Source organism: Chiloscyllium punctatum, chromosome 47 (assembly GCF_047496795.1).
Source record: "Chiloscyllium punctatum isolate Juve2018m chromosome 47, sChiPun1.3, whole genome shotgun sequence".
Classification (NCBI taxonomy): domain Eukaryota; kingdom Metazoa; phylum Chordata; class Chondrichthyes; order Orectolobiformes; family Hemiscylliidae; genus Chiloscyllium; species Chiloscyllium punctatum.
In genome coordinates, this window is record NC_092785.1 from 57747114 (window position 1) to 57819202 (window position 72089).

Genomic DNA, 72089 nt, shown 5'->3' on the forward strand with positions numbered 1-72089 from the left:
CCTCCTCCTTGACCTATCACCTTCATCTCCTCTCCCACTCACCCATTGTACTCTGTGCTACTCTCTCCCCACCCCCACCCTCCTCTAGTTTATCTCTCCACGCTTCAGGTTCACTGCCTTTATTCCCGATGAAGAGCATTTGTCCGAAATGTCGATTTCGCTGCTCGTTGGATGCTGCCTGAACTGCTGTGCTCTTCCAGCACCACTAATCTAGTATTTGGTTTTCAGCATCTGCAGTCAATGTTTTTACCTCGCAGTAATACCACTCGGCCATCAGCTCCCTCCTGTGATATTCATTATTTGTTGTTTTCAGTTCTCAAGAAATATGTTCTGCATTAATTTTGAACTCTGTAAAAGCATCCACAGTGAACACAAAAAGCCCACCTCCAGTCATGATGTTTGAGTCTGTATGACTCAGTCAGACTGGCTAATGAGGTGGAGTTACGCATTTTAATATCTGGCAGTTTCGGCTGGCGTTGGGCTGCTCTCATTCCTTCTGCGATGAAATGAAGAAATGACAGTCGATACTCCCCACTAAATCTCTAAATTCAATTGCACCGCAACCAAAGTAATTTATTTTAATTCAAAAATGTTTCAGTGAAAGACATTCCAGGAAGCTCACCACCACCTGTCTCAGTTTAATGGGAAATGGGATCAATTTTGTAGCACCTACTGTCCCAGTGGAAAAGGCCACTGGTTTAAGCCCTTGAACAGGTTATCAGCTGATCTGAGTTTTCAATCTTATTCTTTGACAGATTGCAACATGTTTTGCACAAGGGGGCATGCAGACAGGGCAAACTTCAATTATATTCAACACAAGAAAAGGCAATTCCATTTAAATGAGGCAGATTAATTGAGATCAGGCCTCAGGTGAGGATACAAATCAGTCAAGTTTGGATTTTTCAGAGACCATCAAGATTGTCCATTCAATTACTGAAGTTTGTCTCAGTATTGCTTTCCCAATCAAACTATTTCAATGCATTATGACACCTCTGGAGGTAGGACAGTTCCAGGCCTTCTGGCTCAAAGTTGGAGACACTACCACAGAATCACAAGAGCACTGTGTTTTAGGCTGAGTGACTGGTGGGTTAATTTGCCCAATTATTTTACTAATCCGGAAGATGCTGTTACCATCCTAATGCTGGGAAATAAGCAAGGTATTAAGGGGAGCAAAGATGTTACAACAGTCTCTCTGACAAGGGACAAAATATCTTCCATCTGTTGTTTTGTTCATCCTTCGATAGTTTGAAATTTTTAAACTTTCTTGTCTACCATCATCTTTGCAGTTTTGTACATCTTTTCTTTCAATTTGATGTCACTCATAATTCCCTCAGCTATGCACCGCTGTTCATCGTGCATTTCTTTTACAAGTTAATATATATTGTTGAGAATAATAAAATAACTGAATATATTCTTCTGCTTTGACATTCTAACTAGAGTCCCATTCCAGTTTAGCGAACTACTACCTTATCCCCTTGTCACTGCCTTTAAGTTTAGATACTAGTTGAAGAGTCAAATTCCTCACCCTAAAGCTAGATTCTATTATGCTGCATTGCATCTTAACAAAAGGGTCTTTTACTTTGAGCTCATTAATCAATCATATTATCAGGTCTAAAATAGCTGTTCCATGATTGGTTCCAGAGCATCTGTTCTGTAAAATTGCACAGAGCAGTCTATCTCAAACTGCTTCAGAAGGTAACATAAGCTGAGTGCACAATACTATTTTAACTAACAGTGAACCCTCTGAATTCCAGGATTCTGTTAGATCCCCAAAATTACTCATAGCAAGGAATCCCTACGTTGTGGAAACACGCCCTTCAGCCCAACAAATCCACACCAACCCTGCAAAGAGTATCCCAACCAAACCTATTCCTCAATGTTTACCCCTGATTAATGCGCTGAAACTGTGCATCGCTGGACACTATGGCAATTTAGCATAACCAATTCACCTAACCTGCAGTTCTTTGAATTGTGGGTTTGCAGCCCTGGTTCGCAGTTGCTTCGTGAAGTCTGAATGTTGTTGCCTCTATTAGTCCAACAGCACTGTCACTGACACAGGAGCTGTTCCCCCAGATCGGTTTGTGGCAGTCAGAGATCCTGCTACAACCTGCGCACATGCCAACCCAGTCATCTCAATCAGAAAGAATTAGTACAGCACAGATTAGAAGACAACTTGGATCACATTGTGCTTTTGAAATCGGAGGCCCCTCTTCAAACCATCACAACTGTGCTACCTTTTTAAAATAGGTATTTGGCTAGATCCCTGCTCTCACAGTAATACAAACAATTTCTTTTTGCAAGTATTCAAATTAATTTTGGAAATTAACAGTGAATCAGCTGTCACTTCCTTTGCAGCTGATCTCAGATCTTCTTTGAAACAGCAAAACCCAATGAGAACATTAAGGCATCCAATGTTTTAAAAAAATCACATGCTCAGTCACTGTAATATGATGAGTTTTGTTTTACATAATTCTTAGCAAAAGTTAATTTGAAGCAAAAAGGAGAACGCGAAGAGAAAGGTGAACCGCCCGTGGGTAACAAAGGCAGTCAAGAGCAGTACCCACAAGGAAAAGAATGACATAGCCGCGGATGACTAAAAAGGGAGAAAACTGATCATGTAATTAAATTGACAAGAAACAAAAATGAATGACAAGAGTTGTACAGGTATATAAAAATTGAGTATCTAACGTCAGCATCGAACCCTTGGAGGTTCTGACTGTGGAATTGATCATGGGTACAAGGAAACAGCAGATAATATAAACCGATATTTTACATTGATCTTCATGAAGGAGGATACCGTTATCATCCTAAAGGGAGCAAATAAGCAAGTTAATCATGAGTAGAAAAATGTTATAACAGTCTTTGTCACAAGGGACAAAGTATTGACCAACTAATAGGACTAATGGCAGACAGGACCTAATGGGCTGGATCAAACACTTTTAGGGCAACTGACTGCAGAGATATTCAAGGCATCAATTGGAATATTCCAGAATCAGGGGATACAGGAAACATCCAGTGGATTGATGCACCTGTTCAAGAAGGGAAGGGAGACAGAAATCAGGAAACTATAGTTAGTTTAATGTCTGTGTTTGTAATATGGCAGAGTCGAATATTAAAGTAATAAATAGCAGGACATTTAGAAAAGCTTATCATTTAACATTGTAGACTGGGTTTTGTGAAAGAGACACTATGACAAATTTGCAACAGTTCATTTAGGAGATAACAAGCAGGGCTGATAAAGGGCAATCCAATGATGTTCTGTATTTGGGTTTTAAAAAATGCATATGATAAGGTGCTATAGAAAAGTTAATTGCATAATACAGGAGCTCACTGTGTCAGGGGTAACCTATTTGCATGGAGTGAGGATTGGTTAACCACACTGGCTGTTGCTGAGACCTCACTTGGAGTACTGTACACAATGTTAGTTCCCATATTTAATAAGGGATAAACCAGTATTGGAGACAATTCAAAAAAAATTCAGCTAGCCGCTTCAAGGATGAAAAGGTTGACCTATCAAGAATAGCTAAACAGGTTAGGTCATTATTCAATAGAATCTCGACAAACAGATTACATACAGTGTGGAAACAGGCACTTTGGCCCAACAAGTCCACACCGATCTGACGAAGCACAACCCACCCAGATCCATTCCCCAACATTCACCCCTTCACCTAACACTACAGGCAATTTAGCATTGCCAATTCACCTAACCTGCACTTTTTTTGGATTGTGGGAGGATACCGGAGCACCCGGAGGAAACCCACGCAGACAACGTGCAAACTCCACACAGAGAGTCACCTGAGGCAGGAATTAAACCCAGGTCTTTGGCACTGTGAGATATCAGTGCTAACCACTGTGCCACCCACATAATATAAGGGGTGATCTTATGGAAACAAGGTTCTGAGGAGCTTGACAGGGTAGATGTTGACTCGATCTTCTAGCACCAATGAAGTCTCAAACTAAACATTACATAAGGGAACATTCATTTTGTAAAAAATGTAAAGAATTTTTTTCTCTCAGTGAATGGCTAGAATTTTCTAGCCCAAAAAATTGTGAAAGTTAAATGTGGAAGGGGAATGGATCTGGTTGGGTTAGTCATCAGAGGGTCAGTGTGACTTGTTGGGCTGAAGGGCCTGTTTCCACACAGTAGGGAATTTATGATTCTGTCTCAAATTATTCTAAAAGAGGCCAGATAGATTTTTGAAATATTGAGCAGTTGAGGGATATGCGGATCAAGCATAAAAGAGGTGTTGAGGTCTGGGTTGGCCCAGCCATGATCTGATAGAATGGGGGAACAAGCCGAAGGGAATGAATGCCCTATTCCTGTTCTGATTCCTTGAGGCTCCATTTCATGCTTTTTTTATCTCCAAAGAAGAGTGTGATACAATGTGCTGAAGATCTCAGATGTTGTGAAAATGGGGTGTTTATGTACTGGTTCAGATGGCATTGGTTCATCAATCACAGCTATGCAGTCATGAGTAGGAAGGCAATTCCCTCCATGAATCAAGGAAATCTACTGCAGAGCTCACACAAAGGGATCCTTCCCCTCAGTGAACTCTCCCATCACATTACCCAACATATCAGCGAAAGCAGGACGCAGAGTGCATCCTCGAGCCAACAAAGGGACCAGGGGTGATTGATGTCACCACCGGACCAATGAAAGGACGGTGGGCGGAACTGGAGGACCAGGGGAGGTTGGTCCTCCAACCAATCAAAGTGAACTAGGGGCAGAACTAGACTAAACCACGTGATCACCCTCGCGCGCAGCGGAGAGTCGCTGTAATGAATTTTCCGGAAGTTATGGAGCGAAAAGATACGGTAAGAAAAGAAACAAAACAAATAAACAGAGGGAAACGGGAGAAAAACTGTATTGCTATGAGGGGAGAGGTTTTACAAGCATGTTGTGCACGTCGGAAAACACAAATTTGAACTTCCCAGTCCCGTGTTTGTAGTAAAAGGGAAATTGCCTCAGCGCGGCTGCAGGCCTGAGTGAGCACCGCCATCTTTATTCGGGGCAACGATTCACTGGACACGTGCGCAGCAGCCATCTTTGTAGGGGGCAAGGTGCAGCCAGGTGCTTGTGCAGCCTTTCTCTGGTACAGAGTCATTGGGCAGGATTTACACAGAGTACATTCAAACTCAGAGTAATGAATGTTTATTTCTGGATTTGTTTCGTCATTCATTTAAAGGACTTGCTATCGTAACTGAGTTTGCAGGTCAATCAAAATTGGAGGTATTGTGCATAGTGAAGAAGGTTACCTCAGGTTACAGTGAGATATTGATCAGATACGGATTAATTTAGATAAATATGAGGTGTTGCATTTTGGAAAAGCAAGTCAGGGCAGGACTTATACACTAGGGGAAAGTGAAGACTGCAGATGCTGGAGATCAGAGCTCAAAAATGTGTTGCTGGAAAATCATAGCAGGTCAAGCAGCATCTAAAGATCAGGAGAATCGACATTGCGGGCATGAGCCCTTCTTCAGGATTCCTGAAGAAGGGCTCATGCCCGAAATGTCGATTATCCCGATCTTTGGATGCTACCTGACCTGCTGTGCTTTTCCAGCAATACGTTTTTCAGCCCAGGACTTATGCACTGAATGGAAAGGCCCTGGAGACGTTTGCAGAACAAAGAGACCTTGGACTGCAGGTTCACAGTACTTCCAAGTCAAGTTGCAGGTAGATAGGATGATGAAGAAGGTGTTCAGTGTATTTTCCTTTATTGGCTAGAGCATTGAATATAGGATGTGGGAGGTCATGTTGCTGTACAGGACATTCATTTGGCCACTTTTGGAATATTGTGTGCAATTCTGGCCTGCCTCCTATCAGAAGGGTGCTGTGAAACTTGAAAGGTTTCAAAAAAGACTTACAAGGATGTTGTTAGGGTTGGAGGATTTGAGCTACAGGATGAGGCATAAAAGGCTGGGGCTGTTTTCCCTGGAGTGCCATAGGCTGAGCGGTGATGTTATGGAGATTTATACAATCATGAGGAGCATGAACAGGGTAAATGAACAAGGTGTTTTCCTGGAGTAGTGGTGTCCAAAAGTAGAGGACATTGCTTTAGGGTTAACGGGGCAAAAATTCAAAGGGGGCTAAAGAACAACTCTTTCATGCAGTGGGTGGAATGAGCTGCCAGAGGAAGTGGTGGAGGCTAGTACAATTAAAACTTGTTGAAGGCATCTAAATAGACACATGATATGATTAGGAAGCGTTTACAGGGATATGGGCCAAGTGCTGGCAAATGGGAATAGACTAGGTTCGGATACCGGGTTGGCATGGATGAGTTAAACCGAAGGGTCTGTGTCGGTGCAATACGTCTCTATGACTGTGGGATCATAACAGCTTCTACAGCTCTACTTCATCTCTGGGCTCCCTTATGAGCACTTTGTCAATATCTAGCTTGCTCAGTATCAAACAATGGGTGTATTTTTGGTCTGTTTCGTATTTTACGATTACTTTTACAGACATTTTTGTAAGTTAATTTTTCTCTGCCGCCCAGCCCCTGACCATGTGCTGCTTATTAATTTTCTTTCTGGAAAATCTTTGACACTCAAGAATTCTTTTTTCCAATAAGCAAGTGTATTTTCCTTCCATTTCGGACTATCAAATTCTGCACCATTTTCATTCCCTGTAATCTGTTTTGCACTCCCTGAAACATCAACTGTGTTTCTCCTTCCACAGATACCAGTGATTAATGCCAAAGTCCTGTTGCTTGTGGAGAGGGTGATGTTTGACTTTCTTGTACAGCTGCAGTTTGTGTGGTGAAGGTACTCCCACAATGTGGTTAGGTAAGAGATATTACAGAGTATTCATTACAGCAACAGTGATGATTTGAAGGTAATGTCCAAATCAAGAACAGTTTGTAGTTTTATCATCATGCTTATAATTTCACAAAAATATTATTGGGAACTTTAGACATAAGGTCAGAGACTGATGGTATTAGGTCAGGTGACCAAAAGCATTGCCAAATAAGCAGGCTTTGAGGAATGTCTTAAAGGAGGAAAGCAGACCTGTGAGGTTTTGGCTGCGAATTTCAGAAAATGATGCTTTGGCAACTGTAAAAGCAGCCACACAGGTGAAGTAATGAATTAATAGATCATTGGGAGTCTCGAACAGAATGGGTTGTCGAGGTCTTCACGGAGGTCTGATGCGACAAGCTAGGGATGATCACAATCAGGAATTAAATCAAGGGTCAGAATTTTAAATTGAGGGATGTGGGCCAGATGCTGGCAGGTGGGACGGAATTGGGTTGGAATATCTGGTTGGCATGGACGGGTTGGATTGAAGGGTCTGATTCCATTCTGTACATCTCTGTGGCTCTATGTTGTTGATTATGAATAGGAGCCTTGTGATGGATCAACAAGTTCTGGTACGAGGGAGTACTTGGGCAGCAGAGATTTAGTTTTTCTTGAGATTACAGGGAGATTGAATGTGGGAAGCTGGCCAGGAGTGTGTTTGGATACTGACGTCTGGAGATAACACAAGGTGGATGACAGTATATGAGCTGAGACAAGGGTAGAATCAGCTAGAAATAGTGATCTTGGAGTGGGACTGGGCTGTCACCCTCACCTCACCTCTGGGATTCAGCTGGTTGTCAGGTTGTGAATCAGGGCCGTAACACAATCGGGAGCTGAGTGACCCTGGTGGAGCCTAAAATGAGTGTCACTCAGCTGGCTATTGCTGTGCAGATGCTGCTTGATACCCCTGTTGATGACATCTTCCATCACTTTACTGCTGATCGAGTGTGGACTGATAGATGGAAATTGCTTGGGTTGCATTGCCCTGTGTTTTTGTGCTGAACATCCCTGGGCAAGGTTCCACATTGTCGCTAGATGCCAGGGCTGGAGCGGTCCTTAGCTTGGTGGGTGGCAAGTTCTGGAGCTCAAACCATCAGTATTATTGCCAGAATATTGGTAGGGCCCGTAGCCTTTGCACTACTTAACCATTTCTTGATGTTATTCACACTGAATCAAACTGGCTTAAAACTCACATCTGTGATGTTGGAAATCACTGGAGAAGGCTGAGATGGATCATCCCACTTTGCACTTCTGGCTGAAGATTGCTGCAAATGCTGTCATCTTATCTGGTGCGTGGGCGTGTGAGACCCCTTCACCGGTAAGGGTGGGGATATCTGTGATGTTTCCTCCAGTGAGTTATTTAATTGTCCATCACCGTTCACAACTGGGTGTGGCAGAACTGCAGAGCTCCGATCTGATCTATTGGTTGTGGGATCGTTTAGCTCTGTTGCTTGCTGCTGATGCTGTTTGACATGAAATAGCTTCAGGAAATGGTTTAAGTAGAATCCAAAGAGATCAAACAAATATATCACAGACAAAAGATTAACTGGACCAGAGAATAGGACCCCTTAAAGATTAACGAGGCTGTCTATGGAACCACCAGGGGTGGGAAAGATATGGAAATATTTCACGTCATTTTTACTGGAGAAAGATATGGAAGCTCGAGAGTTTGGAGAAATAAACAGAGAGAACTTGAAAAGTATCCATGTTACAGTGGAGGTGTAACTGGATGTCTTGAATCGCATCAAGTTGAATAAAGCCCTGGGACCTGATCAGATGTATCCCGGAACTTTCTGGAAATCTAGGGAAGTGATTGTTGGGCCTCTCCTGAGGTATTTGTATCATTGATAGCGACAGATGAGGTGCCATTATTTTAAAAAGGTGGTAAGGAGAGGCCATGGAACAAGAAAATAGTGAGCCTGAAGTCAGTGGCAGGCAAGTTGTTGGAAAGGATTCTGAGGGACAGGATATCCATCTGTTTGGAAAAGTAAGGAATAATTATTGACTGTTCTCAATGTGGCTTTGTAAGTGCACAATAGTGTCTCACTAACTTGACTGAATGTTTTGAAGTGACAAAGAAAATTGATTAAACCAGGCTGTGAACGTTGTTTATATGGACATTCGACAAGATTCCACAAAGCAGACTGGTTAGCAGGGTTACATAACATGGAATGAAGGGGAACAAGCCATTTGGGTACGAAACTGGCTTGATGGTAGGAGACAGAGGGTGATGATGGAGATTTGCTTTGTGGACTGGAGGACTGTGAGCAGCAGTGTGCTACAAGGATCAATTATTGGGTCCTTATATAAATGACTTGGATGTGAATATATGAGATATGGTTAGTAGCTTTACACAAGACACCAAAATTGGAGGTGTAGTGGACAGCGAAGAAGGTTAGTTCAGAATACAACAGGATCTTGATCAGATGGGCCAGTGGAGCAAGGAATGGCAGATAGAGTTCAATTGAGATAAATGTTAGCTGTTGGATTTTGGAAAGACAAATCAGGGCAGGACTTATACACTTACTGGTAAGGTCCTGGGAAGTGTTGCTGAACAAAGAGACCTTGGAGTGCAGGTTCATAGTTCCTTGAAAGTAGAGTCACAGGTAGGTAAGGGAGTGAATGCAGCGTTTGTTATGCTCTCCGTCATGTTGTTGCTGTACAGGACATTGATTAAGGCTCTTCTGGAATTCTGTTTTCAGTTCCAATCTCCCTGTTCCAGGAATGATGTTGTGAAACTTGAAACATTTCAGAAAATGTTTGCAAGGACTTTGCCAGAGTTGGACAGTTTGAGGGCAGTGCATGTTTGGAGTGAGCTGCCAAGGGAAGGGGTGAAGGAGAGTACAATTACAACATTTAAAATACATTGATTAAGCCACTTCTCGAATTCTGTTTTCAGTTTGATTTTCCCTGTTCTGGGAAGGATGTTGTGAAACGTGAAAAGGTTCGGACAAGATTTACAAAAACGTTGCCAGGTTTGGAGGATTTGGGCTACAGGGAGAGGCTGAATAGGTTGGGGTTAATTTCCCTGGAGAGTCCAAGACTGAGAGGTGACTTCATGGAGATTTATAAAATCACGAGGGGCATGGATAAGGTGAGCAGACGGGGTTCTTTTTCCTGAGGTTAGATGGGTCCAAAACTGGAGCACATGGTTGAGAGGGCAACGATTAAAAGGAATCTAAGGGCAACGTTTGCAAGCTGAGTGTGGTGTGTGTATGGAATGAGCTGCCAGATGAAGTAGTGGAGGCTGATAAAATCACAACATTTAAAAGGCATCCGATTGGGTACGTGAACAGGAAGGGTTTTGATGGATACAGGCCAATAGCTGGCAAATGGGACTCCAGTAGTTTAGGATTCCTCGTTGGCATGGATGAATTGGACCGAAGTTCTGTTTCTGTGCTGTATATGTCTATGACATTAATAAACTAAGATGCATTCCTCTTTTGTGGAGAGCAAGCTGAAGCACAGATAATTGTCCTTGGAGCTGAGAAGGTGAAGCAGTGATTTTGACCTGGTGCAGATTTGGTTCCAAGGTCTTGAATTTGAGGAGAGAGGGGAATTGTTAACACTGTCATAACTTTTAGTAACTACTTTCAAGTAATTGTCAAATAATACAAAGTGAAAATGTGAACATTATTGTACTCAGTAAGTTCTGAGCATCTGGAACAGTCTGAATGACACAGATTCAGCAGGTATTCTGAAAGAGACTTGGAATTTTAATTTTTAAGGAAAGATTTGGGGGGCTGTGGGCAAATAGGAGGGGATTTGGGACAGATTTGCAGCATCTCCAGAGGGAGAGAGTACAGCCCCAATGGGCTGAATAGCCCCCAGGCCCTGTGCTCTGTGGTACTGCCCCATTCACTGTGAATGATGAAGCTCATCCCAGGGCAGAGAGAGGGATTAGCCCTCCACTCTCATCACAATGGGGCCCGGCTGATTGACGGCAGCTCCAGACCAATGGGAGGAAAGTCTGTGTGGTCCTGCAGCCAATGGGAGTGAATGAGGGGTGTGGCCAGCAAGATGACACAGGTCCATGAGCTGTGCAGGTGCCGTGTCACTGGGTGGGGTTGGGAGAGACAGCAGAGGCTGTTGGACCTGAATTACAAACTCCCGGGAAATTAAAACCAAAAGAACTGTGGAAGATGTAAATCAGAAAAAACAACCAGGAGGTTCTGGAAAAGCTCAGCAGGTCTGGCAGTATCTGTGATGAGAAATCAGAGTTAACATTTCAGATCCGGTGTCCCTTCCTCAGAACTGATACTGAGAGAAAAAAATGTTGGTTTATATGCAGAGGGAAGGGTTTAGGGGAGGATGTAAGGATTAAAGGATAGGTGGGAATAGAGCGAGAAGAAGGGTTGGATAAAGGAGTGGATAACGATCTAGCTGGGGGAGGGCTACTAGCTGTTAGTGGAAACTGTTAGTGGCTAACCATAGGTAGTGTGTAATGACAGGCTGTGAGAACAAGTACTGGTGTGTGGGGTAGGGGGGCTAGGACATGGGGTTGCTAAACTACGGTTAGCCACTAACTGTCTCCGTCGTAAGCTGTTCTCCACAGACATCACTCCATGATTGGAGCTGCAGAGGACAGAGTTGCAGATGGGCGGCACGGTGGCATTGTGGTTAGCACTGCTGCCTCACAGCGCCAGATACCCGGGTTCTATTCCCACCTCAGGCAACTGTCTGTGTCGAGTTTGCACATTCTCCCAGTGTCTGCGTGGGTTTCCTCTGGGTGCTCCGGTTTCCTCCCACAGTCCAAAAATGTACAGGTTAGGTGAATTGGCCATGCTAAATTGCCCGTCGTGTTAGATGTAGGGGAATTGGTCTGGGTGGGTTGCTCTTTAGACGGTTTGTCTGATCTAAAAATCTCTTAAATATCCTTCCCAACCCCCTCTATACTCCTCAAAGATGTATCTTAAAGTTGTTCTCTTTAATCAACATTTCCAGCATTCGTGAAGCACTTTAGGAGATTTGTCAGTGTGAAAGGCTCCATACAATGCAGGTCGTTGTTGTTAATGTCTGACATTAGGAGAAACAGGAATGAACACTCTCTCTCTTATACCTGATAAACAGCAGCAAAAGCAGGAAGCACTGAGCATGCTCCAGCTCACAAAGGGCCTCTGGTGATTGATCTCAGTGCAGGACCAATAAAAGGATGGGGACGGGGCTGAAAGACAAGGTAGTGCCGGTTGGTCTGAGTGAATGAGGGGCGTGGCTACACTCAACCACGTGATAAGCCTCTCGATTAGTGGTGCTGGAAGAGCACAGCAGTTCAGGCAGCATCCAAGGGGCAGCATCCAAGGAGCAGCAAAATCGACGTTTCGGGCAAAAGCCCTTCATCAGGAATAAAGTGATACCACGTGATAAGCTTCACTGGCAGCACTGTGATGTTGTGATCAAGGCATTAGAAATGTGTGAAGGTGCAGGGCATGGTTAAGGAAAGACATATTGATCAGGAAGAGAAGGAAATTTTAATGGAACGGGCTGAGCCGTTTTACAGAACTTAGTGCACATCGGAAAACACAAATTTGAAAATCCCAGGCCTGTGTTTGTGGCAAACGGGAAAATGCTTCAAATGGTGAAAGGTGTGAGTGATCGCCGCCATCTTTATTGGGGGCAGTGATCCACGGGACATGTGTGTGGCTGCCAACTTTGAGAGGGGCAAGCTGTAGGGGGACGCATGCACAGCCTTCCTTGGCAGGGAGTGATAGGGCAGGATTTACATAGTGTCAGAGTCAGGATGTTTTCAATGTCAAAGAGTGTGATGCTAGAAAAGCACAGCAGGTCAGGCAGCAGCTGATTGGTGGGAAGGAAGATGGAAACGTAGGACAGGTCAAAAGGGCAGTGCCGAGTTGGAAGGCTGGATCTGGGATAAGGTGGGTGGAGTGGAAATGAGGAAACTGGTGAAATCCACATTGATCCCATGTGATTGGAGGATCTGAACACAGATGATGAGGCGTTCTTCATCCAGGCATCAGATGCCTGGGATTTGGCGGTGGAGATGGCCCAGGACCTGCATATCTTTGGTGGAGCGGGAAGGGAGTTAAAGTCTTTGGGCACAGGCTGTTTGGCTTGTTTAGTGTTTAACTGTTACTTTCACAGACCTTTTGTAAGTTAATTTTCCTCTGCTGCCCAACCCCTGACAATGTGCTGCTCTCTCAACGGACTAAATTTTCCACAGTATCTTTGCCAGTGAATAAATCTTTTTTTCAACAAAAGAGTGCATTTTCCTTCCATTTCTGACCATCAAATTCTGCAACATTCTCACTTCCTGTAATGCATTTAGCACTCCCTGAAATATCAACTATGTGTTTCTCTCTCCACAGACACCAGTGATTAATGCCAAAGCCCCATTGCCTGTGGAGAGGGTGATGTTTGACTTCCTTGTACAGCTGCAGTTGGTGTGGTGACTTGGGTAAGAGATGTTACAGATTATTTACTCAGTGACAGTGAAGAGTTGACAATGTGTGTGCAAATCAACAACGGTTTGTATTTTTATCATTTTTATAATTTCACAGAAATTGAGAATTTCTGACATAAGGCCACAGATGGGGATATTAGGTCAGGTGATCAAAAGTATTGCCAAATAAGCAGGTTTTCAGGAATACATTAAAGGAGGAAAGCAAGTCTGAGAGGGTCAGGGTGCGAATTCCAGACTTTGTTCCCTTGACCGTGTCGAAACAGCCAGACTGGTGAAGCAATACATAAATGCATCTTTGGGAGTCTGAAAGAAAATGAGTTGTCGAGGTCTCTCAGGTTGTGTGGTGCAGGGAGACAGGGATGTTCACAGCCAGGAATTACATCAAGGGAGAGAATTTTAAATTGTTGCTTGGAAGGAGCCTTTTGATGAATCAACAAGTTTTGGTGCAAGTGAGCACTCGGGCAGGAGGGTTTTCGATACTCTTGGGATTATATGTAAGTTGAATGTGGGAGGCTGGCCAGGACTGTGTTTGGATAACGTAGTCTGGAGATAACACAGGGATGGACGAGCATTTCAGTAAATGAGCTGAGACTAGGGTGGAGTTGGGTGATGTCACTGATGTAGAAATAGCAGTTTTGGAGTCGGGCCCCTCCTCATCACTCCCCCTCACCCATTCACAAATATTTTTCGTTGTCCTGTCTGTCTTTTCTGGTTATGTCCTTCTCTCCAATTCTGCTAAGAACTAATACTTGACCTCAAGGTTGTTGGAAAATCCTGCTCCATCTCCACTCTCCCTTTCCTTTCTGAATTCCTCATATGTGGTGTCCATCCAGGATCTATCTTTGTCCCCTCCTGTATCTCACCTACACACTGCCAGGAGGTGACATCGTATTGGTTTCCCATGTACACTGACGATGCCCAGCTCTCTCTCCCTATCATCCCTCTCCATTGCTCCACTGTTACTCATTCATCAAACTGCTTACCACTCAATTGGCTGCAATTTCCTCCACTGAAACACTGCAATGGTTAAACCCATTGCCTTCAGTTGCTATTACAAATTCCTTTCCCTTACTGCTCAGCCCCTCCCTCTTACTGGGAAATGCCTGAGGCAGAACTTAACAATATTGCTCTCATGTTCTGACCCCAAGGTAACCTTCTGATCAGACATCTACACAATTGCAAACACCTGGAATTCCAATCTCTAAAATGTTGCTTTTCTCCACCTCACCCCAGCTCCATTGCTACTGAAACCCCTTACCCATGTCTGTGTTGCATTAAAGTTGACAAATCTAAAACAGAACCCTTGATTCTGCAACTGACCCAGAATCTGGTTCTAGGTTCCCTCATGATGGGACACATCCTCTCAGTATTTACCCTGACATACCCCTTAATAAGCCTATGTTTCAATAAGATCGCCTCTCATTCTCCCCCAAATCCAATGAGTCCAGTCCCAACTTCTTCAGCCTTTTCTTAAAAGATAGTCCCTGCAAACCAGGGATCATCCCAGTAAATCTTCTCTGAATGCTTCCGATGAAGTGATGTATTTCCTTAAATAAAGGGACCAAAATTTCTCTCATTACTCCATATGTGGTCTCACTCGCATATATAAAGTGGCTCTCAGGTATATACTCCAAACTCTTATACTGCAAATCCCCTGAAATCAGGAATAATATTCCATTCCCCTTCCTGATGACCTGTTGTAACTGTGTGCTAGCTTTCTGTGTTTCCTGCACAGTTACCCCCTGGGTCCCTTTTGTGTTGCAGCTTTCTACAGTTTCCACCATTTAAATAGTCCTCTGTTCTTTTATTACCTCCTCCAAAATGAACAACTTCACATTATCCCAAGTTATGCTCCATTTACCAACTTGTCCACTTCTCCGAATCCATCTCTGTAAACTGTTTATAATCCTTTTGGAATTTTACTGTTCTACATTTTCTAGGAGACTCCCCCCTCATTCTTCTAAATCTTTCCAGGGAGCACCAGGCAGTGGGAAGCATGCTGAGTTGCTGTCTTTTCAGAGAGACTCTTTGGAATGACTGGGAGGATCTTGCTGCCCTTTGGTCAGAATGGAGACAACTTGCCCATCGAGCTGCATGAGCCTTTCACCCCCCCCCATGTCTTATTGATGAGGCACAGCGGCAGAACGGAAGGAAAGAAAAGGAAGGAAATCCTGCTCTCCAAATCTCACTGACTCTTGGAACATTCTGTCCCATGTGTCAAAGATCTGCCCTGTTCAGTCACATGAAGTCCCAAGTTGGAAAATCATAGAAACCCACACAGATTTCCCCCTGAACTGACTACTGACCTCCACAAGGGGTAATATGTACAGTCATCCTGGACCAGGAGGAGGGGATGGTGTGAGTTTCTAACCTGAACTGACAGTGACAGATTTTATAAATTTGTATTACAGGATACTACAGGTGGATATTCAGATGGCAATCTCAGTAACTGTAATGCCAAACTCTGATTGAATTACTCCATTCATCAGGACCTCAGGACCTGGATATTTGCACTGTGTGTGAGTATTTTGTTCCAGCTCAATTCCATTTTCTGCATAAAAATTCTCCTTTGAATCAAACCGTCCTGTCAATAGATCTCCCCAAAATCTTAAATATATGTCCAGTAATCCTTTTATGATGAGTTGATGAGTGCAAGGTTTAACATCCTGTTGTATATGTTTTGTAAGCACTTGTCTCTCAGCTCCCCTCAATTTCCTTTGCTACAACGAGAACACCTCAGTTTCCCCAAACCCCTGATTCCCCAGTGTCTGTTTGCTCTCTATAAGGTACACATCAGGATCGTGTTGGAACATTCTCCACTTGCCTTCATCAGTGCAGCCCTCAACAGTATTAAAGAAAGCGAACATCCTCCAGGACAAAGCACTGTGCCTGAGTGGTGTCCCATCCACCACCTTCAGCATTCCCTCTCTCCACCCCCGATGCACAGTGGCATCACTGTGTAAAAGGTAAAGTCAGCATTGTCCTACCAGACCATAGGGCTGCTCTCTCATTAGGGAGAGATGTCTGGTGGTGGTTTAACCTGAAGGTTACCACAGCCCAGGCAAGGGGAGAGGTTGAGAACAAGAGTCCATCTATTGTAGATGGATATTCTTGATATGTATTAACAACACCCATGTCCCTGCAACTAAAATCCCCCATTCCTTGAACCATCCTGGTAACTCTCCTGTGCCCCCTCTCAGGGACCCTGCCATCCTTCCCAATGTGTGGGCAAACTCTGGTTTGCACAGACCCAGCTGCTCTGTGTTCCTGTGGGTGATGTCATCATCGAGCAACACTTGCACTAAACCTCACTGTCTGTGAGGGTGGGAGACACAAATCCCGAAATCATTTGAGATGTATTTAGTGTGCACTTGCTATGCCATGATAGATGACACTTTTCCACATGTACTGGAAAATAGAGGAGGATAATAGTATGGTGGTAGTTTTCAGTCGTAGTTTTCTTTCTCTCAGATTCGATGGACCACCAGAGCGTTTTTCTGTTCTGTAGACCGCTGAGATGTTTATTATAGGAATATGACAGGCTCCATTGGACATCAGGTCAGAAACGGTGATACTAGAATAGATGACACATGATTGGTCGATTTTCTTGGGAGGAAAGTGAGACGCAGAGATTTAAGAGGAAATTCAGAAGCTCAGCGCAGGAATTGTAAAGGGCAATCATCAAGTGAGAAATAAACATTGGGCATCCTGAAAGCTGGAAATAAAGAAAGGCACATATAGCAGAGCTTTGAGAGACTGGAGGGGATTAGACAGGGGGAGGATAATGAAGCTGGAGGAGATGCAAGTTGGAAAGGATTGTGAGGATGGAGGATGTTACAGAGATAGAGATATTTGTGATAGAGGTTTTTGAATTTTGAGGCTGGAGTGGAATTATAGAGATGAGGAATATTTGTAAGGCTGGATGAGATGGCACTGATAGGGAGAGTTCCAAACATAGAGGAATTTACAGAGGTAACGAGTCATAAAGTTACACAGCATCGACACAGAACATGTGGTCCAACCAGTCCGTGTCGACCATAAATTCGAACTGAACTAATCGCACCTGCCTCCACTTGGTCCAAGTCCATCCTAGCATTCCCTGTTGATATACGGGTCCAAATGTTTTTTTCCTATTAGAATCCCATTCCCCTACCCTTTTGCTCTACATTTACCCCGACTAATTCACTCAACCCAATCATTCCTGAACACTATGGGCAATTGAGCACGGTCAGGTCACCTCCCCTGTACATCTGTGGATTGTGGGAGGAAACGGCAGCACCTGGAGGAACCCACACTGTCATGGGGAAGAATATGCAAACTCCACATGGACAGTCACCCAATACAGGAATTGAGCCTGTGTCCCTGGTGTTGAGAGGTAGCAGTGCTAACCGTTGAGCCACTGTGCCACCCTGAAATTGTAATTGCATTCACATCTACCACGTCCTCTGCAAGTTTATTCCACATGTGAACCACTCTTGTGCAAAAACAAAAAATAACATCGGAACTTCTTTTTAAAGCCTTACTTTTTAATTTGAGAAAAGGATGTCCCCAATCTTGAATCGCAACCCCTCCTGGAAAGGGCACCTGCTGTTCACATTACCAAAACTCTTCAGGATTTTATAAACCTCTAATAAGTTCACCCCTCAGCCTCCTGTGCTCCAGTGAAAAAGGACCCAACCTATCCAGACTCTGCTTATAATTCAATCCCTCCGTTCCCATCACCATCCTGGTAAATCTCTTCTGAACCTGCTCCGATTTAATAATATCCTTCCTATAACAGCACAAGCAGAACTGGGCACAGTATTCCAGAAGAGGCCTCCCCAACATCCTGTACAACCTCAACATAATGTCCCAACGCCTATATTCAAAGATCTGAGCAATGAAGGCAAATGTGCTAAACCCCTTCTGAACCACCCTGTCTGCATGTGACACATAGTTCAAAGATCTGAACCCCTCGGTCTCTTTGTTCCATATCACTATCCGAGGCCCAACTTTTAATCAGTCTAAGTCCAGCCTTCGTTTGTTTTACCAAGATGTAATATTTTGCATTTATTCCAATCCAAAAATCACAAACATCCTTCGAGTATAGAGGCAAGAGGAGTATACTTAAGAGTAAAATCAGTCAGGCAAAAAGGGGACAGGAGACCGCTTTGGCGAATAGGGAAAGGGTTTTTACAAATACATTAAGAGCAAATGGGTCACCAGAGAGAGAATAGGCCACCTCAAAGATCAGCAAGGCAGCCTATGTGTGAAGACGCAGGAGATGGGGTTGTTGGGGGGGATACTAAACGAGGGGCATCAGTTTTTACTGTGGAGAAGGACAGATTTGTGGGGGTTGTCAAGATTAGAGATCGTGAGGGTGGGTGATGAGATGGGAGGCAATTGGAGGATGTTACAGAGATGCTTGTGATACCAGAGATAGTGATGGTTCTGAGGCGAGAGAGGATTTCTAGAGATAAGGAAGAGTTTAGTCTGGATGAGGTGACAGTGATCTGGGGAGTTGTGAGCATGGAGGAATTCAGAGATAGCGAGAGTTTGAGTCCTAAAATGATACAGAACAGAGACAGACCCTGTGGTTAAACCAGTCCGTGTTGACCATAATTCCCAACTAATCTAATCGCACCTGCCTCCGCTTGGTCCACATTCATCCAAATATTTCCTATTTATGGACTTGTCTAAATGTCTTTTAAACATTGTAATTGTATTCACAGCTGCCTCTTTTTCTGGGAGTTCACTTCACACATGTAAAGGTAAAAATAAATCCCCAATTTATTTTTTAAACCTTTCTCCTCTATTTTCAAATTGTATGCACCCAGGTCTTGAATCCCCCCCTCCCCCTTATCTACACGCTTCATGGTTTTATAATCCTTTAAGGTCATCCCTCAACCTCCTACGCTGTAGTGAAAAAGCATCCCAGCCTATCCAGCTTCTCCTTGTGACACAATCCCTCCATTCATGGCAACATCCCGGTTAGTCTCTTCCGAATCCGCTCCAATTTAATAATATCCTTCCTATCACAGCACAACCAGAACTGGACACAGTATTCTAGAAGAGGCCTCCCCAGCATCCTGTACAGCCTCAACCTAAATTCCCAACTCTGGTACTCAGAGGTCTGAGCAATGAAGATAAGTGTGCTAACCACCTTCTTAACCACCCTGTCTACATGTGACACAGACTAAGAAGACCTGTACCTCTCAGTCTCTTTGTTCCATATCACTACTCAAAGCCTTACTTTTAATTAGTGTAAGTCCTGCCCTCGTTTGTTTTATCAAGATGCAATATTTTGCATCAGTATTTACTGTGGAGAAGGACACGGGAGATGTAGAATGTGGGGAAATAAATGGTGACATCTTGAAAAATGTCCATACTACAGAGTACGGGATGTCTGGAAACGCATAAAGGATGGATCAATCCCCAGGCTTTGATCAGTTGTACCCTAAAATTCTGTGGGAAGCGAGGGAAGTGATTTCTGGGCCTCTTGCTGAGATTTTTGTATTATTGATAGTCACAGCTGAGGTGCCAGAAGACTGCGGGTTGGTTAATACGGCGCTACTATTTAACGAAGGCAGTTTGGACAAGCCCAGGAACTACAGATGCTGTGCTAGACTAGGTGTTGGAGGGAGCCCTGAGCGACAGGATTTGCGTGTATTTGGAAAAGCACAGACTGATTAGGGATAGTCAGCATAACTTTCTGCATGGGAAATCATGTGTCACATACTCGATCTGGTTTTTAAGAAGTAACAAAGAGGATTGATGAGAGAAGAGTAGTAGATGCGATCTATATGGACTTCAGTAAGGTGTTCGACAAGGTTCCCCATGGGAGACTGGTTATCAAGGTTAGATCTCACGGAAGTAGCCATTTGGATATAGAACTGGCTCAAAGGCAGAAGACAGAGGGTGGTGGTGATGGATGATTGTTTTTCAGACTGGAGGCCTGTGACTAGTGGAGTGCCACAAGGATCGTGCTGGGTCCACTACCTCTCATCATTTATATAAATGAATTAGATGTGAACACAGGAGGGATAGTTAGTAAGTTTGTAGATGGCACCAATATTGGAGGTGTAGAGGACAGTGAAGAAGGTTACCTCAGATTTCAATGGGATTTTGATCAAATAGGCAAATGGACTGAGGAGTGGCAGATGGAGTTCAATTCAGATAAGTGCGAGGTGCTGCATTTTGGAAAAGCAAAGCTTAGTAGGACTGATACACATCATGGTCAGGTCCTGGGGAGTGTTGCTGAACAAAGGGACCTTGCTGTGCAGGTTCATAGCTCCTTGAAAGTAGAGGTGCAGGTAGATAGGATAGTGAAGGTGTTTGGTATGATTTCGTTGATTAGTCAGAGTATTGAGTAAGAGAGTTGGGAGGTCATGTTGCGGCTGTTCAGGACATTGGTTTGGCCACTCTTGCAATATTGTGCGCAATTCTGTTCTCCACCTATCACAAAGATGTTGTGTAACTTGAAAGGTTCACAAAAGATTTATAAGGATGTTGCTAGGGTTGGAGAATTTGAGATATAGGGATAGGCTGTACAGGCTGGGGCTGTTTTCCCTGGAGCGTCAGAGGCTGAGGAGTGATCTCAGAGGTTTATAAAATCATGAGCATGGATCAGATAGATAGACAAGGGATTTTCACTGGAGTGGGGGAGTCTAGAACTAGAGGGTATAGATTTAGCGTGAGGGAAAAGATATAAAAGGGACCTAAGGGGCAACTTTTTCATGCGACGGTGTTGTGTTTATGGAATGAGCTGCCAGAGGGAGTTGTGAAGGCTGGTACAATTGCAACATTTATTCGGCATCTGGATGAGTATATGAATAGGAAGGGTTTAGAGGGATATTGACCAAGTGCTGGCAAATGGGACGAGATTAGGTTCGGAAAACTGGTCGGTATGGACGAGTTTGACTGAAGGGTCTGTTTCCGTGCTGTATGTCTGTGACTCACAGCCGGGGATCAGCTCAGTGGGTTTCAGTCTCTTCAAAGGTAAATCTTACTCTGTTTTACTTTTTCAAATCTGCAACATTCAGTAGGGTGAGTGTTTACTAGTTTAAGTGCCTCTGTTATGATCTTTTGGTTGAATGTTTTAAATGTAAAATACAGGTACTAATGTATTCGAGAGTAGTCTTTTGTAAAGCTGTAAGACTCTGCCTTTTTCTGGGTCTACAGATTAAGGTGCAGAGATGGCCATTCGTACAGTGATGTGCACTTCCTGGAGGAGAGTAGGGGGAGTTTGAATGATCCTGAGGATAGCCTACAGGAAGTGATGCAAATCCTCTTGGATCACATGGATCAGATGGAGCGGTGCTTAATGGTAATGAAGAATTTACAAAAGTCAGGATGTGTGATAGGTGGCAGTTTCAGGCCGAAAAACTGCCGATACAGTCAGGTAGATGGGTTACCTCTCGGAAAGGTAGGAGAGGGAGGTAGGTAGAGAAGGAGTCTCCTGTGGCTATCCCCATCTGAAACAAGTATACTATTATGGATAATGTAGGTGGTCATAGACTCTCAGGGGAATTTTGCACTGACAGCCAAGTTACTGCTACTGAGACTGGCTCGACTATAATGAGAGGTATATCAGATTCCAAACGCTCAAGGATGATAAGGGACTCTGTAGTTGGGCACAGACTGCCCTTTCTGTAGCTGACAGACATCAGAATGGGGTGGTACCTCCCTGGTGCCAGGATCAAGGATGTTTCGGACAGGTAGCAGAATATTCTCAAAGGGAAGAATGACCAGTGAGAGGTCATTGTACATTGGTACCAATGACATAGGAAGGGGAAGAGATGAAGTCCTGATGAGAGAATATAGCAAATTAGCCTGGAATATAAAAAAGTAGGTCCTCGACCATAATATCTGCATTACTTCTGGTGCTACATGCTAGTGAGAGTAGGAATAGCAGGATGGAGGAGATGAATGATTGGCTATGGAGCTGGTGTAGGGCAGAAGGATTCACATCTTTTGATCATTGTAAGCTCCTCTGGAGTAGAGTTGACCTGCATAAGAAGGATGGATTGTACCTGAATTGGAAGGTGTCTAATATCCAGGCAGGGAGATTTGCTAGTGTTACTCAGGTGGCATTAATCCAGTGAGGGTAAACCCAAAGAGATGGTGAGAAAAGAGGTAAGTCTGAGGCTGGTACAGTTCAGAAGTCAGACAGTCAAGACAGGCAAGGGCAAGGCACAGAACCAGGTAGAACTGACAAGTTACACTGCATTTACTTCAATGCAAGAGGCCGGACAGGGAAAGCAGATGGGCTCAGGGTATGGTTTTGAACGTGGCACTGGGATATCATGGGTATTACAGAAACGTTGCTCAGAGATGGGTTGGACTGGCAGCGTAATGTTCCCGGGTATCGATGCAAGAGGAAGGATAGAAAGGGGGACATGAGAGGGGGCGGAGTGGCCTTTTTGATTAGAGGTAGCATTACAGTTGTGCTGAGGGAGGATATTCCTGGGAGTACGTCCAGTGAAGTTATTTTGGTGGAACTGGGAAATAAGAAAGGGATCATCACCTTGTTGTTACTATCTGCGTGGGTTTCGTCTATTTGCTCTGGTTTCCTCCCATTATCTAAAGATATGCAGGTTGTGTGGATATTCCAGGCTGAATTGCCCATATTGTTCAGGGATGTGCACGCTAGGTGGATTAGCCATGGGGAATGCAGTGGTAAGGTAGGAGTCTCTGAGGGTCCGTGTGGTTGTGATGAGCTGAATGGCCTACTTCCACGCTGTCAGGGTTCTTTGATAATTCTACTAGTTTTAAAATAGTTACAGAAAATAATAGACCAGATCTAAATGGTGTTCTAAATTGGACAAAGGCGAATTTTGACAGTACAAGGTATTCCTTTGCTATTCCCAGGCTGGAAAGTGGGAACATAAGAACATAAGAAAGAGGAGCAGGAGTAGGCTACATGGCCCCTCAAGCCTGCTCTTCCATTTAATAAGATCAGGGCTGATCTTTTCTTGGCCTCTGCTCCACTTTCCTGTTCTCTCACCATAACCCTTAATTCCTTTCCTGTTCACAAATCTACCTTTTACCTAACGATAGTCAAGTCGATAACCTAAACTGCTGCACTCAGCAGCAAATTCCACAGATTCACAGATTTACCTAAAGAAGTCCATCCTGAACTCAGTCCTAAATCTGATACCCCCTTATTTTGATGCTCTGCTCCCTAGTTTAAGCGACCCCTAGCGGAAATCACCTCCCTGCTTCTATCTTATCTACTCCGTTCATAATTTTATTTTTTTTCCCATCCAACCTCCCATATTTCGAAATTCCAATGAGCATACTACCAGTTTCCTCAATCTCTCTGCATACGCCAACCCTCTGAAATCCTGACTGAAACTAGTGACCCTCCTCTACACTCCCTCCTGTGTCAGTACATCTTTGCGAATGTAAGGGGACCAAACCTGTACACAGTACTCCAGGTGTAGCCTCCCCAGCACCCTGTACAGCTGCAGCATAACCATCCCTCTAGCAATGAAGGACAATATTCCCTTCACTGTCTTAATTACCTGCTGTACCTGAAAACCAACTTGCTGTGATTCGTGCATAAGGACACCCAGCTCCCTCTGCACAGCAGCATGCTGCAAGTTTTCACCATTTCATCATCAGTTTGCTGTTAGTCTGACCAAAATGGATGACTTCACGTTTCCCAATCTTGTCCTTCATCTGCCAGATCCTTACCCACTCACATAGCCTATCTGTATCCCTGTGCAGACTTACAGTGGCCTCGGCACACATTGCTCTACCACTCATCTTAGTGAAGTCTACCTTTCATGAATCGATGCTGTGTCTGCTCAATGAGATAATTTCTATCCACATAGCTCACTATTTCTTCCTTAAGAGATCGGGCATTTTCCCCACCAAAGAAGTTATGCTAACAGGTCCATTTTAAAATATTCGCATCACATTTGTAGCTTGCCAATCTGTCAGAGCTGTCCCAGAGTCCAGCAAATTTTAGTGAATTATCACGAGTGCATTTGCTATTTACCCACTGCCATCTGTTAACGTCCCCTGGGATGCACTCCATCACGGCCAGGAGACCCATCTACCTTTCGGCTGTTATCTTTCCCAACACCACCTCTTTACTGAGAATGATTGCTTCTTTGTCCTCATCTGCCATTGCGTCCATAGGCCTGCAACAACGAGAGTACACAGACAGTATGTTCCTGTTAAGGCCTTAATAGGTAGTGTAGGGAATGCTGCCTGTCGAGAGAAATTGAGAGTCTCGTCAAGAAAATGAAGGAGCGATACGGCAGGTGCAGACAGCTGGGTTTGTGTAAATTCCTGGAGGAGTATAGGGGCAGTCGGAGTCTCCTCGAGGGAAACCAGGAGAGCAAAAACGGGACATGAGAGAGCTTTGGGAAATAGGTTCCCAGAGAATCCAGAGATTCCAGAAATACACTAAGGATAAACGAGTAAGCAGGCAGAGAATAGGGACCCTCAAAGATCAAGAAAAAGGTCCTATTTGTCCGAGATAAGTATATACCTGTCAGGCAGGGCGGAAGCTGTAGAGTGCAGGAGCTGTGGTTTACAAAGGAAATGGAATCTCTCTTCAAAAGGAAGAAGGCGGCTTATGTTAGGATGAGATGTGAAGCGTCTGTTAGGGCGCTTGAGGGTTACAAAATAGCCAGCAAAGTCCTAAAGAAAGAGCTCAGAAGTGCCAGGAGGACACGAGAAATTGTTGACGGATAGAAACAGGGTAAACCCTAAGGCTTTCTATAGGTATTTAAAGAATGACGAATAAGATTAGGGCCAATCAAGGATAGTAGTGGGGAGTTGTGTGTAGAGTCAGAGGAGATAGGGGAAGCACTAAATGAATATTTTTCAACAGTATTCCCTTTAGAAAATGACAATGTTGTTGAGATTACTGAGATACAGGCTACTAGACTAGGTGGGATTAAGGCTCATGAGGAAGAGGTATTAGAAATCTTGCAGAGTGTGAAAATAGATAAAACCCATTTGGCCCAGTGAACTTATCCCAGGATCCTCTGGGAAGCCAAGGTAGAGATTGCCGAGCCTTGGCATTGATCTTTAAATCATCATTGTCTACAGGAATAGTGCCAGAAGACTGGAGGATAGCACATGTGGTTCCCCTGTTCAAGAAGGGGAGTAGAGACAACCCTGGTAATTATAGACTAGTGAGCCTTACATCAGTTGTTGGTAAAGTGTTGGAAAAGGTTATAAGAGATATGATCCAGAAAAGAATAATTTGATTAGGGATAGTCAGCACGGTTTTGTGAAGGGTAGGTCGTGCCTCACAAACCTTATTGAGTTCTTTGAGAAGGTGACCAAACAGATAGGTGAGAGTAAACCGGTTGATGTGGTGTATATGGATTTCAGCAACGCGTTCGATAAGGTTCCCCACAGTAGACTATTGTACAAAATGCGGAAGGGTGGGATTGTGGGAGATAAAGCAGTTTGGATCAGTAATTGGCTCGCTGAAAGCAGACAGTGGTGATTGATGGGAAACGTTCATCCTGGAGTCCAGTTGCCAGTAGTGTACCGCAAGGGTCGGCGTTGGGTCCACTGTTGTTCGTCATTTTCATAAACTACCTGGATGAGGGCGTAGAAGGATGGATTAGTAAATTTGCAGACAACACGAAGGTTGGTGGAGTTGTGGATAGTGACGAAGGATGTTGTACGTTACAGAGAGACTTAGATAAGCTGCAGAACTGGGCTGAGAGGTGGCAAATGGAGTTTAATGCGGACAAGTGTGAGGTGATTCACTTTGGTCAGAGTAACTGGAATGCAAAGTACTGAGCTAATGGTATGATTCTTGGTAGTGTAGATGAGCAGAGAGATCTCAGTGTCCAGGTACACATTTCCTTGAAAGTTGCCACCAGGTTGACGGGGTTGTTTAGAAGGCATACAGGGTTTTAGCTTTTATTAACAGGGGGATCGAAATCCGGAACCATGATGTTATGCTACAGCTGTACAAAACTCTAGTGAGGCTGCACTTAGAGTATTGTGTACAGTTCTGTTCCCCACATTATAAGGAGGATGTGGAAGCTTTGAAAGGGTGCAGAGGAGATTTACTAGGATGTTGCCTGGTATGGTGGGAAGGTCTTACAAGGAAAGGCTGAGGGACTTGAGGCTGTTTTCGTTAGAGAAGAAGGTTGATACGTTACTTAATAGAGACATACAAGATAATCAGATGGTTAGATAGGGTGGACAGGGAGAGCCTTTTTCCAAGAATGGTGACGGCGAGCACGAGGAGATATAGCTTTAAATTGAGGGGTGATAGATATAGGACAGATGTCAGAGGTAATTTCTTTACTCAGAGAGTAGTCCGTGTATGGAATGCTTTGCCTGCAACGGTAGTAGATTCACCAACTTTAAGTACATTTAAGTCGTTATTGGACAAGCAAATGGACGTACATGGAATAGTGTTGGTTAAATGGGCTTCAGATTGGTATGACAGGTCAGCGCGACATTGAGGGCCGAAGAGCCTGTACTGTGTTTTAATGTTCTATGTTCTATGAGCAATATGCTGTAAGGATCGTTTCTGGGTCCACTGCTTTTCTTCATTTATGTAAATGTTTTCTATGTGAATATAGGAGGCATGGTCAGTGACTTTACATAGATACCAAAATTGGAGGTGCAGTGGACAGGGAAGAAGGTTACCTCAGATTACAATGGGACTTCAAACAAATGGGCTAAGGAATGGCAGATGGAGTTTAATTCAGAAAAATGTGAGGTGCTCCATTTTGGAAAATCAAATCAGGGCAGGACTAATACACTTAATGGAAAGGTCCTGAGGAGCGTTGCTGAACAAAGATCTTGGAGTGCAGGTTCATAGTTCCTGAAAGTGGAGTCATAGATAGGCAGGGTAGTGAAGAAGGCGTTTAGTATCCTTGCCTTTACTGGTTAGTGGATTGAGTACACGAGTTGTGACGGCATTTTGTGGCTGTTCAGCACATTGATTCAGCCACTTCTGAAATTTTGCTTTCAGTCCTGGTTTCCCCGCTATCGGAATGATATTGTGAAACTTGAAAGGGTTCAGAAAAGATGTGCAAAGATGTTACTAGGGTTGAGGGTTTCAGCTATATAGGGATGGGCTGAATAGGCTGGGGCTGTTTTCCCTGGAGCATCGGATGCTGACAGATGACCTCAGTGGTTGATACAATTGTGAGGGACATGGATAGGATGATCAACCAGGATCTTATTCACAGGTTAGGTGTGTCCAAATCTATGGGGCACAGGCTTAAGGAGTGAGGAAAACAATTTATAAGGGATCTGAGGGGCATTGTTTTCAAGCTGAACGTGCTATGTGTATGGAATGAGCTGCCAGAGAAAGTGTGGTGGCTGGAACAATTGCAACATTTAAAAGGCAACATTTAAAAGATTGGGTAAGTGATTAGGAAAGGTTTAGAAGGTTATGGGCCAAGTGTTGTCAAATGGGACGAGATTAATTTAGAATATCTGATCGGCATGGACAAGTTGGACCAAACGGTTGGTTTCTGTGCTGTACATCTCGATAACACTGAAACATTAAAATAAGATACGTTTCTCTATGTGGAGAGTTAGCAGAAGGTCGGATAATTCTCCTTGGAACTCAGAAAGTTAAGCAGTGATTTCAACTAGGAGCAGATTTCTTACAGGCAAATGGGAGGTGAGTTGGGACAGACTGGCACCATCTCCAGAGAGAGAGAGTACAGCCCCAATGGGCTGAATAGCCCCCAGTCCCTCTACTCTGTGATACTGCCCCCTTTCACTGAATGTTGAAGCTCATGCCAGTGCAGAGCCATAGAGATATACAGCATGAAAACAGCCCTTTTGGTCAAACTAGTCCATGCTGACCAGATATCCGAACTTAATCTCGTCCCATTTGCCAACACTTGGCACACATCCCACTACACCCTTCCAATACATACACCCATCGAGATGCTAAATGGTCTAGTTTTACCAACTTCCACCACTTCCCCTGACAGAAGATTCCATACACACACCACCTGCTGTGAAAAAAGTTGACCCTCTGATCCCTTTTATATATTTCCCCTCGCACATTGAACCTATGCCCGCTAGTTCTGGACACCCCCACCCCAGGGCAAGGACCTTGTCTATTTATCCTATCCATGCCCCTCATGATTTGATAAACCTCTATAAGGTCACCCTTCAGCCTCCAATACTCCTGGGAGGAGCGCACAACTCGTGTCACAATGGGGCCGGTGAGATTGATGGCAGCTTCAGACCAATAGGAGAGTTGATGTGATCCTCCAGACAATGGGAGTGAATGAGGGGTGGGTCCAGTGGGCCAACATGTGACCATAAACTGTGCAGGTGCACTGTCACTATGGTGCGGGTGTACTCCGTGAGTGTGAAGGGAATGAGAGAGACAGCAGAGATTGGGAGAGAAATTGAGTTTGTATGGACTGGGAATGTTGATAAACACACGGTTTTAGGTGGCTAGACCTGAATTAGAAATTCCTGGTAAATTAGAACCAAAAGAGCTGCGGATGCTGTAAATCTCACAATAACCAAAAGGTACTGGAAAAGCTCAGCAGGTCTGGCAGCATCTGAGAAGAGAAATCAGAATTAACATTTTGGATTCGCTGAGCCTTCCTCAGAGCCGATGTGACTGAAAAGAAATGTCGCTTTTTATGCAGAAGGTAGGGGTTAAGGAGTACATGATAGGTGGGGATAGAGTCCAAAGAAAGAGATGGGAGCAGTTGGACAACGGAGTGGATAACGAACTGGCTGGGGGAGGGTAAATAGCTGTTTATGAGGACTGTTAGTGGCGAACCATAGGTAGTGTGTAATGGCATGCTCTATGATAACAAGGACTGGTGTGTGGGTTAAGAGGCTAGGGCGCTAGGACATTGGAGAGTTCAGGGCCTAAAATTATTGAATTTGATAGAGGTGTTCAGGATGTCCAAGTAGAAAATGAGGTGTTGTTCTTCCAGCTTGTGTTAAAGTGTGGCGCTGGAAAAGCACAGCAGGTCAGGTAGCTGACCTTCAGCACTTGATCACCCTGAAGCTCTACTTTCCAGGGACTGTACACTTGTTCTGAGCCCTTCAGAGGGATTGAAGGGGATAGGGAGAGAACAGGAACAAGGTTGTGTTGTAATCTACAAAATAACGGTCACCCTCCCCCTCTCGGTGTCTCCCCTCTGTCTCCCATCCCCCATCATGCCTCCTCCCCACCGCAGGGAAAAGATCTTGTGTATTTTCCCTATCCATGCCCCTACTGATTTGATAAACCTCTATAAGGTCACCCATCAGCATCTGACGCTCCAGGGAAAACAGTGTATTCATCCGCTCCCTTTGGTTCAAATCCTCCAACCCTAGCAACATGCTTGTAATACTTTGCTGACCCCTTTCAAGTTTCACAATATTGTTTTGATAGGAAAGAGATCAGAATTGCATGCAATATTCCAAGCATGACCTAATCAAGGCCCTGTACAGCCGCAATATGACTTCCCACCTCCTATACTCAGTGCTCTGACCAATAAAGGAAAATATACTAAACACCTTCTTAACTATCCTATCTACCTGTGATTCTGCATTTCAAGGAGCTATGAACCTGTACTCCAAAGTCTCTTTCTCAGCAGCAATCCCGAGGACCTTATCATTAAGTGTATTCACCCTGCTAATATTTGCTTTTCCAAAATGCAGCACCTCACATTTATCTAAATTAAACTCCATCTGCCAGTCCTTAGCACATTCAACCATCTGATCAAGATCCCATTATAATCTGAGGTAATCCTGTTCACTGTCCACTACACCTCCAATTTTGGGGTCATCTTACGAACATTACTTCCTATATTCACATCCAAATCATTTATATAAATTATGAACATTTCAGGATCCAGCACTGATACATTGTGACATCCCACTGGTCACAGGTCTCCAATCTGAAAAGCAACCTTCCACCACCACCCTCTGTCTTCTCCCTTTGAACAAGTTTTGTATCCAAATGGCTAGTTGTCTCTGTATTCCATGAGATCTAACCTTGCTAACCAGTCTCCCATGGGGAACCTTGTTGAATGCCTTACTGAAGTCCATGTAGATTATTTCTACCGCTTTGCCGTCATCAATCCTCTTTGTTGTTACTTCAAAAAAATTGAATCAAGTTCATGAGACGTGATTTCTCACACACAAAGCCGTTATTAATATCCCGGACTTAACTCTGTACATTGGGGTCTGCGTCACCCAGTTATGGGTGTTAATATTCTGGATAAATTTCACATACACCAGCTTTGTGTTGGTGACTGTGTACTGAGTCTTGTTAATAACACCAACACAGATGAGTTCCTTTTGAAAGGCAGTCCCTATATCCCTAACCCCCTTCCAGTTGCTCTGTCTCCTCCATTCCCACCGTAGACAGTAAGTGGGAGGAGCTCATGGAGTTTCCATGTGAGTGAGATTGAGAAAATCTTCCCTTCTTTCCACTAGCCCACCAAGAAATGGCGGTAGTGTCCTTACCTCTGGACCAAGAGAATCGGGTTCAGAGTTTGGTAACAGCGGCTTTGAAGAGGCTGATTGGAAATCATGCCCAAGCCACCAGGCCATACTGTCTCCCAGCTGTCCCTGCCTGAGTCTCCAAACAGAACCATCCTGTAGTTTCTCTCCTGTCAGACTCTCCCATTGCTCAGTTTGTCCAGTATTCCCTCCTGCTGCTGCACTGCTCCTGTCCCTCACTGACCTGTCCATCCCCAAGTGTCCTCCACATTCATTCGTTGTTTACAATCCCATTGTCCCAGTCCTCCAGCCCCGCTCCCACCACTCTATTGGGCACAGCTGCTGTCAATCACCCAGGCACCTGTGTGATCTGGAGCATGCTCTGTAGGAGGGGAGACCTGTGCACGGGCGCAGTGCTGGCCAATTGTTGGCGTATGTGCAGTATGGGTCAGTGCCAGTGAGGGAGGCTTTGGATGTGTGGGATTAATCTGTCATTGGCTGCTCCCTCCCTTCCTCCCTCTGAGAACAGGACCCAGGGGACTGGTCCCTGCCCTGGTATCGTGACAAGTGGTCGGCGTATCGGTGGGGGGAGTATTTTGCAGAAAGTTATCAGAACTCAGGTGAAGATTCAGGAATGTTATGGAAAGGAACAAAGGTAGGCCTGCAATTAAAGTTCTAATTTGGTTCATTTTAGTTCAACCAGATGTGATTTGTCCAGTGTGTGCAGGATGGTTCTTATCAGAGGGTTGGTGTGGAGGAAATAAATAAGAGGTTCCAGATTGGAAAAAAAAAATCAATGTTGGTCTGACTAGGAAACCTTGGGAGGTGGGGGGAGGATTCACCAACACCCAGGAGACTCCGAGTCAGATTCATTGATTTGATTAGATTAGACTTCCTGCAGTGTGGAAACATGCCCTTCGGCCCAGCCAGTCCACACCGACCCTCGGAAGTGTAGCCCACCCAGACCCATTTCCCTCTGACTAATGCACATAACACTATGGGCAATTTAGCCTAGCCGATTCACCTGACCAATGCATCTTTGGATTGTGGGAGAAAACCGGCGCACCCGGAGAAAACCCACGCAGACACGGAGAGAACATGCAAATTCCACACGGACGCTGTGGGGCAGCAGTGCCATCGTGCCACACCTTTGTTTTGGTCCTTAGTCTGCAGGCAGGAGCTAAGAAGCTGAATTCAACGAGAGGAGAGAGCATTAGAACTGGGTGTGGAGGAAAGGGGTGAGGAGATTGGTTTGGATTTCAGTTCACAGAAGGGAGAAATTGTGAGACTGAGAATTAAAGCTTTGGGGGAACAAAGAAACTACAATTTAATACTATAATTGTCTTATGAATTTCCATCCTGTGTTAATGGTGGTGACTTGTTTTCTCTGTTGTAGGGTACTGAAAGGGCAGATTTGTGAATGAGAAATTCAGATTGAACTTCATGTTCAGTTTTGACAGTTACTTAATCCGTGCCGATCTGAATATCATTGGCCTTTTCATGTGGAAAGAAAGGTGTGTATTCTGTCCGTGGGCGAATATTTCAAGTGTCAATGTGACTGGAAAAATTACTGAGACACAGCCAAGTCCATGTCAGCGTGGTGAATGTGGAGAGAGCTTTCATTTGTTTTTAAAAGTCTGAAAATACATGTCACATTTCCCAGGAATAATGAAGTTACAGATTTGTTTTGTATGAGGACAAGTTTTTAATTAACCATGCAACCAGAAAGACAGAAGGATACCTGCACCATGGAAAATACAATGAAAACGGGATTGTTGTAATGGGGTTAATTTTCGATCATGGCTTGTAATCCGTTGGCGATGTCACGTCTGTTCCAGCGCCGTGGGGAGACACTGGAAATGTGATGAATGCAGTGAAGATTTCGGTTATTCAACTGGATAAGGTGCAGAAGAAATGGGCTCAGGGGTCTGAGTTAGAGGGAGAGGTTGGACAAGCGAGGATTCTTTTTTGTTTAGAGCAGAGGAAACAGAGGGGAGATCTATTTCTGGCAGTGTATAATATTGTGACAGGCTTGGGTAAGGTGAATGCACTCAGTCTTTTTCCCAGGAAATCAAGGAGTAGAGGGCATCAGTTTAAGGTGAGAGGAGAAATTATGAAAGGGAACCTGAGGGGCAACTGTTTTACATAGAAGGTGGTATGTATATGGACTGAGCTGCCAGTGGAAGTGGTTGAGGTGGGTACATTAACAACATGTAAAAGACATTTGGACAAATACATGGATAGCAAAGGGTCAGATGCAGATGGGCCAAGTGCAGGGAAATGGGTTCGCGTGGATGGACATATTGGCCGGCATGGGCCAGATTGGGCCAAAGGGCCTGTCTCTGCTGTAGGACTCTGACTCCAAATATATTTTCTATTTCTCCCGCCACCTCTGGTAGTACCCTGGGATGTATTCCATCCTGGCAAAGAGACATGTCTACCTTTAGCTCCATTAGCTTGCCCAGCTCTAACACTTTCGTGATAATGGTTGTTCCTTGGTCCTCACCTTCCTCAGTCTCCTTATCAATTACTGGCATGTTCTTCGTATCCTCCACTGTGAAGACTGACTGCTGTGTACTCATATTCCTGAACCCTGCTGGATAGGAATAACTGGGCACAGAACTCTGAGAGGTCTTCTTTGAGTCTTTATTGATGAGACATGGCAGTTACCTGGATAGTGTACATGCAGAACACCTCCAGGCAGCATCAGGTAACTCCCCGCCTGTCCGATGTGCCGCTCCCATTCTTATACCTTTGTGGTTTGTGTTTTGAATGGACGCTGTCTCTCAATATTATCTCCATGGCAATGGCAGTTAAAAAAGTCGAGTTCAGCTCAGCACTTTGTGGTTAAACCACATACCCCTCCCTCACGGCCCTGTGGCTCAGCCAGGTATCTGACAGGCACTTCAGTTTCCGTGGGGCTGTCTATCAGGATTCTGATGTGGAAGAACTGGTGTTGGAGTGGGGTGGGCAAAGTTAAAAGCCACACATCACCAAGTTATAGTCCAACAGGTTTATTTGGAAGTACAAGCTTTTGGAGTGTGCTGAGATTTTGCACTTGATCAGGATTATCTCTATGGTAACAGTTAAGTGCTTCAACAATTACAGAGGCCATATGTTCCCCAAATAATAGGTTCCCCTCTAGCAGTGTAAACTGCTATTCCAGCCCTGGGGATAGCTACTCATCACTTTTCTCCCCCAATCCCATCCAGCTTTCTGTTGATCTTTAAAGTTTTTCTAATCTCCTAGTTTCTTCTTGGTCTTTGCCAATTTGAATGCTTTCTATTTCAGTTTGATAGACTCCCTTATTTCCTTATCCACCCACGGCAGATTATTCCATTTCCTACAGTCCTCCCTTTTCACTGATATATAATTTTGCTGAGCAGTTTGAAAGATTATTTGATATTCCCGCACTGTCTGTCAACTGTCCCACCCTAAAGTCTTTGCTTCCAGTCTACATTAGCCAACTCCTGCCTCATCCTATTGTAGTCTCCTTTGTTTAAACACAGGATCTTGGGATTGGATTTAATCTTCCCGCTTTCCAACTGTATTCTAAATTCAACCAGATTTATCACAAGTCTTTTATCAGATTACGAGGTGAGGCCATGTTACCTGGATGTTTTGGTTTTCATTGTCAGAGACCTTGGCTTTGTAATAAAGTACAGGATAGATGTTCAAAACAGAGTATTCTGGACGGTGTGAATGTACTGAACAGTCTAAAACCATAAATCACTGTCTCCCCTCAGTTTACATGATCTGGAGATGCCGGTGTTGGACTGGGGTGTACAAAGTTAAAAATCTCACAACACCAGGTTATAGTCCCTCAGGTTTAATTGGAAGCACACTGGATTTCGGAGCGTTGCTCCTTCATCATGATCCAATTAAATAAGTTGGACTATAACCGGTCTAACTCACCTCAGTTTAAAATTGAAAAATCATTTTCTCCCACATGCTTCCTTACTTTCGAAGTTTGAAACGCTAATCCACCTGACTATCCTGCTTTTTCCAAAAATCTCCTTTGGTGAAGGTGGTGAGTTTTGAATTCAGCTTTTCCGTTATTACCGCAAGAAGATAAGCACTGGGCACAGGAGAGGCAATGCAGCTCCACCATTTAATACCATGCTGATTGAGCTCACCTCGGTCTCAGCTGGATTTTCCTGCCTGCTCTCTCTTACCCTTCAATTCATTGCAAATTCAACATCTGTATTTCTTCAGTAAATTTGCTCATTGTCCTAGCATCTACCGCATTTTGAATAGGGAATTCCACAGATACACAGCACATTGAGATAGGTACATTCTTCTATATGAGAATGGAATAGGAGCCCTACCGTGCAGAAATAGGGTAATCGTCCATGGAGTCCACACCAACCCTATCATGAGCATCCCATTCACACTCACCCATTCCCTGTATTTCCCATGGTTAATGGCTTAACCTGCACAGGTATGGGCACTGGGAATTTCGCATAGCCAATCCACTTTACCTGCACATCTTTGGACTGTGGGATGAAACTCGAGCACCCAGAGGAAACCCGCAGTGACGCAGGGAGCACGTGTAAACTCCACACAGTTGCCTAAGGCTGTAACCAAATCCAGGTCTCTGACGCTGTGAGTCAGCAATGCTAACCATTGAGTCACCTCTGCTTAAAATCTCCTGCTCCTATTATTCTCGCCACACCCCAGTTGGCTGAATCTATATTCCTTACATCAGAAAATCAGGTTGTGGAAGCAGATGTTTCAATAAAACCCAGTGACAATCCAAATGTTATGTGTGTCTGAATGAGGATCAGATACACAACACCCTCCAGTCTACACTTTTCGTTGACTTTCCAGAGACAGGGCTCCAATGGCGTCATGGGGACTACAACTCCCACAATCCCTGAGGCAGGGACCACACGTGTGTGGGGAAACACGGCACTGTACATGTACAAAATGTGTGCGGGTTTTGGAGCATGTGCTTTGGGTAAATATGCTTTGCGGAAAGTTTTTCACATTGTGATTGGCTGGAGGAGGAACGTATTTACTCATAGTATTGATCTGTTGGGGGAGGGGGTCAAAGTATCACTACATCCATGTAGGACCACTCTCCATCCCCAATTCATTGTAATGGTCGGAATCAACTAATGGGGAACGAAGAAGGATCTGATCCATTCTCCCAGATTGAAGGTTCCTCTTCTGTCCAGGATCTGCCACCTCCCTTTCTTTCCTTTTGTTTCATTCTGCTGTTACATTATTCACTTGCAGCAACTGAAGGGAAAGGAAGTGAACCCAGAAAGGGTGCAGAGTCTAACCAGGGACGGGAAGTGGTGGCATGGATCTGTTTATCAGTAACTCCATGAGAATGGGGAGGGTGTACATTAGGGGGTAGCAGAGTCAGAATGGTGGGAGAGAGTAAGTGGGCTGGAGGGTTACAGCTTTGAGGGAAGAAAGGGAAAAAGAGTAAGTAGAATTGTCTGCTCTGAATTTCTAACATGTACATATTCCTTTATACAGGGTGCTAGATGGTGAAGATTTGCAGACTGAAATCTCAAAGTCATGTGCAGATCATGATTAAGTTAACCAGCATTTGAAGAAGCAAAGACAGAGAATCACTCAGCCAAAATCCTGCAACACTCTCATCGCAGCATTTTCGATCTCTCTGCACCAAATGGACTGTGAATTGTACAAGACAGCAGCTCCCTACCATCTTCTCAAGGGTAACTAGAGATGGGGAATAAATGCTGGCTGAGCCAGTGATGCCCATATCCTGGAAATGGTTTCTATCTCTAGTTGCTGAACCCCAGTTGATGTTCCTGCAGGATGATGAGGGACGCTGAGTGCATCCTCCAGGAGGTAGCACCATCACATTACCCCTGCCTACAACCACACAGTAACACAGCAACATCACTGGAACAAAAGGCAGTGAAGCCAAAGGAGGACTTAGATATAGTTCTTCAAGGTAAAGTCATGAAAAGGGATTGGAACACAGCAGGAGACTGAGCTGGATGGTCAGCTGTTTCCCATTGAATGGTGGAGCAGGATTGAAAGGCTGAATGGTCTCCTCCTGCTGCTATCCCCCAGGTCTGTATATAGTCATGGAGCCTGGGCAGGAAGGAGTTCGCAGGGATTCTCCAGGAGATTGCACTTCCACAACAGTTTTCAGTGAGGGATGGTTTGATGGATTTTATTTAACATTTATCTTTAACAAAAGGTTTGTAAATTTTGGTTTTAAAATGTTGTAAAAGTTATTTTGCAGCAAATAAAATTAAAGAAAATAACGTAAACTGTCTGAATATAACAGTTTTAAAACTTTCAACCCTTGTAAAACAAAATCCTGTCTATTCCTGGACACAATCACTTTCCAGCTACTCAAACTCCAGGGAAATATTCCCTCCCTGTCTGAACCTTTGGTTTGATTTAACTGCTTTTCAGTTCTCGTTCTGTTAGCTGTGAAGCATTCTTTTTCCCCATTTCTCCGACCCAGAAATGTGAGCACAGCAATCTACCCACCATCAAAATCATCAGTACGCCATTTTGCTTTTGGTTAACATATAATCACCAGCAGTGCAAATGTGAGGACTGCAGATGCTGGAAACAAGAGCCTAGATTAGAGGGATGCTGGAAAAGGCCTTTTGCTGAAATGTTGATTTTCCGGCTCCTCAGATCCTGCCTGACCTGCTGTGCTTTTCCAACACCACTCTAATCTAGACATATAATCACCAGCAGTCAACCATTTGTGTAACCAATTGAATATTTCCAAACAAAGCCCATTTCGGGCCAAGCAAACCATTACAAGTGTCAGAATGAGAAGGGACTAAATCAAAGTAGAGTTGTGGGGAGGGGGCAGCGATGGAGATAAAGCACTATATCCCCTGCGGTGCCCACTTCTATCTAAAGGCATCGAGAGCATTGATCCACACCACATGCTCCTTTTCCAAGGACACCCTTCTGTGTAGCATTTATCCTCAATCATAGAATAGAATCCCTACAGTGTGGAAGGAGAGCATTGGCCCATCAAACCCCACCGACCATCCGAAGAACATCACGCCCAGAGCACTCCATCACTGTAACACTGCATTTCCCATGGCTGATCCACCTAGTCTGTACAATTCTGGATCCTGTGGACAATTTAGCACGACTGATCCACCTAACCTGCACATCTTTGGACTGTGGGAGGAAACCAGAACACCTGGAGGGGACCCACACTATCATGGAGAGAATGTGGGAACTCCACACAGGCCGTTGGACAAGGCTGGACTCCAACTTTGTACCTGATGCTGTGAAGCAGCTGTGCTACAATCACAATTTAAATCAAAACAGATGATCCCTGCTCATTGTCACATTGCTGTTTGTGGGGACTTACTGCCCAGAGAGACATCCTGAGGTTCAGAAAGTGGCAATGTAAGTTCAGTCACCTCCAGCCCAGTTAATGTGGTTAATAACAACATCAATACTCCAACAGTGTCATCATGTACAAGGTCCACTCCTGACTCTGATGGACAGTAACATCAGAATCAGAGTCCTGCAGTCCACATGGAGCAGGGGGATGACCACTTCCCTGTGAGCACTCACTGGGCTCTCAATCGTGTTGAAGACGCAGCAAATCTCTTGTCACACAGAGGGGTGAACAGCTCCTACCCAGTGTGAACACGCTGGAGTCTCAGGGGGTGGGATGAATAACTGAATCCCTTCTCTTCACTGAGCATCTGAATGAGATCTGCCTCAGTAGATTGTGAGGTCGAGTAAATCCCTTCTCATACGTGGGGCAGGTGAAATGCCTCTCTGCAGTGTGACTGTGTCGGTGAGTGTCCCACTGTTCGGGTGAAGTGAATTCCTTATTCTGATTGAGCCCGTCCTCCTATTTCTCTCAATTATCATTGACAATCTCACACCAGAACTTGTTCCAGAGAGTGTTCCAGAACAGGCAGAATGGTCAGCTGCGGCTGGTCACCTGACTTGTCACTGGTCCTGAAAGGTTCACTCTCCACAAATGCTGCCAGATCTGCTGAATTTTTCCAGCAATTTCTTTTATTTTTTTCAGTTTTTCCCAGCATGTGCAGATGTTTAGTTTTCCAATTCTCATCTTGTCTGTTGCAGAGGAGTTTATTGATGAAATTAGAGGGTTTTGAAAATTGTACGTTATGTCACACATCAGCTATGATCATCATGAATGGCAGAGCAAAGTCGAGGGGCTGAATGGCCTCCTCCTGTTCCAAGGAAAGTTTTCCATTGTCAGCTTGTGGTAACATTTCCCGTCACTGCTCAATTCACCTCCATATCGAACACATTGTTACTGACTGAACAAACCTCCTGTGTTTGAAATAAACTTACTAATGCCCAGTGGCTCCCTCTCCTGCCACCCGGGTTTAACTCTCATCATGGAATACTGTCGTGTATTACTGCAGGAATGCCCACAAAGACTAATCCTGGAGTCTGTATCCCCTAGGATCCACAATCACCTTTTATTGACTTCTTCCTATTTCATTCTGGCTATTGAACTCTTGGTTTCAATCCAATCTCCTGTCATGCTCTTCAACATGTCCACATGGGTGGACTAGAGGTAGCTGGGATTTAATGAAGGGAAGTGGGGATTAGGTGGAAGCATGAGGAGCGGTGACAGCAAAGACAGTTCTCATTGTAACGGCAGTTTCTCCATGACCCAGTGAGTGGTGAGGCAGCTGAGTTTGTGGGCGGAGACAGTTTCAATCAGGGATTTGGTAAGACACTCAGACATTGACCTGTCCAACTGATTGTTAACTCAGACAGATAGAAAGAAAGATGCACATTTAGATATCACCTTTGATGATCTGGGGCAATGAAACATGCTTCCAACCCAAAGATTTCAACCTCAAAACTCTGAAAACACAGACACAATGCTTTCTGTTTGTACCAGGCTGTCTCTGAGGCTCCTCTTTTCTTGTGAAAAGCGTTTCGACCTGTTCAGCCTTTCCTGGTGATTATAATCGCTATGTTCCTGTGAGATTTGTGACTGAACCTTTATTTTCCTCTTCCTTGTGAGTGATGAAAGTAGCAGAAACAGTTCCTGACCTGTGAGGGGTTTTGATTGGAGTATTTATATTTACAAATCCATTCCCACCCTCACATACAGTGTGAAATTGATGTAAAACTGAAGGAAATGAGTGAGTGAGCACCCACAGAATCATAAAGGAATCATATGTATCTGAGTTGAATGAACAACAATCAAAACTAGTTAGAATCACAGAATCCCGTGGGTGCAGAAAGAGTTTATTCTGCCCATCGAGTCTGCAATGACCTGCTCACCCACCCTACCCGCATAACCCCACATTAACCATGGCTAGCCCAACCCACCTAAATTGCACACTGCGACCATGTTAGCATGGCCAATCCAGTGACGTTACACATCTGTGGGAAGGTCACAAATTACATACAAATGCTGAGAATTGTGGAAGATGGCTCACAAATACTAGACTCTGACACAAAAGCTCTGCTTTTCAAAATAAAATCTGGGGGACACTGCAACCGGAAAAAGTTCTGATTTTCTTAGGAGGAAGAGAATTCAAAACTCACGCCACTGACCCAGGGGGCGCAGTGAAAGTTACAGAGGTCTCGGAACCATCAGAAATGTAAGAGGTTGTGAGCAAGGTGGGGGTGAGACAAGGACACAAAGACAGTCTGTCACACGGGGGAAGGCAGGAGAGGTTCAACAGCAGAAATGGTCGTCCCTCAAGGCCATGGAGAATGGAGTTAGAGCTGGGAAAGAAACAAGGAAATAAGGTGTGCAGCTGCCAAAGGAATATGTTAAAAAACAGATTATAAAAGCATAGAGGGCAGAGTTCAGTCTGAAATCTTTGCTCTCAATGATGAGTAAAAAAGCTGTAACGCCTGGGGAGTTGTATTTCAGCCAACACTTACCCAGGATTGGCCAAGTGTGCTGTCATTTTCTGATAATTTTTTTTCTGGCATTTGTAGTTCAAGTCTGATGACGCTAGTAACTTTTCAATTTGGACTGGAGTTTAAATTTCTGGAGAAATGTCAAATAAATCACATTGATCACATTCTGCACATCTTAGTCCATTACCCTGCATGTTCCAGTATTTCAGTGACATCCATGTCCTGCCGGTGGGACAGGACATACAGGGATGGTGACGATGGTGTCTAGGACATTGTAAGCTATGATTCTGTGCGTATGACTGTGTCGGCTTGTTGCTTGACTTGTCTGCGTTCCAGCTCACCCAAGAAGATGTTGGCAGGGTGAGACAGTACAGTTGGAGATCCTCTGCTCGCCAATTCCTTTCCTTTTTGTTTTTTTAGAATTTCATTCTCTCTCACTCTCCCCTTTGCAGACTCTGACAATCATGACAATTTTTTTTAAAAAAACATGTCTCTATTAGAAAACCAATCGAGGAAAATATATTATTCTTGCATCAACTGCATTTTTAAACAAAATCCATTGTGTTCAATAAACACTGTCTCATTTTTTCCTTCAATTCTATCAAGTGAGCTATTATATTTTGTCCCTCAGTTTACCGATCTTAATAAATATCCAATCAATTTCAGAGCAACATGCTGACAAAGTATTGAAACAATTTATCTGTTTAGGTTTTAGCATTAGTTATAACGTCATTACAATTACAACAATTGCAGAATAATTGGTCTGGGTAACAAGTATACTGAGGTTTACAATTTAATTTATTGATTGTTTGAAAATTGGTACAATATATCCTTTTTTCAGGATTCTAGCAGTAATTGTTAAGGCATTTGTACGACAATAATTATAGTATGCTTTAGTTTAGTTTTGCTAACAACGACAGTGATGTTTATATTTGAATTTAATCCAATCTTCCATAGTACCTATATAGTAATATAAAACTCCATTTTATTTCCAATCAACACACCTACAAAAGAATCCATTATTTCTGATGCAATGCGCACTGTTCAAAATATGACTTTTGCTCATTTGAATGATCTGTGTAATCCCAGCCTTATAAATTTAGAAAATCCTATTTACTTTTCCCTGCAACAATTCCTGTTCATTTTTTGCAGATAGCACAGTCAAATAGCAAGATGAAATTTATCATTATTCTTAAGTATGCCAGTAGAATTTTGAAAATCTCTATGTTGCTAATATATAATAATTGTTCATTTCAATCCATAGAATATAGAACAGTACAGCACAGCCCTTTGGCCACGATGTAGTTCAGACCTTTTATCATACTCTAAGATCAAACTAACCAACATGCCCTTCATTTACTATCATCCATGTGCCTATCCAAGAGTCGCTTAGATGTCCCTGATGAATCTGAACGTACTACCACCACTGGCAGTGCATTCCACACACTCACCACTATCTATAAAGAAACTATCTCTGACATCTCCCCACAACTTCCCCCATTCATCTTAAAATTATGCCACTTTGTGGGGAAACGTCTTTCATTATCCACTCTATCTATGCCTCTCATCATCTTACACAAAGCTATCAAGTAAACTATCATCCTCTTTCATTGCAATGACCAAAGCCCCAGCTCTGTCAATCTTTATTCATGAGACATGCCTTCCAGTCCAGGCAACATCTAGATAAATATCATCTGCACCTTCTCTAAAGCTTCCGCATCCTATGTCTTATGAGGTGATCAGAACAGAACACAATATTCCAAGTGTAGTCTCATCAGGGATCCACGGAGCTGCAGCATAACCTCGTGGCTATTAAACTCAATCTCGCCACTAATGAATGCCAACACCCTATGCACCGTCATAATAACCCTATCACCTTGGATGTCAGCTATGAGGGATGTATGGACGTGCACCCCACGATCCCTCTGTTCCTCCACATTGTCAAAAATCCTGCAAATAATCTGAAAATTTGCATTCAAATTTGAAATTCGAAAATGAATAACTTCACATTTTCCCAGGTTGAACTCCATCTGCCACTTCTCAGCCCAGTTCTGCATAGTCAATGTCCTCCAGCAACGTACAAAAGCCTTCCACACTATCCACAACTCCACCAACCCTCGTGTCATTGGCAAACTTCCGAACACACCCTTCCACTTCCTCATCCAAGTCATTTGTAAAAATCACGAAGAGCAGAGATCCCAGAACTAATTCCTTCAGAACACCATTGGTCACCGTGCTCCAAGCTGAAAACTATCTATGCAATCTCACCCTGTCTTCTATGGGTCAGCCAATTTATTATCTAACCAGGCAGGTTTCCCTATATCCCATGCCTCATTACTTTCTAAATGAGCCTACCATGGGGTACCTTATCAAACACCTTGCTAAAATCCTTATACACCACACCCACTACTCTGTCCTCACCAATGTGTTTGCCACAACATCAAATAATTCAATGAGCCTTGTGAGGCATAACCTGCCACTCACAAAGCCATGCTGACTATCTCTAATCAATCTAAGCTTTTCCAAAGAATCATAATCCTGTCTCTCTGAATTCTCTCCATATATTTGCCCACAACTGATGTAAGACTGACTCATCAATCATTCCCAGGATTATCTCAATTTCCTTTCTTGAATAAGGGAATAACGTTTCCCACCCTCCAATCATCTGTTATGACTCCAGTGGACAGTGAGGATGCAAAGATCATTGCCAAAACACAGCAATCACTTGCCTCCCTTCTCATAACAAACTATGGCCCAGGGGACGTATCTATCCCCATTATTTTTAAATGTTTTCAGCACATCCTCTGTCTTTACATCAACCTGTTCGACCATATCAGCCTGTTTCATGTTGTCCTCATAACTAAAAAGGTCCCACTCACTCGTGAATACAGAAGCAAAGTACTCATTAAAGACCTCCCCAACCTGCTCAGACTCCTGGCACAAGTTTGCTTCACTATGATGCGTATAAATGTGGAATTATGTCTCAGCACTGAATTACTGTAAAGATATTGCAGTGTACAATCACTCGACTACTTTGAATATTGAACGGTATTTTAACTGAGAAAACACAGTTGAATTCATTTGATTATATTTCACTTCATGCTAACATTTATTGCATTTAGGACAACAATAAGAGTTTCCTTTTTACATATATGAAACTTACTTAAATTAATCACACGTTTATGTGAAGAAAATAGAATTAACATCTCCTTGTTCCTTCCTTTATCAATGACTGTTCATTTTGAAATTGTGGAAGTTGTACATTGTTGAAAGGAAGGGAACTTGTCGTCAGCTGAATATTCACATTGAATGACTGATGTATATTTAAAATTAAAGTACAATGATCATGCAGTTTTGTCAATTTGTCTTTCAAAGAATTGCCATGAGATTCCTCTTTATTTAAGACTATCATTCATTTATTCTATTGTTATTGTAAAATATTGTTTAATTTCCAGTCCATTACACACAGAAACCAACGAATTAATTCCCAATCGAATTACTACAATAAACAGCTGATTAGTTTTCATTTGTGTAACCACATTAAACATAATATTGCAGTTCTGACCGTCCTGAGTGGGAATATTATGAAAGGAGCCTGTGGAGCTGTGGCAGTGTCTCTATTACTAGACCCGAGGGAAGGTTTCAAATCACACCTTCAACACAACTATATCAAGAGCTATCTGAATGTTGATTAGAGAGTAACTAAGCACAGATTGAACTGCTTTTCAATTCAACATTAGATCTGCTTTTATCTATTATATCAATAATCACAAAATCTGATACTTATTTGAGTCAGGTTACCAAGAAATATGTGTTGGAAAATTCGTTTTAGCCACTTTGCTTTTACAAAAGACTTACATCTGTCCCTGTTTTCTCTAACTGAAATAAATCTGAAGAGGATTTTCACTTTTACGAAAAAAGGGGAGGTGTTTCCCATATAAATTAATGCTTCTTCGATTTACCCCTTTTCAGTTTATGTAAGGTTTCATAATAACGCTCGACTTTCGGATAGTGGGGATACCTGTATCTAATTCTGTTGCTTATAAGTTCCTGGAGAGTATTTGAAAATGCTGCAGAATTAAAGATTACGATGTCTAAGTAATGAGATTGATCTTTTTTTGTTGCAAAGGGGCAAGTCCAAACAATTGAAACACTTTAAACATTATTCTCTTGTGCTATAAATTTGAAATAAAGTTGATATCTTCTTCAGTAAACTAACGAATGCTACCACCTATTACTTGTCAGTCAGCTGATTATCTACTTTGTAACTAAATGTTGTGATTCATCTAAATATTACTCTGTCCTTTGATGAAAGTGAATTTGTAACTGTTGTTCAGTTTATGAATTGTCAGAAACTTGTTTTTATTTTCCCATTCACCTGTTCATTTTGACCGTAAGATTGAAATGCTTTGAAAATATTGGAGTTTGTTCATTTAAAAATAAGGTTTGCACATCTCTCACATATCTCACTTCTTTTATTATGATTCAAGAATGTTTTCTGGTGGAATTCTAGTAAAGACCAAACATTTGTTGGCTTCAAATAAGGTCTTTAACATCCAGTTATCCATCTGTTGTTAATGTTTCAGCTGTTACATTGACATTGATTAGGTACTCATTCAGAAAGATCAACTGACAATTATAAACTACTTGCAGGATTATTGAATTGAGAAAAAGATACAGACGTGGAAACATTTTTTAGAAGGAATTGCTTTTTCATTCAAATATGTAGGCTGTTCAAGCATTCTTTCACGCCTTCCATTGGTTTTGTTGTCGAGAATGTAAATTTATAATTCATGTGAATTTTAATGTGTTCTGTATTTTAAAATTTGTATCAGATTTAAGAAGAAAAAGAGGTGCAATTAACATGAAAACTTCAGTGAATAGAAAGCACAGTAAATTAAATTGACAGAGGTAACTTTTAGTATTGTCTCTGAATATTCAGTCAAATATTTCTAATGGCACGAGCATTGTGCCGGTAAAGCACAGCAGGTCAGGCAGCATTCAAGGAGAAGCAGAATCGACGTTTTGGGCATAAGTCCTTCATCAGGAATCTTTTCGATACTCCTGCTCTTTGAATGTGCCTGCACTTTTCCAACACCACAGCTTTCCTCACTTTCTCCAAATATGCTTAATGAACATGAACTGAAAATGTTAGCATCAGCAGTTGAACAAGACCAAATAAATGCAAATTTTTTTACAATATTTATCGTGAAAACTTGTTTGAGAACATGCAACAAATCAGGTCGAACAACATCTCTTGCCGTTAGAACCCTTGGCCATTCATAATAAAGAATAACCATGCTTTGAACAACCAGTATGGTGTATAACGACTGAACTGAAATACCAGAGGACAACTACTACATTTATTGAAGGGAATGATAACCAGATCCTTACTGTGATAGTGGGGATTGATCTCAGTAACAATAAAATTTTACTGTGATTATTCCACTGAACAGTAATTAGATGGTCGTGAAGATCTTTGTGTGGCTTTATGTGCAGTGTTTTGTTTGAACATTGATTTCAGTAACATTGAGATATTTTACAAGATTGACAAGTGACAGTTAAAGATAAGTTTTAAATGCAACATTTCAAAAAATTGTCAGTTTTGTTTAGCAAAACACAATTCTAATTATATGGAATCCCTACTGTGTGGAAACAGGCCATTTGGCCCAACAAGTCTACACTGACGTTCCAAAGAATAATCCACTCAGCACCATTCTGCTCTCAGATTACTGGACATTTACCCCTGACTAATGTACCTAACCTACACATCCTGAACAGAATGTGCAGCTTAGCATGGCCAATGTACCTAACCTGCATATCTTTGGATTGTGGGAGAAAACCAGAACATGCAAACTCCACGCAAACATGTGGCCGAGGATGGAATCAAACCCAAGTGCATAACACTGTAAGACAGGCGTACTAACCACTGATCCTCTGTTCTCAATGCCCAACCCCATGCAAGAAGTGAGTTAAGTGAGAGACGTGCAAAGTCAAATTTCAAATGAACACTCTCTGATGTTGCCAAAGCATATCAATCTTGCATTCAATATGAATAGGTGAATGGAAAACAAAAAATAAAAACCCCTGACAAAGCATTAATGTACAATAATGAGAAAATTAATGTGATCAACGGGCACAACAATATTTACGTGAATTGCATTGTTTAATTAAAAATTTGGGAATTAGCTAACTTAGAATAATGGAAATTGACATTTGTTTATTTCACTGATGATTAAATTTACTTGCTTTTCATCTTTGTAACACTGCAGAATAGAAATTGATGTGCCTGAAATGTTTGAATTAGCTTTTTCCAATTAAAAAAATCAATAAAATTAGATTGACTTCTTCAGCTTTAAGACTGCAACAATATCAAATACTTTCCAGGAATTTAGAACCAGCAGAATTAATTAATTTGGTTGCTTGGGAACTCGAAGAGAATAAACAGCAGATTCTGTGAATTAGTCATTCAATGTTATTATTCAGCTGAAGGCAATATCCCTTCTTTGCAAAAATGCTCAACTTCGAAAAATGCAAAATGCATTGTCATTGCTAATGAAACAAAATAGAAATGTTAATTCTTTTTCATTTGACTTAACAAAATGCAGGAATTTTACATGATATTGTGTCATGAAAAATACTTAAATCTTATTATGGTTAGAAATATAGTAAATGTTCGCATCAAAGTGAAATATATTTAAATGAATTCAGCTATGTTTCCGCAGGTAAAATAAGAATTAATATTAACAATGATTGAGAGATTGCACCTTACAATAGTTATTCATGTAAAGAACCATAATTCCACATTCATAGCATGTACTGGATTGAATAATTTTTAGGTTTGAGCAACAACTGAATTATAAAATTCGACAAATGAATTTAGAAACAATGAGAAATCTCGTTTTGCTATGTGACTGAGGAATATGTGCAAACAAACCGGAATTATTGCAATGAAAAGTAATTGCAGGTTTGTGAATTTAAAGTCTGTGGTTACGGAGATCATTCAAATAAGCAAACATTAGGCATTCACAATTAATGTTGGATGAGAAGTCATTGGATCCATTGTGGGAAACTTGACCTGAAAATAAAGTTTCATATTGCAGTGTTGGTACTTAGAAACAATTGGTCAAATTAAAATGTGAATCTCACTTTACTTGTTCAAAAGATTTTCTCAAACAATTGTGCAATTATTATTATGACAATGACTTGATAATGTTGTTATATGAGCAATTAAAATGATTCATTATATCAAAAACACTTTGCTGTTATGTTGATAGGATATTTATTAAAATTGGTAAATTGTGGAATTAAATATAGTAACTAGCTTTATGAATTGAAGAAAAAATGAGCCATTCAATGATTATGGAAACTTTTTTTCTTTCATTGCTAAAAAATGAAGGTAACACAAGAAATATGAATTTCTATCAAATGGTTTCATCATACAGACATATTATTTTAATTTAGATGATTAATGTTATGATCAGAGTTCAGACATTTGTGTTAGAATTGGGAAGCAAGTTAATAGATAATGAAAGTGAGCATGAAAGTGAACAAATGATGCAGTCAATGACATTTGGTACATAAAGGAATTATCATAATTGTTCATTATTGTACAGTGATGAATAGTGTTGGTATAGAAAAGACAAAAAGAATCGACATGTTCAAAACAGTTATTTTCTTACAATTAAATGAAACCAATAATCATTTTGCAGAGCGCGTGATTTGGAAAAAAAAACTGTTATTTAATGTGTTATATAAACTGAAAACTACTTCCGTTTTGCAAAAATGAAGACTTTCCCAAATTCAAATTTAGGATTGCTGAATTATGCAACAACAATGGTTGTAATTTGAAATATCTCTTGCAAACAAATTTAAAATAAGTAAACTTAAAGATTTTTAGAATGACAAACGTTTGTTGTTTGCATGATTGTATTACAGTCAATATCCGTAATAAAGTAGAAGCATTGTTTTAAGCATCTTTAACTACTGAACTGAAATAGAAGATATCAATTGCACTTGTTGCATGGAATAGTAAACAAATGTTTACTGTTGTCATTGGTTTCAGGAGCAATAAGGTACTTACTCAGGTTATTCTACTGAAAAATAATCAGATGGCGATGGAAGTCTTTGTGTTGCTTTGTGTGTATTGTATAGTGTTAACATTGGGTTCGATAAAATTGAGGTATTTGTATGAATTAAGAACAAAGTGATAATTGGGTGCAAATGATCTGATTTAAAATCAGACAGTTTTTGATTTTTTCGAGGATTGCTGAGTGAAACGTTCTTAAACCATCATGCAATCAACGGGATAAGTGAGAGATATGCAAATTGAACTTTCAAATGAACAAACCCTGATATTTTCTCACCATTTCAATATCACATTCAATGTAAATAGATGACTGGAAAACTAAAATTAAATCTCACACAATTCATAAACTGACCAATAATTATTAATTGATAAATAATAGCAAGTGACATTTGTTTACTTTACTGATATGTAAGTGATCTTTTCTCATATTTATAGCACTGGAACATAAAATTCTGTGTTGTTTTAACTAAGATCTACAGAACAAGAGAAAATTAATGACTATCGTGACTTTGTATATTTCAGCTTTATGACCACAACATTCTCAAATATTTTCTGAGGCATATTGATTGAGTGGAATTAGATACATTTTGCTATGAGTGACCAGAAGAAAGAATATAGCAGATACTGTGATTATTGGAATGGACGATGATACCTCCAAATAATCTACTGATATTGTGATTGTATATACAGTAAGTGTCAGCATCGAAATAAATTATAATCAAATCATTTAAAAAATGTTTGCAAGTTTAAAATAAATACAATTTTCACAATGATTGAGAGATTGTACTTTGTAATGACCTTGCAGTATTTATTGTACTGAAGCATAATTCCACATTTGTAGCCCTTACTGGATTGCACAATTATTAGATATAAGATATATTAGCAACAAACGGATTTTAAAAATCATATTCGTGAATTTGAGAATAATGAGATATCCCATCTTGATATTAGACTGAGTAATATGTAGAAATGAAGAGTAATATTGCAGGGAAAAGCAATTGGAGCTCTCTGAATTTCAAAAGCTGAGATAATTGTTATATTTCACCTGAGCAAAAATCAGACATTTACAAAGAATTTTGCAAGGGATATTATTGGTAGTTTGGTATGTACATGGGCCTGAACATATTGGTATTAATAAAAAATAATGAATGAAATTTTTTAAAAAACTGCATTTTTACAAAGTCTATGTTAAATTTCTGTGCAATTATTGTAATTGATAAATTGATTTTAGAATCCTGACAGATAAATTGACTTAATATTTTGAAAACACTTTGATTTGATGTTGATTGGATATTCATTAAGATTAAGAAACTGAAAACTAAAGCATAACACTTAGCTGTATGATGTAAAAAAATCATTCAGCAACAATTGAAAAAAAATGATTTTATTTAAAAATGAAGGCAATGCAAGATTTATATGCTTCCAATGGTTTTCTTGAAGAGTCATGCCAATTTTGTTGATGTAATTTTTACCACAATAAATGCTTCGATATTTATTTCAGAATTAGGAGGAAAAGAATTAGGCCATAAAAGTGACTATTATTGTGAACAAAATATAGAGTCACTGACATTTGATACAGAAAGGAATTCTCATAATTTTGTGATTATTGTTCACTGACACCTAATATGGGAGGAAAAGGAAAATTGTCAACAATTGTCCAAGCAATTTTTTCTTATAATGAAAATAAAAATCATTTTGGAGGGCACATTGTTTGAAAAAAGGAAACAGTCATTTCATATGACATTTGAGCTGAAGACTCGTTCCCGTTTCCCCCATTGTAGTCTTTACAATAATTTAAAACTTAGTGTTGGTTGAACAAAAGAACAAATGGATATAATCAAAACATTTTCTTGTACACCAAACAAAGTAAATGTAAAGCAATTTTATCATGAAAATTAAATCACTCTGAATGTAATCATTTCACACACAATAAAAGTTTGTATTGAATTGAAATGTCATCATAGTGTAGAAGTGCTTTCCCTGACAGAGAATGAGGACTCAGGAGGCAGGCTGAGCTCAGGCATGTGGAAGATGTTTACTCATGCAGCAACTAGTTAATGAAGGGATCATCCCCCGAGGCCAATCTCGGAAGGGAGATCCATAACACACTGTAACATGCACAGTAAAAAAGCAGCATTTTTATGCACTTTCTGCATCACAAAGGCCACATGCAATGTGGTTACAGCCCTTCCCTCCTCATCCAGCCACCCAATTGAAATACATAATCGCAGATGGGCATTCTAATGGACATCCCCAGATTCCTATTGGGATCTTTCCATGCATCTTATTAACTTAGATTCCAAAGTTATTCCTGAACTCCCTCGCGCCTCTCAGGATACCTTATCAGTTGGGACATTTTGAATTCTGCTATTCATCATATTTTATTTTATGAAAGCCAATTACTCCTCATATTGTTCACTGTCTTAATTATATATGTACAAACAAATAGAAAAGACAGTTAATTTTAGCTTACTTGCCATAAGATTAGTAATATGACTTATGTTATAAAGTTCGTTATATTGTGCAAAATTATACAGCTACTCTTTCTGTCAGGACTTTATAATTAATGGGCAGTCAACATCATACCGTGAAGTTAATTCCTAAAACTAGCTAACTTCAAATCTCAGTCTAAATGCTTTTCTATAATGTTTTTAGTAGGCATTGGTTACATGTATCAAACTTATGTTGCAAATTTCCCCTATTATACTCAAGAATCTGTAATTAGAACCTTTGTTTAATATTCTGAGTAACTGTAAAATAATAACTATATCTGACAAATGAACTCTTCTGTTGTCATGATAGCTGCTTAGTGAGGTAACTGGGCTGCACCCTGCAGCTGCTGTGTATTCATTTCCTGCGACAATAATCCTTTCATTTATGAAGATCAGGATTGGTCATTTGTCTGCATGTCGGCATGCTCTTATTAAGAAATGTCTGGAATGCTGTAGTCCTGGCGTTGGAGTAGGTCAATTGGTAGTGTGCTTTCTTTTAATTTAAGGCTGGAACAGAATGTTCGTCTAGTTTATCATCCCCTGACACCTTGTATTTTAGTTCTAAGGTAGGCTGCCTGTTTTTGATTGTCAGGCATTTTGTATGAGCCAATATGGACCATTCTATTCCAGGTTGGGGCAAGCCATGCCCAGGACAGCAAATTAACTAAGATTCAAGTATTGAAATAAAAATCACCATTCGCTATCATTGGTTTCTGTACAATGCAATACGTTTACGTTACTGAGCCTTAATTTCACACTTAAAGCTGGATATACTGGAATTGATCAATTCTTAAATATTAGATATAAGCAACAATTAATCTTAGAAACATTTTATAGCAAACTTAAAAATGATTAGAAATCTCATATAGCTGCCCGTCATGTGTAAAAATGAACAGCATTTGTTGGAGTGTAAAATAATCAGACGTCTCTTAATATGTAAGGACGAATATTAATCCAATAATTTCTGTGAACATTCAAATGAGAAGGGACCAGATATTATCTTTGAGTGTTGGATAGGGAATCATTAATTAGGTTGTGTTTGTGTTATCCTGGAATAAGGGAACTACTATCCTTTTTTTTAATATTGACACTAAGAAATACTGGAATAAATTAAAATGTGAATTTGACGATGTTTGTTACAAAACCTAAACTGAATTGCTGTGTGATTTTTGGAATGACAATGAATTGATAATTAATTTTAGAACTTTGGCAAAGTAAATGATTCAATATTGCTAAATGGATTTGCTTTGATGTTGACTAGATATTTCTTAATCTGTCAGCTGAGACTGCAAATTCTGGCATGATGATATGGAAAGACATTAGACATTCAGTGGATGTTGATCAGAAATGGTTTGTCATTCAAAATTCTCAGATCTTCAAGATTTCTATACTTGGTTTCTCTACTTTTCTTCTGGAGAAATATAATATATAACAAGAACAAATTCTGCATTGTATTTAATTCATGCAATTTTTCATATCATCAATATTTAGACATTTGAGTCAGAATTATAAAGAAAATAAGTCAATAAGGAAGGTTTATTTTTACAGAAACATACAGTCAACAGCATTTATCAACGTATTTGTTTCAATAGTGTCTCTGAATAAACAGATAAATACGTTTAATGGGAATCTGTTGACAATGAATGAGCCACAATTACATTGTTATCATAAGTTTTGGATTGGAAATCTATCAGAAAAAAAATCCTATATTCAGGACTAGCTTCATCTCGATAAATGTTACTCGTAGTATCCTCAGTCAGAAGAAATAAGGTGTCATCATGGGTCTGGAAAAGATCTAGTGTTTAAATTATAATAAGGTTTCTCTTACATATCTTTGGATCTGGTGAGACTGTGATGTTTGCTGTGATAATTAAACCTGAGAACAATTAGACACGTACAAAGTGTTTTTCACCGAACAGTAATTAGGTGGTCTTGAAGACCATTAGGAGTACTTTGACTTCAATAATGTTGAGCTGATTTCCATGATCAGGGAAATGTTTCACAACATTTTACCAAAATTCTGGATTCTAAGCATTCAATGGGTTTCGTACAAAACACCCTTCACTTGTCATAATTTTCAAGCGAGGTGTATAACGCTCAGACATTGGATGCAAGTCAAGGTGCCAGGAAGTCTGCTTCAAACTCTCCAAAGCACAACTCTCGGGCTGGTTGTGATTGGATCTCTCGAACCTTTGTGACCTCTTTGACTGGGCTTTCCACAGTTTTCTAGACCTGATTATTTTGTCTAATGTTTGATTTAGTTTGGCCTTTTTAGCTCCGATTTCTCCAGCTGTAGGAATATTTAGAATGTTCAATTATGGGCGATAGGTCACTTGACCTTAGTGGACAGGTAAAATATGGTTCACTTATTGTTTTAATAACGAATTGAGAATGAATCTTTTCATTTTAACAAATAAAAGTTTCAATTTTTTCGGTGGTTTGCAATGACATTGATTAGATACTCATTAAGAGAGATCAATCGACAATTATAAGCTATTTGCAGGATTAATGAATTGAAAAAGGATACAGACATCCAAAGATTTTTTTGAAAGGCATTGCTTTTTCATTCAAATATCTCGGATGTTCAAGAGGTCAATATAGCTGTTTATTGGTTCTCTTGCCCAGATAATAATTTATAATTCATATCGCTTTTATTGTGCCTGGAATTTTGAGATTTGTCTCAAAGTTAAGAAGAAAACGAGGAGCATTTAATATGAGAACTTGAGTGAATAGAAAGCACAGTAAAAGTTAAATTACAGAGTGTGAGAAACACAGCTCACTCACTTCAATAATTTCAGTCCAAGACCAGATCTGAAGCAATCAGTATGTTTATTGGACGCTTGCAAGCGTGGTGCCTGGAATAAGGCACACAGTGTTTAGCAAATACATATCTTGTATAGGATTCACTACTCCAAATCGGGTGCCCATTACTATTGTTTCTCGCTTGCCTTATCCGGCTTTGTGCATAACAATGTACAAGTTTTATTTCGCCATTTCACCGGATCCTGCTGCGGCCCACTGTTAGGTATATCCTCCATCACCTCTATCTAAATCCATCACTTGTGACATTTCCTCCCTTTTCCCAACCATATTGATCCTTATGACCATTTAATTGGGGTTTGCTTTTGTGTTTTTGCAAAAGTGGGCAACAGATGCTTATAACTACTGCTTGTACAAGCATATTTGGCTTAACCTACATCCCACCAGCACCTTATCTCGTTGTCTGTAATATCTACCATTGTTTGCAGGCACGTTTCATTCTTGTATGCACATTTTAGCTAATACTAAAACAATTATATATTTCCTCCACATAATTTTCATTCTTGTTGATTCAGCTCTTGGTTGAAACAATTATACACTGGTGTGAGTGCATTTACCTTGCATAAATAATTATGATTGCAGAAGTAACACTGCTTTACCTAGATCCTACAATTTCCCCCTTTTTCTTTAATTACCATTTGTTATCTTCTGCACTTTTCTTTTAAGCATTGCCCCCAAAATTCACAAGCATCATTCCGGAGATTTCATCCATCTTGGTCTCACTCATCCCTCATTATTTAATCGACAAAGTTCCTCTGCCTGATTGCCTTTTCGGGGCATTTGTTTTATTAAAGCTGTCTCAATCAGTCTTTGGGTAAGTCCTCGTATACAGGGCATGATACAACAGCCAATGGCTACCAATACCCCGACTATTGCTATCAGGGAAGTAAGGATGGAAACCACCACCCCCTTCCATTTTCCAAACCATGATTCAATCCATCCCGTGAGAGATGTGTCTACTCCTGAACTCTCAGCCAGTTACTCTGCTAAGGCAGTCAATCCCCTTAATGCCCGAGTAATTTAACCAGCAGGTGTAGTGTTATTAGGAATAAAGTTGCAACAGCTTCCTCATGACATCACACACACACAGACTTTTTCTGCTAAAATCATACCAAGGGCCATTCTGTTTTCCCATGCCATCCTACTTGTCACATCAAGCTGTTCTGATATTCCTTCAACTGCATCACTTGTATAATTTATAAATTTCTGTTGATTATAGAAAATGTAATTTATCCAATCTACACTTTCTGTGCCTCTCTTAACAATTCATCTAATGGTGTTTCGCTCCTCCCTTCTATCTTCAGTGTCTTTCTCTGTGTCTGGCCATACCTTTGTCACAAAATGTACTTTGAAAAGACCCACTGGGTCCTCAGGATTCATTCCAGAGTATTTCTGCATTGAGTCTCTTAATCTTTGTAAGAAAGCTAAGGGAGTCTCATCTTTCTCCTCTGTAACTTCAAAGGCTTTATTCAAATTCTGTGACTTCGGAACTGACACTCTTATACCTTTTAGCATCAGGTCTTTCAATTCCCTCGTTTCTTCCCTATGCTCTGGGTTTTTATTTTCCCACTGGGTGTCTCTGAGGGGAAACTCCGTCTCTTCCTGTCCAGTATCCCCATCCCCAATGGGAAGTTCCCTGTCCCATATTTTAATGGCTGCTCCTGGCAAAGTCCCCTTTCTTCCCCAGTAAATAGTATATTCAAAATAGACATTAACTCAGTCCACGTATACAGACAGGGCCCCAAGAATTGATCAATTTTTTCAGGCAACCTGACCGGATACTCAACCAGGACCTTCATCTCCTTTTTAAACGTTCTGACCTCCCCACTGGTGAAGGGGGCACTTACAAACCCAACCTCTTTGTACCCTATTGGTACCTCCCGTTCTTCCCCTTTTTTTTGCTTTTGTTTTTCCCCCTTAGGCTTTGGTTCAGATACTCCAGAGGCCTTCTCTACATCTACTTTATCTTCCCTTTCTTTTGCTGAGGATTGAGGGTCGGGAAAAACAACATCCCCGTCCACCGCCCCTTCGTCCTCCTCTTGAGGGTCATCCATTACCTGTCCCTGTCGGTCTGTCTCTCCTCCTCCCCCATTTTCACCTCATCTGATTTTATGGTACGTGGGGGGGCGGGGAGGGGGAGAGTGCAAGCAGGCAAATGGATCCCAGGGACTGGGTGGGGCAGAGGGGGAATCCTTTGTCTTTACTACCATCATTCCCAAACTGCCCTTCCAACAGGACACATAGTCCGCCTCCTCTTGACTAAAAGTTTGTTTTTTATTCGCATGCAAATCTAAATTCTGAAATACACAATCGTCATCCGAATATACTTTGGCCAGAAGACAGCCGGATGAAGAATTGGTTCTTTGGTCCATACTAAACAAAAATATTTAATCATTTTCTTTTTATCTTTTTCCCTTGTACAAGTCTTACTTGTCCATTCCCGCAACATCCTCCCCAACGGACTTTCAGGAGGAATGTTACCAGGGACATTTTCTTCCTTTACTCCGTGACAGTTCGACTTACTCTGTCTACCCCCCATTTCTCGGGGCCCTCACCAGTCCCTCAGCAATTAAATACCCCTTTTCCCGGCCACCAAGGCAATACTTAAAAGTCAGTTTTCTGACGTTGTCTGTGCACAGAGTTGCCTGGCCCCTTTTTTCTCAAGTTTTTTTATCGACCTCCTTTCACTGTCTGATTCAGATATCTCTCTTGTGGGATTCGTACCAGTCGCCCAAGGGAGCGGACAAAACCGGGACCAGAAACTGCTCCTCAATTGTGAATGGTGGGCATCTTCCCAGTGTCCAGGGCCAGCCACTCCTCCCGGGGATGGAAGAATATCCCGGACAATCCCCCAGTTGTGAGAAACTTCAATAATCTCAGTGCGAGACAAGATCTGAAGCAATCAGTATGTTTATTATATGCTTGCAATCGTGGTGCCTGAAATAGACACGCAGAGTTTAGCAAGTACATAGGAGTCACTACTCCAAACCCGGTGCCCATTACTATTGCTTCTCTCTTGCCTTATCCGGCGTTGTGCATAACAAAGTACAGGTTTTACTTGGCCTTTTCACCACATCCTGGCTGTGGTCAACTGTTAGGTATATCCTCATTCACTGCGATCTATTTCACCCACTTGTGACATTTCCTCCCTTTCCCCAAACATATTGAATCTTACGACTTTTTAATTGGGGTTTGTTTTCTGTTTTTGCAGAAATGGGAAACAAATGCTTGTAACTACTGCTTGTACAAGCATATCTGGCTTAACCTATATCCTCACAGCACCTTAACTATTTGTCTGTACCATCTACCATTGTTTGCAGGCACCTTTCATTCTTGTATGCACATTTTAGCTAATATGAAAACAATTATATATTTCCTTCACATAGGTATCATTCTTGTGGACTCAGCTCTTGATTGAAACAATTGTGCACTGCTGTGAATTCATTTACCTTGCATAAGTAATTATGATTGCAGAAGTAACAATACTTCACCTGAAATGCACAGTTGGTCGTGTAGTGAACAAAGAATAACAAAGAATACAGAAAATGTGCAGCCCAGCAATAGGCCCTTTGGACGGCCAAGCCTGAGCCAATCCAAATAAACTATCTAAACATGTCGTCCAATTTCTAAGCATCCATATCCCTCTGCTCCTCACTTACTTGTGCATCTGTCCAGGCGCACCTGAAATGAATCTACCATGTCTGCCTCTACTACCTCTGCTGGCAATGCATTCCAGCACCTACCACCCTCTGTGTAAAATAATTTCCATGTCTATCTCCCTTAAACGTTTCAACTCTCTCATTGAATGCTTGACCCCTCATTATTGAATCCTTCATCTTGGGAAAAAGCTTATCTCTATCCATCCTGTCTGTGCTTATCTCTCTCACCCTTCATGATATTGTAGACCTCAATCAGGTCCCCTCAATCTCGTTTTTTCTAATGAAACAGAAGTAACCTACTCAACCTCTCTTCAGAGCTTGCATCTTCCATACCTGGCGACATCTGCGTAAACCTTCTCCGCATTCTCTCCTAAACGTCCAAATAATTTTGTTAATTTGGCGACCAGAACGGTACAGAGTATTCTAAACGCGGCCGAACCAAACTCTTGTACAATTTTAGCAGGACTTGCCTCCTCTTATACTCAATGCCCTATCCGGTGAAGGCAAGCATGCCATATGCCTTCTTGACCACTCTATCCACCTGTGCAGTCACCTTCAGGGTACAAAGGAACTGAACTCCCAGATCTTTCTTATCATCAAGTTTACCCAAGGCTCTTCCGTTTATCGTATACCTGGCTCTGGAATTTGACTTCCCAAAATCATCACCTCACATTTGCTTGGATGGAATGCCATTTACCACTTCTCCGCTCAACTCTTCTGTTTATCTATATTCCCCTTCATTCTTTGACAGTCCCCTCTGTTTTCTGGCTACTCCACCAATCTTTGTGTCATCTGCAAATGTAGTGGTGAGATACTGGGCTAGCAACCCTTGGAGATTGGAACATGGCAGTTGTTCATCGCATGCAGCAAGGAACCATGTTTGGATGCTTGTTCCCAGTGAAGTACCACTGTTTCCTGATGTAGATCAATCATTCAAACTGTTTTTTGGGAGTAATGATTTAGACGTTTACTGATGATACATAGTCGTGTAGTTGACTATGATGGGTAATGTCAGGGGCCGCAGGGATGTATCCATCAGGTGGAAAGGAAAAATAGTGAATGGAACTTCCCAAATATTGATTGGAAGCTCTTTAGATCAAGTAGATTGGATGGGGCGGTGTTTGTGCAGTGTGTCCAGGAAGCTTTTCTAACGCAGTATGTAGATTGTCCAACCAGAGGGGAGGCCATATTGGATTTGGTACTCGGTAACGAACCGGGACAAGTGGTGGGCTTGTTAGTGGGTGAACATTTTGGTGATGGCGACCACAATTCTGTCACTTTCACCTTGGTTATGGAGAGGGATAGGTGCACACAACAAGGAAGTTTTTACAATTGGGGGAAGGGAAATTACGATGCTGTAAGACAGGATTTGAGGAGCATACGTTGGGAGCATAGGCTGTCAGGGAAGGATGTGGTGGAAATGTGGGACTTTTTCAAGGAGCAGATACGACGTGTCCTTGATATGTATGTACCGATCAGGCAGGAAAGAAATGGTCGTGTGAGGGAGCCTTGGTTGACGAGGGAGGTTGAATGTCTAGTAAAGAGGAAGAAGGAGGCTTACATAAGGTTGAGGAAACAAGGTTCAGACAGAGCAGTGGAGGGATACAGGATAGCCAGAAGGGACCTGAAGAAAGGGATTAGGAGAGCTAAGAGAGGGCATGAAAAATCCCTGGCGGATAGGATCAAGGATAACCCCAAGGCATTCTATGCGTATGTGAGAAACCTGAGAATGACGAGAACGAGGGTAGGTCCGATCAAGGACAGTGGTGGGAGACTGTGTATTGAGTCGGAAGAGATAGGAGAGGTCTTGAACAAGTACTTCTCTTCAGTATTTACGAACGAGAGGGACTGTATTGTTGAAGAGGAGAGTGTGAAACGGACTGATAAGCTAGAAGAGATATCTGTTAGGAAGGAAGATGTGTTGGACATTTTGAACAACTTGAGGATAGACAAGTCCCCCGGGCCTGACGGGATATATCCTAGGATTATGTGGGAAGCAAGAGAGGAAATTGCAGTACCGTTGGCAATGATCTTCTCGTCTTCACTGGCAACGGGGGTGGTACCAGGGGACTGGAGAGTAGCGAATGTTGTGCCCCTGTTCAAAAAAGGGAATAGGGATAACCCCGGGAATTACAGGCCAGTTAGTCTTACTTCTGTGGTAGGCAAAGTAATGGAAAGGGTACTGAGGGATAGGATTTACGAGTATCTGGAACGGCACTGCTTGATTAGGGACAGCCAGCACGGATTTGTGAAGGGTAGGTCTTGCCTTACAAGTCTTATTGAATTCTTCGAGGAGGTGACCAAGCATGTGGATGAGGGTAGAGCAGTGGATGTAGTGTACATGGATTTTAGTAAGGCATTTGATAAGGTTCCCCATGGTAGGCTTATGCGGAAAGTCAGGAGGCATGGGATAGAGGGAAATTTGGCCAATTGGATAGAAAACTGGCTAACCGGTCGAAGTCAGAGAGTGGTGGTAGATGGTAAATATTCAGCATGGAGTCCAGTTACAAGTGGAGTTCCGCAGGGATCAGTTCTGGGTCCTCTGCTGTTTGTAATTTTTATTAATGACTTAGATGAGGGAGTCGAAGGGTGGGTCAGTAAATTTGCAGATGATACAAAGATAGGTGGAGTTGTGGACAGTGAGGAGGGCTATTGTCGGCTGCAGAAGGACTTAGATATGATGCAGAGCTGGGCTGAGGAGTGGCAGATGGAGTTCAACCCTGCCAAGTGTGAAGTTGTCCATTTTGGAAGAACAAATAAGAATGCGAAATACAGGGTTAATGATAGGGTTCTTGGTCAGGTGGAGGAACAGAGGGATCTTGGGGTCTATGTACATAGATCTTTGAAGGTTGCCACTCAGGTGGATAGAGTTTGTAAGAAGGCCTATGGAGTATTATCGTTCATTAGCAGAGGGATTGAATTCAAGAGTCGTGAGGTGATGTTGCAGCTGTACAGGACTTTGGTTAGGCCACATTTGGAGTACTGTGTGCAGTTCTGGTCGCCTCACTTTAGGAAAGATGTGGAAGCTTTGGAGAGGGTGCAGAGAAGATTTACCAGGATGTTGCCTGGAATGGAGAGTAGGTCATACGAGGATAGGTTGAGAGTTCTCGGCCTTTTCTCGTTGGAACGGCGAAGGATGAGGGGTGACTTGATAGAGGTTTATAAGATGATCAGAGGAATAGATAGAGTAGACAGTCAGAAACTTTTTCCCCGGGTACAACAGAGTGTTACAAGGGGACATAAATTTAAGGTGAAGGGTGGAAGGTATAGGGGAGATGTCAGGGGTGGGTTCTTCACCCAGAGAGTGGTGGGGGCATGGAATGCGCTGCCCGTGGGAGTGGTAGAGTCAGATTCATTGGCGACCTTTAAGCGGCATTTGGATAGGTACATGGATGGGTGCTTAATCTAGGATAGAAGTTCGGCACAACATCGTGGGCCGAAGGGCCTGTTCTGTGCTGTATTGTTCTATGTTCTATGTTCTATGTTCTATGTTCTATGTTCTATGTTCTATGTTCTATGTTCTATGAATTGAATCCAGACCAATGAGTGGTAGTGAATTTGGGGAGTTGTAACAATAACAGTGAGGATTCTGAGTGGTGTACAGGAACAACGAGATCTTGGAGTGGACATTCACAGATCCCTGAAGAATGTTAGACAGGGAGATAAGTTGTTAGGGATGTTTTTTGGATATTTTCTGCTGTTGACCACAGACTGTGGATGATATTCGATCTTTAGCAACTGCCAGTTTAGGAAACAACTAAAGGAACGAGCACAAGTCTGGTCCATGCAATAATCTACATTTTTAAACATTGAAAGATGAAAGATAGAGGGCTGAAGTATCAATCTTTGCCCATCAAACTACTGCACCACTCAATGAATTTACCACTCATTCCTCTCCAGGTCATGCTGGTATGTACCTTAGAGGGTAATTTGCAAATGGTGAAGGTTCAGTGCATCTTCAACCTTGTCCTTATAGTCAGTACAACATTTGAGCTTTGAAGGTTCTGTCAATAAAGCCTAGATGACTTACTCCAGTGAATCTTCTATGTGGTGCACTCTGCTACAATTGTGCCTTAGCAGTTAATGGATGAAATATTCAGGTGTTAAACAATATACAGTTCAGTGACTGCATTGTCGTGGAGGGTGCCCAGTTCCTTCAGTGGTATTGAAGCTACACGCCCCTCGGCAAATGGAGAGAGTTCTGTTCAACATCTAATTTGTGTGTTGCAGACGATGTAGGCTTCACGGAGACAAGAGTTGAGTTAATAATCAAACAAAGTCGACCCACGGACAGGTTTTTGTCTTCAACTTCTTTATATGGGCGGTCAGGTTCCATTTCTCCTAAATACTAGCTTCCAGGACGATTACACGGAGGAATTCAGTTACATTGAAGCCATTGAATGTCAATCAAATATGATTAGATTCTCATTTGTCAGAGTTATCTTCGCTGTATTTGGTCCTGTGGGTCAATCCAATTCTAATCACTTTCTGATTTCAAGTTCCAATTCCCGTCGGCGCCTGAAATATCAACCCGTTTCCTCGCCGAAATTTCTCCACCTGTCTTAATAATATGTAAGGTACAGCACAGACTTACTAACATGTTGCTAACTCTGTATACAGTAGAACTTCGTGAAATGATTGGTGAGGCTGGGATTATTCTCCTTCAAATAAAGGACGAGGAGGGGAACTTTATAATCACATAATAACAATTATAAATGGGACCTTGACAGGGTAGATACGGGCAGGTGGCTTGCTCTGTGCTCTGAGGAGAGCACCAGAGGTCATAATCTCAGAATTAGATATTGCCCATTCAATTCAGAACTGAGGAGTAATTCCTTTGTTCAGGGGTCAAAGAATCTGTGGCATTTTCCAATAACCGCTGTTGAGACTGTGTGGTTGGGTATTTTCAAACTGTGCCAGATAGTTAATCAGAAAGATGATGAAACTTTGTCGAGCTAAGTGAGCAGAAAGGGATTCAAGACTAGCAGAGCAACTATGTTAAAAATCACACAACACCAGGTTATAGTCCAACAGGTTTAATTGGAAGCACACGAGCTTTCCGAGCGACGCTCCTTCATCAGGTGATAGTCAGGTGACTATCACCTGATGAAGGAGCATCGCTCCGAAAGCTAGTGCTTCCAATTAAACCTGTTGGACTATAACCTGGTGTTGTGTGATTTTTAACTTTGAACACCCCAGTCCAACACTGGCATCTCCAAATCAGATCATCCATGAGTTCGTTGAATGGTGGGGCAGACTCCTTGGGCTGAATAGCATACTTCCATTTGGTTTAACTTTTCGTCTAACGCCTTATTTTATTCATAAGTTCAGAAGTGTGAGGGGATGGGATGAAGTGACAGAAAAGGTTTATTAAACAGATCAGACAGATCAGGAACAAAGCTCATAAACTCAGGAAGAAAAAATGTGCTGCGACCTGGGGGCAACAAATGATACTGGGCACAGCACAGGTGGCTGTGTACAGAAGCTGTGATTGCTGAAGGAAGTTGCTCGATCTTATATAGTTGGCAACGTCAGTGATCACGCTGGATGATGGATCGTTGTATGATTCACACACAGCAGAAATTTGTGAAAGAATGAAAGGTTCGTTTCACTGGAGAAATTTTCTGCGGTTCCAATTCCGAGTGACTGTTTGAAATACTGATCAGATTTTTGTGTGAAGTATCAGGTTAAAATACTCATGAACAACCCCACTGGATAAACTTGTGCTCCCGATCTCTTGTTATTTTTTTCTCTTTGTTTCGATGTAAATTCATAGAAAGACACGATGGAATGTCGGGCGGAAAGAAAAATGCTTTCCTTCTCATTACACCAATTTCATCTACAATTGAATAGAATGACTGCTCTTACTCTTCATTTCGACATTCATGTGGTGTCGATTATTTGTGAATCTCCTTTGCAGTGAAGGGCAAGAACAAGATTCTCGATCCAGTGTATACCAGACGTGGGAGGTGCAAAGGAAAACCGCGGTGCGTAAAGTTAGCAACCAGAGTGTGACTCGAACCCATGAATGTGGAGTACAGCGGTATAATAACCCAGCACCGTAATCTCACAGTCTCCTCTGCACATTTTGTAATGGGGTGACATGTGACCTCATCAGGTTACATGTGCTGAAAGTCATGGATGAGAAAGTTCCAGAGCGGAGTCGAATCCACACCATTGTGTTACTGCTTTCACGAGAATTATAATAACAGCAAATTCCAATAAATAGCCATGCTGATCAGAATGAATAGCTGTCATTAATACATTGAGTCAGAACTGTGTCAGAATGAAACAGGACAAGAATTTTCCGTCATATTTACACTTACATTTGACTCATAATTACTTCAGTCACTTTCTCTCTCAGGTGAAGAAGCAGCCATGGTGAGTGAAATAAAGGCGATGTTGTCGCTCAATGGCCTTTCTCATATGGCTGAACATGAATTGGATTAAATCGCAAGAAATGCTGATTTGTTCATTTCATTTTAATTTTGCTGAATTCTCACAATGTTCGTTGTAATTATCAGAAGTTAATTAGATATATCTCATTGGAACGATTAATGTTGTATTCAAATTTGCTCTGACTTTATTTCAGCTTAAGGAAAATACTGCTTAGAAAAACAAAGGGTTAAAGCGCAAAAGAAAACCCACCAGTTTTGTTGCTCGTTGCTTTGGCAGATTTCACTGAGTATTAAATGGATCAAACATCATGGTGTTTGTTCTCACATCCTTAACGCATGTGATGAAAGCAGGAAGTCGATCTCCAAGCAACTGGTCACTTCCTATGCATTATGTTCCGTTCACAATAAATAAAATTCCACTCAGTTCCATTTACAATGCTTTAGGTGGAATATTATGCCAAATCTTTCAAAATGCAGAGTTTTGGAACCGAATCTTATTCAGCTGCACACATGAAAGAAATTTCTTTACATTTAAAGACAACCAACTTAGACATTGTTTCCCTGCAACTTCTGACCGACTACACCCCAACCCTACACCTTCACCTAGCCACACGCTGTCTCTCTCCTTGTGAAATTTATTCCTTGTATGTCACCAAATGTGCCTTTCCAAATATTTTGAAAAACAGATTCTCGGAGTGACAGCGATTCATTTCTCATCATTTCTTTGTCCTTCAAAGGTTTTTATCAAAGGCTTTGAATGCCTGACATCTCGATGTTTACTGACTTGAAAGAGGGAATTTTCCACCTATTTACTCTGTCCAAACATTTCAGAAGCTGAATAAATCCAATTAAGTCTTCCTTGGTTCAGGGATAATGGTTCTCAATTTTTCAAGAAGACAAGTGAATAAAATCTCATCCTCAGTACAGCTCCATCAGCATCTTCTCTAATGGCTAACCCTAGTAAATAGCGTCATTATCAATTCATAGAATCATGGAATACGACAGTGCAGAAAGAGCATTTCAGTCAATCGAGCCAGTGTCGACTCTCTGAAGAGCATCTCACCCAGATCCAGCTCCCCTCCCTATTTCCTGATATTTCACCTGAAGAAGGGGAATCCCTCCCCCTTATGATTTCAAATAAACCTGTTGGAGTATAACCTGACGTCCTGTGACTTCTGACCTTATCCCCACCTTCCCCGTGGCTAATTCACCTAACTTACTTAATTCAGTCCTGGACACGAGAGGTCAATTTAACTTTGCCAATCAACCTAACCGTCACACTGAATAGCAGTGCGAATTACTGAGACAATGTTCCATCATACTGAGCAAATGCTGTATCATTTTTAATGGCTTTATACCCTGGTTACAGCCTCATCAAAACAAATGAACCCAAATTCAATGTATTGAAACGCTAATCTGTCCTTTACAATTTCATTCGTGCTGCGGGAAATGTTTCTGCACTCATATTTGAATGCGTTTATGTTGTTTCTTCCTCGGCTTCCTGCTTCTAGTAAACACTTCAATCCGGAACAAGTCTGTCAAACGTTCTTCATTCCAACGCAGTCACAAGGTGAAGTTTGCAGAAGTCACGTGTTTGGCTGTTCACTGACACTCTGCCTCCCTGAGAGTTGCAGCCCTTTCTCACACTAATTCAGGCAGCACTGTCCTTCCTGTAACATGCCCCATCGAGAATGGAACGACAAGTATCAGTACCCGCACTTGGGAATGGAGCGACAGTTTTAAAACGTTTACACTGTCCCCAGCAGAAAATTGAGCCCTGTGACAGGCGGGGCAGCTAACCATTATACTACTGAGGACAAGAGTGTCAAAGGAGGCCCTTCAAATGTGGCCACACTTGTCAAAAACAACTGCCTAATTAACTGAATCCCATTTCACAATGCTTACCCCACTGCCTTAAATGTCTTGGCTTCAAAAGTTCATATCTGAATATTTATTCAGGTTATAAGGGTTTCTGCCGCTCTGAAATATGCAGACAGTGTATTCCAAATTCCAACCACCCACTGGCTGATAAAGCTTTTCCGCACATCTTCTCAAAGCTTTCTGTCTTTCTCCTTAAGTCTCTGGCCCCTGCTAATCGATCCCTCCATCAATGGGAAACTCGTTCAGTCAACCCTGTCCATACCCTAACTCAATCATGTCTTGTCTACATCTCCTTTACACTGCGACAAACACTCCACTCTGTCCTGTCTTTCTTCACAACTGAAACTCTTCAGCCCAAACAATATCCCGGGAAATATCTCCTGCAATTTTCTCAGTGTGATCACATCCCTGCTATAATGTGACTTGCAAAACTGCACACAACACTCCTGCTTGAGCTTAATGAGCATTTGTTTCAAAATTTCTGGATTAGTGTGAGGGCGATTCTGGCTAAGCAGAATGTATTACCCATTCCGAATTGCCCAGAGGACAGTTGAGACTCAACCATATTGTTATGAGTCTGAAGTCACATGCAGCCCAGACCAAGTAAGGATAGCAAATTCAATCCCAAAATGACATCAGTGAAACAGATTTTGTTTTCAACAATTGTCAATGGATCTATAGTAGTCATTAGATTCTTCCTTGCAGATATTTTTTGAATCCAAATTTGACGATCATGACATGGTGGGATTCAAGCCCGAGTACCCAGACTATTACCTCGGTCTCTGGATTATCAGTCCTATGAAATTATCACAAGACCAACGCAGAAAGCCATAAAAGCTGATCTTTTCCAATGAAATGTCTTTTCACCAAAACTGCCCTGGGTATTTTCCATGAGCCTGACGCTACAATTGTATCTGGCCTATGTCAGTAAAAGCTGCTACATGGAGATTGACTTCACAACCCCGGTATCCAAATGGATCGACTTGTTTGAAGCTCCCGATGGTGGGATTGGGGCACGTTCACCCAACAACAGTAACCACAGCAGCAGCACAGAGAGAACAGTATGAATGTGAAAGAGAGTGATAGATTGTGCATTGCCTCAGAGAAATGGGGGGAGAGACGGTCAGGAGGTTTAATGATCGTGGGAAGGACCGGAATCTCTGACAACGGGTGCGTTTGAATTCTGATATATGAAACGCAGAGATGCGAGAGAGCGGAACTTGAAGGTAAAACAATTAATTTATTAACGTGTGTCACAAAAAGGACAACGGAGAGAACACTTAGTGCCGTGATTTGGTTTCAAATCGAGGTTGCTGTGGTCACAATGCAAAATACCGACAACCACGATCACAGTAACCACAGAACAGGATGCTTGCAAGCAGAAATAAGTACACTAGCAGAGGAAATGTTCGGAAGAACAGCAAATGTACAATATCAGTACTCAGCGAACAGTGACAGACATGTGGGAACTGAGAATGAGCTGAATCTATCAGCTGGATGTCCTCAGAGGCTGTGGAGATCCCTTGAATGAGAATGTTGAAAACTGAGATTGATCGATTTCGACAAAACATCCAAGACTCGAGGGGCCATACAGGGTATTGTTGAAATGTTTGCTTCAATAGCATTTTAGCTTAACATCGGCACAGCCGCCCAGATCCAACCGGAAATGGGGATGGGAATGTGTGCGCGGAGTTACTCTCTGGTTCCAGTGATGCAATAGGTGAGCGTGCTGTACTTCTACGATGGTATAGAGGCGCAAGAAATTCCTTGGTTGAGTGTGCTCCTGCTCAAGGGAACGGTTGTTCCCGTTTATAGTCTCATAGCGATTTCCAGTGCATCTTGCTAAGACAGCTGAGTGGCACAAGTGGAGCGTGTTCAGCCCTGAACTTTGCAGTGGTGGGTTTAAAAGATGATTTTTCTATTTGGATCTGTGTTTCCAACACTGGTGGTGGCAGCTACATTTGCTTGCATTAGCTCAGTATCAGTTTCTTCCACACAGTCAAGATTTCAACCTGGAGAAGGTGGTGTTGGGGTAATATTTTAAACTCGTCATCCTTGGGGGTTGGAACACGGAAAGGGTGATGTTTAAGTTCGACGAATAAAACCTGAAATGCAAGCCTGACCTCAGGAACAGAGATCATGACTTTAATTTGCTGCAATCTCATTCATCCATGTCCCTTATGCAGGGGATTCTACCATCTTCACCCAGTCCTGCCTACGAGAGACTCCAGGACCAGAAAAAAAAACATTAGCTGACCCTTAATCCAAGAATCCCCACTGTGAGGGAAGCAGACTTGTCGGCCCTTCCAGTCCACACATTCATCCGAAGCGCATCACACCAGACCCCACGGTACTCCCTGTCCCATAAGCCTGCATTTTCCATTGTTGATCCCTGTAACTGGCACATCTTAAGTCAGAGGGAGAAATAAAAACACAAACACACAGAGAATGTGCAGACTGCCCACAGACAGACACCCGAGGCTGGGATCGCACCCGGGTTTGTGGTGCAGCCAGACAGCAACGAACGAGGGGCGAAGAATAAATGTTGTCCTGACCAGTGATACTCACACCCTGTGGGTTAATGAGAAACAATGAAAACACCTTAACAACATGGAAAACGGGATTTGTATCTGTGTGGACACAATTTGAAAGGATCGTTCACCCTGGGTAGAAAAAAAAAGACGATGATACCACAGAAAAAGCAGGGCAATGTGGGAACTTCTGGAAGGGATTCAATTAACCACAGAAATGGAAACTCATTTAATCAGTAACACTGGGGAGAGACCGTTCACCACTCCCATGTGTGGGAAGGGATCACTGAGCAAAACAAACTCCGAGACGCCAGCAGGACTACATATCCTATCAGTTGTTCGATTATGCTATCAATGCTGCTGTTAATCCCAAACAGCTATTTGCTCCATAGCGTCAATCATAGAGTCATACAGCATGAAAACAGGCCCGTCAGTCCAAACAATCCATGCTGTACATACTGCCAAACTAACCTTGTCACATCTGCCTCCTCCTGTACCCGTTAAGTGGTTATAATGCCCTTGTAGTTTTATTACTGTGTTGTTAATCCAAAAAAACAGGTAATATTTTGGGCACAAAGAATTCAAGTCCTGGCATGACAGATGGTGGAGTTTGAATTCAATACGCACCTGGAATTGAAGAGTCTCTTGATGACCTGAATCAGTTGTGTGGAAAATCCCATCTGATTCACTCATGCCAGTTCAGGAAGCAAACTGCCATATTCATCTGCTCTGTCTCACAGGAGACTCCAGATGGATAATACCGTGGTTGACTCTTAAGTGTCCTCTGGGAAATAACTGACGTACTCGGCATGAATACATTTATTTTAAAAATCCCACTTTCCCATTCATGTTTGGAATCAATTGCCCATTAAATGTTGCAAACGTACGCTCATCCATTACTTCCTCAGCAAGTTAATTACACACGTTAAACACCTTCCCTATAAAAATGCCGCACGTCTTTTTTTTTAAAATCTCTTTTCATCTTAAACATATGCCCTCTCGTCTTGAAATCCCCCTCCTGGGAAAAGGCAGCTATCATTAACTCTAAACTTGTCTCTCAATAATTCATAAACTTCTGTCAGGTCGCCGTTCAAACCCCTAACCGAGAGTGAAAACAGTCTCAACTAGGAGAAAGTGAGAACTGCAGATGAGAGATCAGAGTCGAGAGTGTTGTGCTGGGAAAGCACAGCAGATCAGGCAGCATTTGAGGAGCAGGAGAATCGACGTTTCGGGAAAGAGCCTGATGAACGACACTTGCGCGAAAAAAAAATATTCTCCTGCTCCTCGGATGCTGCCTTACCTGATGTGGTTTTCCAGCACCCCAATCTCGAATCTGGAAATAGTCTCAGCCTATCAAGCCTTTCATTATAACTCAAAACGTCCACTAGCAACAAGCGTGCACACCTTTTGTGGACCTATTCAAGCTGAATAATATCATTCCCACAACTGGGCGACCAGAACTGGACATAAAATTCCAGAAGACGCCTCAACAATGTCCTGCAAAACTTCAACATAACGTCCCAACTACTATACACAAAGGACTGAGCAATGAAGGGACGTATGTTAAATGCCTTTGAACCATCTTGTCTGTTGGTAATGCAAATTACAAGGAATTATGTACCTGCACTCCGAGCTTCCCTGTTCTCCAACATCCGCAAAGCCATACTCTTTTTGTTGTACCAAAATGCAATACCTTCCATTTATCCAGATTGAACTCCATGTTACATTTTTCAGTCCAACGACTCATTGGATTAAGATCATTTTGAAACTTAGATCATCTTCCTCACTGTCTACAATTCTGGTGTCACCTGCAAACCTATGAAGCATGTCTGCAGTGAGTTCCACTGTTTTCTCATATAGATCAATGTTTCATATTTACTTGTAGTTGCCGTGATTTAGCAGTGTGCAGATCATAGAACAGTTAGTCATGCAATTAACCATGAGAAAGAAAGCTGCAGACTACAGGGAGATATAAAACAATTGGAAATAAAAATGGTGAAAGCAATTCATTCCACGGAAGTGGGTGATAATGAAGCAAATTTAAACTTCAAACCAGCTGCTCACGCTCCAGTTGTGGCACTCAGCTGTCTCAGCAAGATGCACTGTAGATCGCTGTTATTATAAACGGGAACAGATTTTCCCTTCTGCCCCGCTTTTGACCAGGAGCACTCCCAATCTTGGAATTGCTTGCGCCTCTAAACCATCATAGAAATACCTTGCATTCTCCGGTTGCCTCTCTTGAGCCATCGAGTATCTCTGCGACCTCATTCCCATCTTGATTTCAAGTTGGTTATTCGCGACTGCGCCACTCAGTTCCTCTGATTCTGGGGCAGGGAACTGGGACAATGTGGCAGCAGGGGTTACTGCCTTGTGTCGGGAAACTCGTGAAGTAACCGATGTTAAACTGCATTGCTATTGAAGCATACATTTCAACAAAAGCTTGGTAAAAACAATGACTGCAGATGCTGGAAATTAGATTCTGGATTAGTGGTGCTGGAAGAGCACAGCAGTTCAGGCAGCATCCGAGGAGCAGTAAAATCGACGTTTCGGGCAAAAGCTCGTCATCAAGAATTCAGGCAGAGAGCCTGAAGGGTGGAGAGATCAGTGAGAGGAGGGAGGGGGTGGGGAGAAAGTAGCATAGAGTACAATAGTTAAGTGGGGGAGGGGATGAAGGTGATAGGTCGGGGGGAAGGGTGGAATGGATAGGTGGAATAGATGATAGGCAGGTAGGACAAGTCAGGACAAGTCATGGGGATAGTGCTGAGCTGGAAGTTTGGAAATGGGGTGAGGTGGGGGAAGGGGAAATGAGGAAACTGTTGAAGTCCACATTGATGTCCCCGGAGTCTTTGATGTTTTGGAGAAATCTATTTATCTCAGCCTTCAACACATTAATGATGGAATCACCACAGCCACTGGGTGAACCGATATTAAACGGTCAGCCCATTCTGAGTTCCCACATATCTGCCACTGTTCGCTAAGCACTGATATTGTGGATTTGGTGCTCTGCCTAACATTTCTTATGATATTGTACTTATTGCGTGAGCTCTGTGTGTTCGTCTGTGGGTTGCCGTGATCGTATAGTGGTTAGCGCTCTGCGTTGTGGCCGCAGCAACCTCGGTTCGAATCCGAGTCACGGCAGTAACAGCTCTGTGTGTCCCAGTCTTTTGTGAAACACAAAGGAATCAGTTGTTTTAAAGTTTTGATTTTCTCCAAGGTGATTGTTTTTTTTCCTTCAACCTCTGCTCGCTCACATCTCTGTGTTTCATATGTCAGAATTCAAATCCACCCGTTCTCAGAGATTTCTTCCCTCCTACGATCACGAACCGAACTTTCCATCCCATACCCATTTCATTAATTTGGAGATGCTGGTGTTGGACTGTGGAGTACAAAGTTAAAAATGACCCAAAACCAGGTTATGGTCTTACAGGTTTAATGGAAGCACTAGCTTTCGGAGCGCAGCTCTTTCATCATGTGTTTGAGGAGTCATTTCCTATTTCATTAAGGCACTGCAGAATCTAATACAGACTCTCACGTTGATACCGATCAGTCTGTATGGCTGCAGTCACTGTTGCTGGGTGAACGTGCTCCAACCCCACCATCGGGACCTGCAGACCATTTGATCCATTTGGTTACCACTGTTGTGAGTTCAATGCTCATGTAGCAGCTTTTACTGATGTGGACCAGATATTATTGCGGGGGGTCAAGCTCAGAAAATTGGCACAGAACAGTATCGGGGAAAAGCGACTTAATTGGATAAGATCAG

The 72089-nt window shown here is 42.1% G+C and overlaps 1 long non-coding RNA gene across 6 annotated transcripts; it reads left to right on the top strand.

The window, feature by feature from the left end:
• Positions 1-4750: 4750 nt before the first annotated feature.
• Positions 4751-36867, top strand: LOC140468638 (uncharacterized). 6 transcript variants are annotated; one of them, XR_011955769.1, is made up of 7 exons: positions 4751-4815; positions 6677-6783; positions 13116-13204; positions 15622-15729; positions 15997-16176; positions 32004-32121; positions 36098-36867. It is a non-coding gene; the product is annotated as an uncharacterized lncRNA (long non-coding RNA). The 6 variants fall into 6 exon arrangements; XR_011955771.1 differs by lacking the exon at positions 15997-16176 and adding an exon at positions 18922-18960; XR_011955770.1 differs by lacking the exon at positions 15997-16176 and adding an exon at positions 21371-21515.
• The last annotated feature ends 35222 nt before the right edge of the window (positions 36868-72089 follow it).